Source organism: Panthera tigris, chromosome D1, assembly GCF_018350195.1.
Source record: "Panthera tigris isolate Pti1 chromosome D1, P.tigris_Pti1_mat1.1, whole genome shotgun sequence".
Classification (NCBI taxonomy): domain Eukaryota; kingdom Metazoa; phylum Chordata; class Mammalia; order Carnivora; family Felidae; genus Panthera; species Panthera tigris.
The window spans coordinates 105021867-105083960 of NC_056669.1; the positions used below are offsets into that span (position 1 = coordinate 105021867).

General features: G+C 58.5%; 2 protein-coding genes across 2 annotated transcripts; one reads left to right on the forward strand and one right to left on the reverse strand.

The window, feature by feature from the left end:
- Positions 1–6301: 6301 nt before the first annotated feature.
- On the forward strand, positions 6302–38195 carry FADS2 (fatty acid desaturase 2). Its single transcript, XM_042959591.1, has 12 exons — positions 6302–6704; positions 15096–15206; positions 16930–17127; positions 17253–17354; positions 22542–22667; positions 30516–30576; positions 30967–31043; positions 36551–36648; positions 36902–36998; positions 37258–37337; positions 37725–37850; positions 38101–38195. The coding sequence occupies exons 1-12, from the start codon at positions 6498–6500 to the stop codon at positions 38150–38152; spliced, it is 1335 nt and encodes a 444-aa protein (XP_042815525.1). The 5' UTR covers positions 6302–6497; the 3' UTR covers positions 38153–38195.
- Positions 38196–44450: 6255 nt separating this feature from the next.
- Positions 44451–58075, reverse strand: FADS3 (fatty acid desaturase 3). The gene is made up of 12 exons (XM_042958879.1): positions 57678–58075; positions 50003–50113; positions 49251–49448; positions 48786–48887; positions 48544–48666; positions 48174–48234; positions 47562–47638; positions 47018–47115; positions 46521–46617; positions 46346–46425; positions 46004–46129; positions 44451–44838 (listed from the first exon to the last, which is right to left on the reverse strand). Exons 1-12 carry the CDS (start codon positions 57882–57884, stop codon positions 44787–44789), a joined length of 1332 nt encoding a protein of 443 aa, XP_042814813.1. The 5' UTR covers positions 57885–58075; the 3' UTR covers positions 44451–44786.
- Positions 58076–62094: the final 4019 nt, after the last annotated feature.

The window sequence follows — 62094 nt, forward strand, 5'->3', positions numbered from 1 at the left end:
GAGCCTTAGTGTCTCCAGCGGTGCTCAGAGGGTGGTTATGAAAATTAAAAGAGATAAGGGATGTAAAGGAGTTAACACAGTGTTGAGTGCATAGTAAATGCTCGAGAAATGTTAATTATCAGCACTGGCAGCCAAAGACACAGTGGCACCCAAAACCTGGTCCTTCTGAGAGGATAACAAGAATCGTGAGAATAAATCCCTTGTGTTCGGTATATTACTTGAATAAACGGCCCAGTGGTTTTCAGGTTTTGTTGTAGTTGTCTGATTTGTAGCCTTATAATCCTGACAGCTATTGTAGGGGCCGGAGCTGGGACTGGAATCCGGGCCCTGGAGCTACAGAACAAAGCCCATGTCTTCAAGAGCTTTTTTGGTTTTAAGTTTATTTATTTTGAGGGCACCTTGGAGGGGCTCAGTCGGTTGAGTGTCCGACTTCAGCTCAGGTCATGATCTCGCAGTGCGTGGGTTCGAGCCCCGCGTTGGGCTGTGTGCTGACAGCTCAGAGCCCGGAGCCTGCTTCGGATTCTGTATCTCTCTCTCTCTCTCTCTCTCTCTCTCTTTCTTTCTCCTCCCCCACTGCTCACTCTCTGTCTCTCAAAAAATGAATAAACATTAAAAAAAATTTTTTTTAAAGAAAAAAAAGAAGTTTATTTATTTTGAGAGAGAGAGAGAGAGAGAGAGAACTAGCGGGGGAGGGGCAGAGAAAGATAAAGGGAGAGAGAGAATCCCAAGCAGGCTCCACACTGTCAGCGCAGAGTCCGATGCAGGGCTTGAACTCATGAACCGTGAGAGCATGACCTGAGCCGAAATCAAGAGTCGGATGCCTCACTGACTGAGCTCCCCAGGCTCCCCTTCAGGGAACATTATAAATGTTTACATGTGCTCCTTCCTCACCCTATCCCTGTTGACTAATTCACTAGTCAACAAGAACCCATGGGCAGAAGCCTCATTGAGAGCTGGGCCCTGCGGACGATGGCGGACCCTCCACCAGAACAGTGGCAGGTGGCAACGGAATAAAAGGGGCAGATGGGAGACACTGCCGGTGGTGAATCTCTGAACACAACGAACTTTTCTTTGCAAAGGTGGGAGGCAAGAGAAAAGAAATAAAAGACATTCTGAACTTCTGAGACCGAGTGTCAGGAAGAAAAGCTGTGCTATGACTAGAAATGAGGAAGTTAAAAGGAAGGGCTGACTGGGGAGGGAAAATGACAAATTCACTTTTGCATCAAAAGCAGTGAAGGTGATGGGGCGCCTGGGTGGCTCAGTCAGTTGGGCGTCCGACTTCGGCTCAGGTCATGATCTCACGGTCCGTGGGTTCGAGCCCCGCGTCGGGCTCTGTGCTGTCAGTTCAGAGCCTGGAGCCAGCTTCGGATTCTGTGTCTCCCTCTCTCTCTGGCCTTCCCCCACTCACACTCTGTCTCTCTCTGTCCATCAAAAAATGAATAAATGTTGGGGCGCCTGGGTGGCCTGGTCGGTTGGGCATCCGACTTCGGCTCAGGTCATGATCTCATGGTCCGTGAGTTCGAGCCCCGCGTCGGGCTCTGTGCTGACAGCTCAGAGCCTGGAGCCTGTTTCAGATTCTGTGTCTCCCTCTCTCTCTGCCCCTCCCCTGTTCATGCTCTGTCTCTCTCTGTCTCAAAAATAAATAAACATTAAAAAAAAAATTTTTTTTTTTAAAAATGAATAAACGTTAAAAAAAATAAAAAAAATAAAAAAAGCAGTGAAGATGAGACCTGGCTGGATCCAAGCGATACATCTGCTAAGACCGATTTCTTGACTCAGGAGGTTATGGTGAGTCTGTCGGGCTAGTGGGACTTTCGGCTTTGCCTGTGTAGGAAGTTAAGTGGGTGTCGATTTGAGACCCAGAATCATCCCTCGTGTGGTCACATCCCAAATTTGGCCCCTGAAGGAGAAAATATTGAGTGAGCCAAGGGCCAACAACATTTAGGGGGCAGGGGGAGGAAGAGACAGAAATTGAGACCAAAAAAGGGGTGGTCCTTGGGGCGCCTGGGTGGCTCAGTCGGTTAAGCATCTGACTTCGGCTCAAGTCATGATCTCACAGTTCGTGGGTTCGAGCCCCGTGTCGGACTCTGTGCTGACAGTACGAAGCCTGCTTCGGATTCTCTCCCTCTCCCTCTGCTCCTCCCCTGCTTGTGTGCTCTCTCTCAAAAATAAACATTAAAAAAAAGGCGGGGGGAGGGTGGTCCAACAGTAGAATTGGATAGTGTATTGTCATAGAACCAAGGGAGCAGGGCATGGCAAGAGGAAAGGAGGCCAGCCTGCCAGAAGCTTCTGAAAGGTCTGAGAAGGGTGATTGGACTGGCTGGTGACCTTTCAGAGAGCGTTCTAGAAGGTTTCATGGGAGCAGGATCCGGGGTTGGCATTCTAGGACCCAGTCTACTATCTGCTGGTCGAGGGGCCAGACCTGTCATCACCCTGAGTGCCCATGTCCTCGTCGGCAAAGATCTCTCAAAGATTAGTGGTGCCTTGGCCATCTTTGTCAACCAAGGAAAGGAGGAGCCAGAAGGGGCCAGAAGGAGCATGCAGCTTCGGCCACTGGTCCTCTGCCCACAGTCTGGGGGTGGGTGGTGGGGTGGGAAGGGGGACTCTGTGTCAGAACCCTATTCCCTCTCCTCACCCCCAGGGCTGTTCCCTGCAGGGCGTTGGGCGACCCCGTCCGTCCACCAGCAGACATCAGAGAACCCCTGTGAGCACAGACCGAAAGGCCCCCTCAGCTGTTCAGTGGGGTCTGGCTGTACAGGCTCCAGCCCCCAGGCCCTGTCTCCTAGCCCCCACCCCCATCCCACTCTGCCCAGCCTTTCACCCAGTTGGCTGGTGGGGAGGACCTGGGCTCCATGCCACCCAGGCTCTTCTCTTTTGTTTCTGATAAAGTGCAATGATCACGATGAGGTCCTGGCAAGATCCCCGGGGATGCTGCAGTGCTGGGGAGGAGGGATTCTGTGGGGCAGCGGGAAACCATGGGAACCGCGAGACCGGCTCTGAGATCACCCCTTTTCCTGAGTGACTCTGGGGTCAGCTGGGTACTGTGAGGTTTTCTCTAAAGGAGCAGACTCACCAGCTCCTTCAAGCAGCGACAGCAATAAATAACAGAGCAGAAGGGCAGATGGGGGTCAAGGCAGCACTGGCCATGGGCTCCAGCCTTCTAAAGTTCCCTCTCACTTCAGCCCCTCCTCCACTCCTTCCTGGAGTGCTCCCCTCCGCCCCACCCCCTGGCTGGCCTCCCCCCTTCGTGCCCATCCTCAGCTGTGCTCACTGCCTTTTAGACCTTGGTGGCTTCTCCTGCGGCCCTGTTCTCAGCCTTCGAGGCTCCTCCCCGAGATAATTCCCGGCTCTCCCTTTCAGATGATCACTCCTTCTTCAGAGCCCCATGACCTTTAAAAAATTTTTCATTACGGTTATCTACGTATTGTGTTAATCCCCCTTTGAAAAAAAAATCACAGCCTTGCTTGGTGTTTCAGTGCACCTTTAACGGACATGAAAGCCTGCGTACTCTCCCTGAGTGCCTGCGTCACCCTCTCTTATCCTGTGAGCCAGGCTTTTTGGTTGTGGATGTCTGTTGCCACTCTTTAAAGCCGGAGAGGCTTCATTCTCTTCCTGTCGGAGCTTATGACAGGCATGAAGGACGCTCAGGACGGATACCAGCAGGACACAGAGGAGGCTGACCACTGTGGCCATGGCCCGGAGGGGACCCTGTGTGGCCTCCACTACCCCGCCCCCCACCTGCTGGCTAGAGTGATCTTCCTACCCCGCGACCCCCACCCTGCATCGGCTTGCTCTCCAGCGAAGTTTCTACAATGGCTCCTTTCCACTGACCTCATTAGAGAGAGGCAGGGTGATGTCCGGAAGGCGCCCGGCTGTGTCACTTGCTAGCTGTAAGCATTTCATCTTTCTTTCTTTTTTTTTTTTTTTCAACGTTTTTTATTTTATTTTTGGGACAGAGAGAGACAGAGCATGAACGGGGGAGGGGCAGAGAGAGAGGGAGACACAGAATCGGAAACAGGCTCCAGGCTCCGAGCCATCAGCCCAGAGCCCGACGCGGGGCTCGAACTCACGGACCGCGAGATCGTGACCTGGCTGAAGTCGGACGCTTAACCGACTGCGCCACCCAGGCGCCCCATCATTTCATCTTTCTTAAACCTCAGTCTCTCCACACCGTATTAGCTGTAACAAGATGGGTCCTGTTTGTCATGGAACCCGTGCCCCATCTGTTTGTCTCGCAACGGGCCAGTAAGTCGGGAGACAAGGTGTCGGGGCAAGAAAAGCAACTTTATTGAAGAATACCAGCTGACGGCGAAAATGATGAACGAACGTCCCGAAAGGCCATCTTCCTACCCCAGTGCCATCAGGAGTTTTTCGAGGGGGAGGGAAGCAGAAAAGAAGAAACGAGCTACAGTTGCCACGGGCGCGTAAGCAGTCAGTCAGAAGTCTTTAACATAGGCCAGGTTGGGGGCACCTGGGTGGCTCCGTCAAACATCCCACTTCGGCTTGGATCGTGATCTCTCAGGTTTGTGGGTTTGAGCCCTGCATGTGCTGTTAGCACAGAGCCTGGAGTCTGCTTTGGATTCTGTGTCTCCCTCTTTCTCTGCCCCTCCCCTGCTCGTGCTCTCTCTCTCTCAAAATAAATAAACATTAAAAAAAAAACAAAAACATAGCCCAGGTTCTTCAATTTCCCTTAAGAAACTTTAATTTCTTTTTGAGAGAGAGAGAGAAAGACAGAGCATGAGCCCGGGAGAGGCAGAGGGAGAGGGAGACACAAAATCCGAAGCAGGCCCCAGGCTCTGAGCTATCAGCACAGAGTTCGATGCAGGGCTCGAAGCCATGAACCCTGAGATCATGACCTGAGCTGAAGTCCAATGCTTAACCTGCGTAACCGACTGAACCACCCAGGCGCCCCTCCCTCAGAAACTTCAAACAATTGATAACTATAAGCTTATTGTGTGCTTATGGAGTGACAGGGCAAGAATGTTCTGTACTTTGTGCAATGTGTTCTGTCTTAATTCAGTACTCCTATTGAAACCTCAGGTCAACAGATGTCCCAAAGGCTTACAGTGCCAGACAGGTCTAGTGTGGATTAACAAGCGAGGGAGAAGTGTCCAGGGCAAAGTGAATTCCAGATGGAGTCAGTTTTGCTACATGTTCACCTCGCAGGGTTGGGGTGAGACACCCTCATCAGGAGAGCGTGCCGGTGCTTGGGGACCTAGAAACCATCCCATTGAAATATGAGGGCCCCTCCTTTACTCCTGATTCCCAAGGCTGTCCTCAACCCCACCCCCGGTTTTCCTTACATCCCACTTATCCTCAGTCCACCTTCAGGATCCAGGGCTCCAGGCGAGACCTTTCGCTCTGGACACCGATCCAGCTGGAGTCTGGGGGCCTGCCTCCCCACCTAGCCTTTAGATGCCTCCCCCTTTATTTCCTGGAGTCTGTATGCGACACTACTGTCCAGTGTGAGTCGTGTGTGGTCCTGTACCGCACGCCGGTTCCGTCTCCCAAAGACCGTGCGCTTCCAGAGTCCAGGGCCGGGACCGTCCGGATCACCGTCGCGCCCCTCGCTCCCCCGCCACCACCATGGGCGCCTCGCACAAAGAGGCAGGGCGGAGGCCCCGCAATTCTTTTCTGAGATCTCCGCATTACCAGGGTCCCGAGCCCTGGGCGACGCCGAGGCCGGCTCCAGGGAGGCTGCAGGACGGCGCCAGCGTGGAAGGCGGGAGACACCGGAGTCCCGATTCCAGCGCGCGGGGGGAAGGGCGTCACCTGGGCCAGCCGCTGCGGGAGTGGGCCGGCATCAGGTGCAAAGCCCCGGAGCGGGGGGCGCGCGCGGGGCCCTGCAGCCACCCCCGCGCCGCCGCGCGGCTCTTCTGGCATCTCCTCCGGCGTCCCGGGGCTGGAGTGGGGGTGGGGGGCGGCGGGGGAGAGGAGCTGGTGGAGGGAGGGAGGACACGTAGCGGCCTCGCCGCAGGGCTCCACTCCGCGCGAGCGGGCGGGGGGAGCCGGGGACCGCCGTTCCAGCCCGCTGGCCTTCGAAAGATCCTCCTGGGCCAATGGCAGGCGGGGCGACGCGCCCGGATTGGTGCAAGCGCTCTGCTGATCACTGTGGAAACCCGGGCGGCGGAGAACGCGGGAGGATGCGGAGCCGCGGGCGGGGGGAGCCGGAGGGGCGGGCGGAGGAGGCATCGGGGTCCTGAGCTCCCCGGGAGTTTTTACTGGAGGCGAAAGTCCACCGCGGGCTGGCGGGCGGAGGGAGGGGCGGAGGGAGGGGCGGAGGGAAGGGACCGATTGAGGGCCCCGGGAAGCCGGAGAGACTCGGGAGGCAAGGCAGGGATACTCCCGAGCGCGGGCGAGGAGGCCTGGGGGCGGGGGCGCGGCGGGAGGAGGAGTAGGAGAAGACAAAAGCCGAAACCGAGCAGGGCCCGGGCCGCACACTCGGGCCGCCGGCGGAGGAGGCCGCAGTGCACGGGGCGTCCCGGGCGGCAGGCAGCATGGGGAAAGGGGGGAACCAGGGCGGGGGGGCCACCGAGCGCGAGGCGCCGATGCCCACCTTCAGCTGGGAGGAGATTCAGAAGCACAACCTGCGCACGGACAAGTGGCTCGTCATCGACCGCAAGGTCTACAACATCACCAAATGGTCCAGCCGGCACCCGGGGGGCCAGCGGGTCATCGGGCACTACGCGGGGGAAGATGCGACGGTAAGGCTCTGGGGGCTCCCCCGCCACCTTTCTCTGCTGCAGGCGGGAGTCGGGGGCCAGGAGTCCCAGGGCTGCAGACGAGACCTCCAGCGCTGAATGGAGCCTGGGGCGTCGGGGAGGAAAGGAAAAGTGTGCCTCCTGCGCTCGCCCTCCGCGCCCCCCCCAGCCCTCATCCTTTAGGACGGCCCGGGCCACCCGGCTATGGGGGTCGGATTTTGCGGCGCGGGAGGCGGCGCCGCCGTGGAGATCCGGGCGGTGGAGAAGCGCGCGGGGTCTACTGCGCGCGCTGGGACCCACGCGTCCGCTCCTCCCCCCGGGTTCACACGGAGCTAGGGACTCTCCGAAGGGGGCAATCGGGCTTTAGGGGGGGTGGCACCCCCAGCGTGGAAGATGGCGGCTCAGGGGCACCGCGGGACCGAGCGGGAGAGGGGCCAGTTGTGGACTCAGCGCGCGTCCCTCACTCTCCAGCCAGACAAGGGGGCGGGGAAGGAAAAAGCTCGTCCAGGCCGGGCTCGCTCCTGCTGGAATCCTTGTCTAAGAAGGTCCACAGTGGCTGCCACGAAGGGACCGCCCGGGACCTCCTGTTCCCAAGCCCTCAAGGACCACCGGGGGGTCGGTTTTTGGGCCCCCGGGGTGGGGAACTGGAAGGAGCGTTTGCAAAGCCCAGGTCGAGAGGGGCCTTGAGCTGCGTGGATTCAGCGGCACTAGGCGGGCTTGGCTACGGGTCCCAGCTGCACCAAGGTTACTCGCGGGCTCCTCAACTACTCAATGGTCCTCTGTGTCTAAATCCTGCCAGGAATGCCTTTCCTCATCTGCACACCGAAAGGTATTGGGGCGATGGGGCCTCGGCAGGAGCCACAGCTGCCCATCTTACCCACACCAAAGGTGTGGCTCTGCCCCTGGGGCACCTCCCAGCCCCCTCCCCTCACACCCCCGCCCCCAGTCTGAAATGCTTGCATTTCTTTAAGGTGCAGCTGGAGCCCAGTGGATTCAGATGGGAGAGAGGGAAGCGAAGAGAGAGTCAAGGAGGGAAGAAAGCCTCTCTTGGTGGCAATGAGCTGAAAGCTACTTGAGCAGGGTGAAGAGGGGAGAAGCCACGGGAGGGATTCGTAGATCATTGCAGCTGGACGTTTGCTGTCCGGGGCTTTTGCTGTCCTAGCAGTATGGGCCCCTGGCGGTGCAACTTTTGATCTCCCTGCCTCTTTCAAGGCTCCTTGGGACGGGCCTAGCCAAGGAGGCCAGACCAGGCAGCTATAATCTCCGGCTGTTAATGGCTTGCTGCTTTGATGAGCAGGGTCCAGGCCTATGCGAGATCCCCAGGAGGGCCCACAGGAGAAGATGCTTACAGCTTTGGGGCCCATCCGGTCTCACCTGCTGGAGAACAGTGCCCCGGGGGCTGTAATGCGAATCATAACTTAGTGGACATGAGGTTTTCAGACCATCTGCGTTACGGCTTGGGGACCTTCCCACAAACTGTTGGGGGAAGTTGGGTAAGGGTGACTCAAGTAAAAAACCTGACTCCGGGTTGGGGTCTTTCCGCAATCAAACATATTTTCTTATGTGGAAAAATAATGTATTGTGTGGCAAAGCACTTCGTAAGCTGTAAACGCTAGGAAAATGCCACGGACCAAGCGTTATCAGACAAGTTGGAGAAAAATGAAGATCGTGTAAAATGAGCAACAAGGCGGCGGGGGTGGGGGGGCAGTGGCAGCGCCTGGGTGGCTCAGTTGGTTGAGCATCTGACTCTTGAATTTGGCTCAGGTCATAATCCCAGGGTCGTGGGATCGAGCCCCGAGTTGGGCTCTACGCCGAGTGTGGAGCCTGCTTGAGATTCTCTCTCCTCTCTCTCTCTCTGCCCCTCTCCCCTGCTTGTGCTCTTTCTCTCTCCCTCTCTCCCTCTAAAATAAAATTTTTAAAAAGTAAGCAACGAGGAATTGGGAGGAAAGAAGTTTGAATCTATGCCAGCTTTTATCGGAGTAGCAATGCATATATACAACCCTTTCCCCCAAAGCTTACTACCTTCTACGACGAGGCTTTTATGGAGCGATATGCCCTAACTGGTGGTGTGGTTGAGTTAACAGTGGAGTGTAAGACTGGATTCTCCCTCTTTCTCTCTCTCTCTCTCTCTCTCTCTCTCTCTCTCTGCTGTCTGGGACCAGGATGGGAAAAGGCCACGGGAAGCAGGGGGTGTATAAGAGGACTCGGAGAGGCAGGAATAGGTTAGGAATCAAGAGTTCCTTGGTTTTAAGCTGTTCAGCAGGTAGCTTTGCCCCTCAGAGCATGGACCTCTTCCTCAGAGCTTGGGGAGAGCCAGAGTGTCTGGGCCATGCAAGCTTGGGGAGGGACTGGGCAGCAGACAGGGACTGCTCCCCCCCCCCCCCCCCCGGAGCACTGCAGTGCACTGTTTTGAGCCCATCGCAAGGCAGGAACATCCTCCCAAGAGGTCAGAAGTCAAGGAAGCCATTCTTGAGACCATTCGGGGCCTCAAGAAGGGATTTTCCTGCTCCTGGAGAAAGGCCTCAGAAGTCAGGAACACCTCTTTGTTCCTCAAAAGGACAACAGAGCCAAGGACCGTTGTCATTTGGCACTTCTGCAGAAGTTAGCACTTGGCGTTGCCTGAACTTGATTTTTGCAACTCACAGGGCACATGCCCGCGTGTTAGCTCAGCCCCACAGGTATCTCTCATTGCTCTCGGGTTTAAAGACCTCGCTCAAGTTTAAAATTTTGCTCAAGTGGCAGGGCTCAGCCCTAAGCCGAGGGTTTCTGAATCTTCCCACCTCCCCTTCTCCCATCCACCCTCCCTTCCTATTCTTTCTTCCTCTGGCCCTCCGAACTTTCCTGACTCGGGGCTTTTCATCTTCAACTACGATTCATCTGACACACGTATTCGCTGTCTCTGTGGCTTTGGGCTGGGCCCTGGGCATAAAGATGGATAATTCAGGGACGCCTGGGTGGCTCAGTTGGTGACGCGTTCGGCCCTTGGTTTGGGCTCAGGTCATGAGCGCGTGGTTCACGGGATCGAGCCCCGCGTCGGTCGGGCTCTGTGCTCATAGCAAGGGGCCTGCTTCAAGTTCTGTGTCTCCCTCTCTCTCTGCCCCTCCCCTGCTCGCATGTGCTCTCTCTCCTTCACTGTCTCTCTCAAAATCAATACACTTAAAAAAAAAAGATGAATAATTCAGAGAGTGACCGCATCTATTGGGTTCGCTTCACTCCTTCCTCAAGCCCCCTCCTTCTAGGCACCAGCTCCCGCATTTCTGCCCCCTGCTCCTGCCTTGTCTCCAACTTCTCCTGCCCTGTCTGCATAGGTCCCCTCTTAGAACCGAGGGAAGGCGGGAAGAGGTCAGGATTGGTTCCATCTGTGAACCTGCTCCTACGCTGTTCTGAAAAGGCACCACACTGAAAATGGAACAAATCTCTGACCTCCTGTAGATAGGGCAGGGGGGCCACGGTTTTGAGAGGCAGAGGACCTAGAATCGCATCCCAGCTTTGTGAATCCCGTGGCAAGGCACTTGCTATGCACTTTGCGTTCTAGGTCTGTGAAATGGGAGGTCATTGCCAGGCTCAAATGGGCTGTGCGTGAGTTCACCCCTTGAACTTGAGGACGCGCTCTGAGTGTGAGGGATCGGTACTGTACTTACTGTGCGTCCCTTGGCCTCCCGCGCACAGGTGGGCACGTGCATGTCCCCAGCACACATGGCAAGGGGGTTCAGGAAATAGGAAACGGAGTGTGAAGGAGAGAGACTTCAGTGACCCCATTTTTACCAAAGGAAGAGGCATTCACTGCATGTGAAATCCGTCTTCTGGTTGTGACTGGAGGGCAGCTGTATCTCCTAGAGCTGGATCGGGACCGAGCAGTCCCGTTCCCGCTGACTGCGGTCTCAGGGAGGGTACCGTCCCCAGCTCAGCATCCTCCCACGTCTTAGCATCCATGAGAATCTGTTGCCTTTTGCAGGCACCTGCTTCCTGTGCGACTGCACCCTTCCCACCCCCGGGGGGGGGGGGCGTTGCATGGGCCAGACATCAGCTGGCGCACTCCCCTCGAGGGCCCTCTGGCTGCCCACAGCCTCCACTGCCCCCTTTCCCTTGGCCCAGGGCCTCTGCTGTGCAGAGGAAGTCAGCGACCCCGTCTCTGGCCGGGAACTCAGGGTCCCTCCTCTGCTTCTCCCTCTTTAACCCCTCTTGTTCTCCAGAGTCCCTGCAACCTGGAAAACCTGGAATGCCCTGATTTTGCTGCTCCTGTACTTTCCCGGTCCCGGGTTAAGGCCCCAGATGTCCAAAGCCGGACCGGAGACTAGCTTTGCTCTGCTGAGAAGGGGACATAGCCAGAAACAGATCATGGCACCCAACCGTTCGTGTGGTCGGAAGACCCTGGGGCCGGGCCAGGGAAGGTGTCTTCATGCAGAGGTTGGCTGGCGTTGGCCCTGGGTTGGTGGCAGAAGCAGGAAATGTGGCGTGCGTGTCTTCCTTTTGGGAATCTTTGGTGCTTCTGCCTGCGGCCTGCCCTCCCCACCCCCCACTACACACACCTGCCCACCTGCCCTCCTGGGGACAGTTCCAGTCTGCTCCCAACCTGTCCCCACTCCCTTCTCTTTGCCCCTGTCCCAGCCCTTCCTGGAAAGCCTTTGGCCTCCCTTCCTGTCGGGCTAGGGTAGATTCTGGTTCCAAGTCAACGTTTGCATTGCCCTGTCTTGCCTTGCCTGGGGACCCACCTTACACCAGCCAGACCCTTCTGTAACCAAACAGCTCCCGAGAACTTTCTGTAAGTGCGTGAGGCCTGCCCGTGACACTCCACGCTCCAAAGCGGGGAGGCCCAAAAAAGTGCTCAACTCTCAGGGAGGAGAAAGCTCGTTTGGATTGACGCCTGTGTACTAACATTGGAAAACTCTAGAAGTAGGCACCCCTGGAATGTGACGGTGGGCTAGCAGTTTCACCTCCCTCAGCCTCTTGTCTCTAAAATAGGACCTGCCTGGGGTGCCTGGGTCAGTCAGTTAAGCATCCGACTTAACCGACTCAGGTCAGGATCTCGCGGTTCGTGAGTTCGAGCCCCGCATCGGGCTCTGTGCTGACAGCTCAGAGCCTGGATGGAGCCTGCTTCCGATTCTGTGTCTCCCTCTCTCTCTGCCCCTCCCCTGCTTGCTCTCTCTCTCTCTCAGAAATAAACATCTTAAACATTTTTTTTAAACCTAACAAAATTAAATAGGGCCTGCCTCAGAGTTTGGTAAAGATTACTGCCTTACGTGCACAAAGCCTGTGACTCCGTGGCTGTGTCAGTGTGGGATGGTTCCACAGTCAGCAGCACGGGTGCTGGAGAAGGTGAAGTGTTCTGGGGTCTTAGAAGCACGAGCAGAGTTGCACCAAACGGCGCAAGAAGAGTCTGAACGTGATTGCAGAGTGGAAAGGCTTCCGCGGGGTCAGAGAGAGCACAGCTGGGGGGTCCTGGGCCCTCGCATTCACTTTCGAGCCCCTCCTAGGCACTGGGGTTGCTCGTAGTGAACCAGACAGTTGGGGTCCTTCCCTTGTGGAGCGCGTATCCTTGTGGGAGACACCAGCGAGAAGGAAGTGAGTACATACAATGGCTTGCGAATTCGACAACTGTGAGGAAGACCGCATAACAGGGCGAGGCCCAGAGAAAGGGTGGGACTGGAGGGCGGTTGGGAAAAGCCAGCCGGGGGACACTATGGGAGCAGGGCTCCAGACAGAAGGAAGAGCCGTGCAGAGACCCCGGCATGGGCACGAGCTTGGTGGGTTCGTGGGTGGTCCCCCCAGGCCTGCTCAGAAAGCGGTCAGAACTACTTGCAGACTTGAACTTCACCTCCCAGCGAGGAGTAGAGAGCAGCCGGCCCTCAGGAAACTGCCTCACCAAGGACTTCCTGTCATTTCTCGAAAGCCGTGGTCTGATGTGAGGACGGCCAATGGAGAGGCTTCTGTAGGCTCTCACTGGAGGGCAGCGTTGCCTCCATGGCACCGCCGATGCCCGGGCCCTGCTTTCAAAGCTCCCGGCCGGCCTTTCCCCGGGGAGCCTCGAACTTGGCGCTGGGAAGGTCCTCACTTCTCAGAGGGCGCTGAGGCTGGCCCAGAGTGGCGGAGCTGGTCAGCGCCGGCCCCCAGGCCCCCTCCCCTCCTGCCCGGGGCCCAGACCAGCATCACATCTCTGCTCTGAAAATATACTTGATCTGAGCCCTTTCTGTTCAGCTAGTGGGGCATGGACTTTTTTTTTTTTTGCCTCCAAAACTGCACAAAGTGTTGCTTTGTAAGTCTGTTCTAGATACAAATGGAATAAAGACTGGGCAAAAAGACTTGATGCCAGGGATGCAGTGAGGGAGCGGGAGAGGCCTGGCGATTGCTGTCGTGAATACCTGTATTTCCTCAACCAAGATCGAAACGTTTTGCCACTTTTGCATTTCCCCTCTTTATGCGCGTGCGATTTTCTTTGCAACCTCAGCCCTAGATTCTTCACCACCTCCCCCTAAGAATAATCACAATGCTTTTGCTGCTATTAAGAAACCTAATAATAACTCCTTAATGTGATCAGATGTCCGGCCCATATTCAAATCTTCTCATTCAACTCCCAAAATGTCTTGGAAAACGGCTGAGGTTTTTTTTTTTCTCCCCCCCCCCCCAAATATGAGCCTTTCAGATCAAGCATTGCTGTTTTTATGTTTCTGCTTTTTAGAAGTAAATGTTCATTCATTTAAAAAAATTTCCTTAATCTTTATTTTTGAGAGAGAGACAGAGTGTGAGCAGGGGAGGAGTGGAGAGAGAGGGAGACACAGAATCCGAAGCAGGCTCCGGGCCCTGAGCTGTCGGCACAGAGCCCGACACGGGGCTCGAACTCACGGACCGTGAGATCATGACCTGAGCTGAATTCGGACGGCTGCTCAGCCGACTGAGCCACCCAGGGAGGGGAGGGCAGAGAGAGAGAGAGGGAAACCGGTTCCGAAGCAGCCTCTGGGCTAACAGCAGAGTCCGATGCAGGGCTTGAACTCATGAACCGTGAGATTATGACCTGAGCCAGAAGCGTGCACTCAACTGAGCCATCCAGGTGCCCCAAGCATTGCTGTTTTTATATCTTTGTGTCTTATCTTTGTCGGTTTTTAAAAATCGAAACACCCACCTCCCAACACGCACACGCACACTTTTTTCTCCACTACGGTGACATTTCTGATGATTTCTCGTGGCGTCATTCTAGTCCCCTGCCCTGCAATGTCTCAGTTTGGTTCACTGCAGGGTAAATGTTGTTGACCACTGGGACAGCATGTTGTAGCCCACGAGGGCCCCCTGATGCCAGCTCACCTCTAATGGAACTGCTGCATCTGTTATGAGGTGGCTTAGATAATAATGTATGTAACAGAGGGGCGCCTGGGTGGCTCAGTCGGTTAAGCGTCCAACTTCGGCTTAGGTCACGATCTCACGATTCGTGGGTTCAAGCCCCGCGTCGGGCTCTGTGCTGACAGCTCAGAGCCTGGAGCCTGCTTCGGATTCTGTGTCTCCCTCTCTCTCTGCCTCTTTTCCACTCGTGCTCTGACTCTCTCTCAAAAAATAAACATTAAAAAAAAAAAAAAAAAAGTAATGGACATAACAGAAAAAAACCTGGAGAAAATAAACTAAAATATTAACAATGGTGCTCACCGTCTGGGTGGTATTTATTTTTCTCTTTATTCTTCTGTACATTCCTTCAATTTGCCCAAATTAGGCATGCTATTACTTTATAATCAGAATTACGATAATATGATGATAGGATATTACAATATTATTTTTTTATTTTAAAGGCAATGTATCCGTGTTAGAGAAAGTTGGAAAAGGAATGAAATCAACTTAACACGTAATAGTGTAAGGCTTCTCCAAGGTTTTTTTCCCATAATTTCAGTAATTATTTTCATACTTTTTCAGATTACGGAAACTTTTTTTTTTTTTTCAGAAATGGTTTTTACCTTGTTCTGTAATTGTTTTTGGTTTGACGTGATCTCCTAAGCACGTTTTCTGTGTCGTAGCAGGCTCCAGCCCGGTGCTGTTGGCGGCTAGCCAGGCGCACCGCCTGGTGGGTGGTCCAGGCACCCCTTGGAGGGATTCTACGGAGACTCTTATCCTTCCTGGGCTCTGCCCAGCTCTGTGCCCGCACAGTGCCTCTCCCTGGAGGGGCGCATTTTTCTGACTCACTCGGCGGCATCCTGAATGTCCGCATGCACCCTTGGTGAGCTCAGGGTGGCGACCCAGGCATGCCGCCGGCGCAGCTGGGCACAGAGGGATCTGCCAAGATGAGGCTGGAGAGAACATTTAGGGCCGGGTCCCGGGAGGCCTCAATCAATGTGGGGACACAGAGAGCCGGTGCTGGTGAGCCCTGCCCTCCCTGGGTTGAGGCCCCCACTCACCACCTGCTTTCCTGCTCCCCAGGATGCCTTCCGAGCCTTCCACCGTGACCTTGATTTTGTGCACAAGTTCATGAAGCCTCTGCTGATCGGAGAGCTGGCCCCAGAAGAGCCCGGCCAGGACCATGGCAAAAATGTGAGTGTGCCCAGACCAAGAAAGGAGGGGAGGGTGTGTGGGGAGAGGGGGAGGTGCTCGCCCAAGACAGAAAGTGCCGGGGTGGGCCAAGGGAGCTTTATGTCAGTCCAGAAGAGCCACTGCCCAATATCTGGGGTCAGAGAGCACCCAGAGGCTCTGCAGTGAGCCCTCTCCTCTCGCTGCCAGCCTGGGCTGGCCCCCTACCTTCGAGTAATTCATCCCCCACCTCTTCACCTCCAGGGTCTCAGTCGAGCTAGGCTGGCACAGGGTCCTTCCTTCTTGTCCAGCCCCTGAACCCCCCTTCCACCCACCCCCCCCACACACCATTTTCTCTCTCCTTCCCTGGGAAATACAGGCCATTCCTTGTGCCCTCCTAAGGTCAACCTCCCTTCCGCCCTGGATCTCCACCACTCTGCCCCTACTCTCCCCTTTCCCTTGAGGTCTGAGCGGGGAGATTGTCTTCACCCCTCCCTGGAGGTGACCTGGGGCTCCTTCCTCCCCCCTCCCCCCCCCTCCCCGCACCGCAGGCAGGCAGCTTCTCTCCTCTCCACAGTGTCCTGTGGGCTCCCTCCTTCCTGGCTTTGCTTCTCTGGCCCCCACCTTGTTTCCCTACTCTCCCTGCTGCTTAAATGGTTGGCAGATTCTTCGACATTTATCACCCAGGCTCCCAAACCTGGCTTTCTCCACACATGCCCCGCCCCATCTACCCTTTCAAAGCACCCTCTCTCCTTCCCTGCCTGCCCTACCCCTGCCGCCCAGCCCCCTTCTGTCTCCCAGTCACATTCGTTTCCCCAGAGCCACCCCCAACTCCTCCCTGGTCTCCGGGGCCCCACATCCCCAGTGCCCATCAGGTGTCCTGCCTCCCTGAGCTGTCTGCTTTGTCTCCCCCACCGCAATCCCCTCAAGACTCGACAGAGTGCCCAGAACAAGTCAGGGCAGTGTCGGGGAGTGGGAAATGCAAGCTTGCATGTGCCTGTGTGTGTGTGTGTGTGTGTGTGTGTGGTAATATATACATATCCATAGCATCAACTTTACCATTTTAACCGTTTTTAGATGCACAGTTCAGTGGCTTTGAGTACATTCAAACTTTGTCATGCAAACTTTACCACCACCCACGTCCAGAACTTTTTCCCCACCCCGAACTGCTACTGTCCCCGTTAGACATGAACTCCCCGGTCTCCCTCCCGCCAGCCGCGGTCAACACCATTCTACATTCTGTCTGTGATATGCCCGCTCCAGGTAACTGAGTTGAGTGGAATCATACAATATTTGTCCGTTGGCGTCTGGCTTAATATCACAGAGCACGATGTCTTCAGGGTTCATCCGTGCGGCAGCAGGTGTCAGATTCTCCTTCCTTTTTGAGGCTGAGTGATATTCCACTGTGTGGATGCACCACATCCTCCACTGATGGAGGCCTGGGTTGCTTCTGCCTTTGGCCTTGTGAATAATGTCACTGTGAACACGGTGTGTACAAGGCAGGCTTTTGAGTCGAGTCCTTTCTCCGCTACTCGACTGGCTGTGGCCACACGGTGCGGTCCCCAGGGCTGCGGAGGCCCAGGCGGATGCCGTGGAGGCCGCTGATGCGGTGCACGGTGGCCGGGCTCCCTGGGATGGCAGGTTTGTGGATCGGCCCCCCTGGCCACCGCTTCTCTGGGCCAGAAGACGTCGGTCCCCTCCAGAGCAGCCAGGTGGCCGACACCTTCCCTGTGCTCTTGCTCAACAGTCCCAGATCACGGAGGACTTCCGGGCCCTGAGGAAGACCGCCGAGGATATGAACCTGTTTAAGAGCAACCACCTGTTCTTCCTCCTCCTCCTGGCCCACATCATTGCCATGGAGAGCATCGCCTGGTTCACCATCTTTTACTTTGGCAATGGCTGGATTCCAACCGTCATCACGGCCTTTGTCCTTGCTACCTCTCAGGTGACGTGTGACACCCTCACCGGTCACCGGAAGCCCCCGCCCCAACCGCCCCCCTCCCCCGCCTCCAGCTCACAGAGGCTGGTTACGGGTGAAAGCTGGCACTGTGAAAGCATCTCTCTCCCCAGGCCCAAGCTGGATGGCTGCAACACGATTATGGCCACCTGTCAGTCTACAAGAAGTCCACATGGAACCACTTCGTCCACAAGTTCATCATTGGCCACTTAAAGGTAAATACCAGCAGCCCTGGGCGTCCACCCGTCAGTCAGCGGTTGGCACGGCACCATCTCACTTTGTGGAAGCCAGGTCTCCTCTTGGATCAGTGGCCGCGGCCGCAGGGTAACGAGGCAGAGCCACCTGTGAGCAGTTTCTTCCCACCGGGCTGCTCTGGGCTCTGGGACTGAGCACATCCTGCATTTCTCTGACCTTCCGAGCCCTGTCTCCATATTAAATTAGACCCACAAAACCAGCAAAAAAAAAAAAAAAAAAAAAAAAAAAAAAACCCAGAGGGCAGGTGTATCCTGCTTTTGTATATTGACTCAATTGATTATATTGTTTACTCCTTATCTAAAGCCTTATCTAGTAAATTCCTTTTAATCTCAAAGGGAGATATTGTCATAGAAGTCTTTAGATAAGGGACATCAAATAGCATGATGATCAGCTGAGCCCAAGGGCCAGTGCTATTTATTTTTTATGAAAAAAAAATTTTTTTAATGTTTATTTACTTTGGAGAGAGACAGAGCATGAGCAGAGGAGGGGCAGAGAGAGAGGGAGACAGAGTCCGAAGCAGGCTCCAGGCTCTGAGCTGTCAGCCCCGACGTGGGGCTTGAACCCACAGTCATCGAGATCATGACCTGAGCCGAAGTAGGAGGCCCAGCTCACTGAGCCACCCAGGCGCCCCGGGCCAGTGCTGTTTAAAGCTCATGAGTAAATAGGTCCTCCTTTCTCACCTCCTTGCTGATGAGGGAGTGTCCCCACAAAGCTTTACAGTGAGGCAAGTTCGGAAGAGGACAGGCTGGCCTTGCCTGTGACCTTGTGCTCATCTGATAGCCGTATGTCCTTGGTTTTGGAAAGAAGTCCTTCCCAACTCATTCTGAAACAGATCATCCCCCAGTCAGCCCTTCCCCAGCAGCCCCCAGCTGCTCCCTAAGAAAGGCTGTGTCCTAAACAATTCCATCCCTCCTCACCCTGGCGTGGGAAGAGCTATATGTGTGGATTAAGCATGTCCCCCTGCAACTCAGGCTGCACGGAGCCCTTGGCTTGTCGGCTGCGGGTCTGGTTGGGGGTGAACTGGCGACGAACTAGTAACGAGTTCCGCAGCAGTTCGCCTGGCCCTGAGCCTGAAGGGGCCTGAGAACCTGGTTTCTTTCCAAACATTCAGGGGTGAAGGGAGAGGGTACGTATAGTGGAGCGCTTTGTTTTGTTTCATACTCTTTTCTGTTGGAGAAAACCCTCCTCTGTATTGGAAAGTAACAATTCACTCCCAACCGGTGTCAGCCCCACACGCTTAACAAAGGTGGGCCGGGCCGCCGGGTCCTGTTTCCAGACGCCGGGTGGGAGCCGGGAGGGAAGGCCTTTCCTGCCTGATGTCCCTCGGTCTTTGAAGGGCCCTGGAGCCTCGCTCTTATGTCAGATGGAAGACGAGGCCAGGACAGAGGACATGAGTTTATGAAATCAGAACCCTGGCACAACGGGCAGAGGTCGGGGACGTGGGTTCCGCTCGTGCCTCGCCAGCCCTCCGCTAACCGTGTCCTTCCGGCTGTGTCTAGGCTAGTGGCACAGTCATGCAGTTCACCCCGGGGTGCTCTGGAGCCAGGAGGGTAACGGCTTGCCTGAAATCGCTCGGGCACCCTGTAGTCACACAGCGGCAGGCAAGTCTTGTAGGCCCAACTGTTCGTCTGGTCCCTTTGCTGGGAAAAAAGGGGGCTGGCTGCAGGGAGGTCCCCAAGTGCCCTGCCAACTTGGATGTTTTAGCACAAGCCGGTGAGGACGGAGAACGGCGGGCCGGGAGCCTCGAGGAGCTGGGACCTGATCCTTACTGGCACCCTGCTGTGCTCCAGGATTCCAGTGTGAGCTCCCCACATCCCGAGGGCCCCCTCTCCTTCAGCCCTGTCACTTCCAGTGGACAAGAGTTCTGAGCCATCACGCCTCTGTTGAAAACCCTTTATTTGTTATTTAAAAAAAAAATTTTTTTTTAATGTTTATTTTTGAGTGACAGAGCGTGAGTCGGGGACGGGCAGAGAGAGAGGGAGAGACAGAATCCGAAGCAGGCTCCGGGCTCTGAGCTGTTGGCACAGAGCCCGACACGGGGCTCAAAGCCACAGGCCACGAGATCTTGGGCTGAGCTGAAGTCAGACACTCAACCGACTGAGCCACCCAGGCACCCCTGTTTAAAACCCTTTAATCGGTACTCTGCATCTGGAGATGGAAACCAGAAAACCGACAGCCTTTTCAGTACATCATCTTGGGCCACCAGGACTAGGGTTAAGGCGAGGGAGGCACTTGCCTCGTGCACACAATTTCGGGGGACACCAAAAGACTCAGTAATCGACATTTGAATGTGTTCTTTAAAAAAACGAAATTAATGCAAAAAACTTGCCCGTGAACAAAATAGCAGCATTTTAAAGAAAGGTCAGGGCTGTGCTGAGCCATATTGGAACCTGAGACAAAAGGGAGGAAAGATGTGGGGCGGCACCTGGGTGGCTCAAGTCGGCTAAGCGTCTGACTCTTGATTTTGGCTCAGGTCATGATCTCGCGGTCCATGAGTTCGAGCCCCGCGTCGGGCTCTGTGCTGATGGCTCGGAGCCCAGGGCCTGCTTCAAGTTCTGTGTCTCCCTCTCTCTCTGCCCCTCCCCTGCTCGCGCTCTGTCTCCCTGTCTCTCTCTCTCAAAAATAAATAAACATTTTAAAAAAATGAAAAATAAAGGGGCGCCTAGGTGGCTCAGTCGGTTGGGTGCCCGACTACAGCTCATGTCATGATCTCGCGGTCTGTGAGTTTGAGCCCCGCACCCTGCTCTATGCTGAGAGCTCAGCGCCTGGAGCCTGCTTCCGATTCTGTGTCTCCCTCTCTCTCTGCCCCTTCCCTGCTTGCTCTCTGGTCTCTCTCCTTCTCAAAAATAATAAACATTAAACAAATAATAATAAATTAAAAAAATAAAAAATGAAAAAAAAAGAAGAAAGTGAGGCAAACCAAAAGTAGATTCAGAAACTCTTGTTGATGCATTTGCTTGCTTCGTTACAGTCAGGGGTACACGTTTTTCCTTTTCCCTCAGGCTCAGATATAGCTCAACCCCGGGATTACTGGCCGCGATCCTGGGTCTCCGACTCAACCAAAGGGCTTTTGGCTTCTGGAGCAGTCCACACTACCCCTTCCCCGACCCTCAAGGCCTGCCCCCAGCCTCCTCCCTCTGTCTGGAAAGCACCTGTCACTCACTCTGCCAGGCCCCCTCCTGCCCAGCCTGCAGAGCGAGCCAGTCCCCTCCTCCTGCAGGTTTGCTTCTCTTCCTGGGCCCCATCTCAGTGTGCTAGGGTGCCTTCCTCTCCTTCCCTAGTCAGGGGCTTGCCTCTGGATCGCTCTGCCTAGTGAAGAATGGAAAAGAATCGCGGCAGGGGAACAGCAAGATCAAACAACATTTTGTCTCTGATCTGCCCAGAGAGTGAGATAGCTCTCGGGCAGTCGGTCACTGAGTCATCCCCGGTGGCGGTGGCGGGGGAGGGGGGGCGGTTTCACAGTTCAGCCTTCTTTCTTTCACTTACTTATTCATTCAACAAACATCGCTGGGTTGGTGTATCCTAAACATCATGGCTTGCTCCTCAATTTCTTTGTGCCAGAGACTTCTCCATATGACCTTCCCCAGGAGTTGGGTTCCTTCCTTCTGGCTGGAAAGGCGAATGTGTCATCTGATTATCTGATTTTCCAGTCCTCTGAACTCTCGCTCACTGTCTTCTTTTTTTTTTTTTTTTTTTTTTGGCTCTGATGGGTTTTGAGACTCACCTGCTCACAGGTCTCCACAAAGGCTACAGCTGCGGGTGGCTGTGCCAGCCCATGACTCTTAGTGTCCAGAGGTCGTGTGTGTGCCAAAAGTATCTTCCAAGTAAAATATTTGTTTTAGCAATGAGGCCTTTTTTGCAGATGGCCGGACCCTTGGCCAAAGAGTTGATTGATCATGGAGTAGTTCACCAGTAAAGAGACAATCATCAGGAAGGTCTTAATTTCCTTTTGTGGGCCACAGGGCAACTTTGGGGGATGGGCATGTCTCCAAAGTGTGGCAAGAGCTGGAGTTGGTGAGCCAGAACTTTCTGACCTTGCGGGACATCCTTACATAATGCTTCTTGTCTCCTGGAATCATGGTTTTATATTTACATATTAGAACTGGGACGCTATTACCTGTTCCTGTTAGGGGTCATTTCTTAAATCCGCCTTCTGGCCTCCCGGGTGTGACTTCACCCCTCGGTACAGCAGCCTATCCGGCTGTCGGGTTGCCTCTTGCCAACGGCTTATGGTATGTGCTCAGATTTATGCAACCGTCGTTTGGGGGAGCATCTTCATCACTCCCAAAAGAAACCTCAAAGCTCGTGGCCACCCCCTCCCAACCCCCTCATCCCTCCCCCCCATCCCCAACCCCAGCCCTAGGCGACCACGGCTCCTTCTATGTCTAGATTCTCTATTCCAGACATTTCATATAAATGGAATCACGTACGTGGTCCTTTGTGTCTGCCTTCACCCACTTACCGTGACGTTCTCAAGGTTCCCCCGCGTTGCAGCAGATATCCGTGCCTCACACCTTTTTGTGGCGTGGCCAAACGGTATCCCGCCATGCGGATCAACCACGTTTTATTTATCCAGCCGTCAGGCTGACGGACATTGGGTTGTTCCCACTTTTGGCTTCTTTTGAATAATGGGAACATCGGTGTCCAATTTTGTGTGGCCGTGTTTTCATTTCTCTTGGGTACCTGCCTCGGAGTGGGATCCCGGGCCAAAGAGTAGAGACCACTTCTTACCGTCTCCTGAAACAGAAGTGTTTCTCCTTGTAGAACGTGGCAAGTGGGGGACATACAGAGGATGCGGGGGGTGGAGGCTCACACCTGGTGCTGGTAGAGTCCAGAGGCCACCCCACGCCTGCCAAGGCGCCCGCCTAGCACTAGCTGTCCTTGCCCGCCATCGCTGAAGGCGATGGGAAGACGGGCCTGGAGGGGTGGCGTGGCTTGGCTCCACCCAGAAGTCCTGGCCTCTGGGGCCGCCCAGCGCTCTGGACTTAGTACCGGCAGGACTGCATTCTGATGTTTGGGGGGCGGGGGGTGCCCAAGGCCCCGTGTATGATGGTGAAGTCAGCCCTGAGCACTGGCGCTCCTAAGAACTGGTCCCCGCCCTCCCCCCCGCCAGACAACTGTGCCACTCACCCCGTCTTCCCCCACAGGGTGCCTCCGCCAACTGGTGGAACCATCGTCACTTCCAGCATCACGCCAAGCCCAACATCTTCCACAAGGATCCGGATGTGAACATGCTGCATGTGTTTGTCCTGGGCGAATGGCAGCCCGTTGAGGTACGATGAAGGGTCAATGTCGACGTGGGAAGTGTTTGGCCCGAGGGGGAACCAGGGAAGGAATCCTGCGGGTTGAATAGACATCCAAACGCATCTGCATCTAATGCGTACGTGGAAACCTTTCCTGAATTACTCAAGCTGGAATTTCTGTGGCGTGGCCTCACGTACAAATAACGGATCAGCTCCTTATCGGTGTTAGGGGCCTCTCTCCCTCCTGTGGGCTGGGGGAGAATGCCTCCTGGCTTGTTTCTTCCTGGGGGCAAGGGAAACCTGATTCCGGTTTCGCAGGGAGGCACAGTCCCAGGGCTCGGGCGCGGTCCCCCAAGATCAGCTCAGGGAAGTCTTATTTGGAGAGTCAGTCCTCGATGCTGGGAGGGACCTTGGCCAACCCGCTTCACCATAGGTGACAAAGTGAGGCTCAGCGGAAGGAGGGGGTGTGTTCAGGATCACATGGGTTAGTGGCTAGTCTGGGACGAGGCCCCAGATCTGACAGCCAGGTCCTTTCCCTTCCACACTACCACACTGCCTTATTTTTATATTTGTTCCTTTTTTTTATTATAAATCTAGAACTTACCCATTACAAGCACTTAAGTGGTACAGAAATACACCAAGTGACAAAGCTAATCTCCTGTTACCTCTATTGTCCCCCTTTGCCCCAAAGATCATACCCCTGAGGGTGACCACTAATGACAACATAGCATATAAATTCTTCCAGATTTCCTTTTTAGAAACCAAGATTAAAACTTAGACATTCTTGGGGCCCCTGGGTGGCTCGGTTGATTAAGTGTCTGACTCTTGATATCGGCTCAGATCTTGATCTCATAGTCATAGGATCGAGCCCCAAGTTGGGCTCCGGGCTGACAGTGTAGAGCCTGCTTGGGATTCTCTCTCCCTCTTTCCCTCTGCCCCTCCCCAACTCGTACTCGCTGGCATGTGTTCTCTCTCTCTCTCTCTCTCTCTCTCTCGTTCTTTCACTCTCAAAAATAAACTTTAGGGGTGCCTGGGTGGCTCGGCCTGTTAAACATCCAACTTCGGCTCAGGTCATGATCTCACAGTTCGTGGGTTTGAGCCCCGTGTCGGGCTCTGTGCTGACAGCTCGGAGCCTGGAGCCTGCTTTGGATTCTGTGTCTCCCTCTCTCTCTGCCCCTCCCCTGCTCACACTCTGTCTCTCTGTCTCTCTCTCTCTCTCTCTCTCAAAAATAAATAAATGTTTAAAATAATAAGAAAGAAAGAAAGAAGGAAAGAAAGAAAGTTAAAAAAAAAAAAAAAGACAAAGTAAACAACCTTAGACATTCTATCCTGCCCCTTGCCACCTTACCAAACATGGACCCCTTTCTGGGAGTCCCAGGTGCATCAGCCTTTGCTGGGGTCTGGCCAGTGCTCTGGTGTATTTCTATACCATAACATAACCCATGCTATTTTATAAGACAGGAAAATACATTACTAATTCTCAACTTCTCTTCTCTAGGGTTTAATTTACAAAAAAAAAAAAAAAAAATCTACATATGCTTTGCTGTTTGTAAATATGGTGGTGAGATGAGTTTAGGAGATTTTTTCGTTGCTCTTGTACAGCTCGTAAGCGTCACGCTGCCGTGCACAGAGTAGGGACTCCGTAAGCATTTGTCAAGAGAGGCGCATCAAGGAAGGAGAGGGGCCTGGGATTCCCAGCGGTGCTGTGGTGTTCCCGACGATATTGGCATCCAAGCATTGGAACAAGGAATGGAGAGAGCCTGTTCCTCCAGTTCTGGCTCTTACCCTGTCTTTCCCATTTCAGTTCCACCCAAGAGAACATCTGAGCAGAAACATGGGTTTTCCGTGGCCTTGTCAATGCAGAGGAAATTAGCCAAAATTCAGTGTTTAGAAGCGAGGAGCCTCTCTGGCCAGGCAGGGATTATATTCTCTGCTGAAGCACAAGCTTGCCCTGTTTCTTCTAGGAAACGGTTTGCTAGCTTTGATGTGAGGTGTCCGGATAGTGGGGCCGACGAACTTGGGGCCTCGATGAGTGAGGACAAAGGCTTCCCTTTCTCCCTGAGGCTTCATGTGGTAGAGTCGTCGGCTGTCCTGCCAGATGCTCTCTGTGTCCCTAACAACACAAATCCAGTCTCACCAGCTCTGCTGGCAGGAAGCCTTCTTTCCTCTCCGTGTGGTGGCCAGGGAAACCTCTTTCAACATCTCGTCTCCGTAGACACTTCTGGAACGCCAGCTTTGGGGCAGGTGCTGGGGAGGGAAGGTTCGGGGATCTGGTTATCGGATGGCCGGTAGCATTTGAGAGACCACAGCCGGGGCCACGGGGGCTCTGTGGAAATCCTCTGCTTTGACCCACGTGTCGAGGGAAAGGCCAGATGTCTGCTGGGTTCCTGACCCAGCCGTGCCCCAGTGTCCACAGGACCCTGCTGCCCTGGAAGGGACCCTGGTGACCGTGGGTCTGATGACATTGTCTCAGGCCGGGCCCACATACCACACACCCCACACACCCCAGGGCCAGCCACCTGGCCCCAGATGGCCAGGTCTCAAGGTCTCTCTCTTTTTTTTTTTTTTTTTTTTAACGTTTATTCCTTTATTTTGAGAGAGAGGAAGTGGGGGAGGGGTAGAGAGAGAGTCCCAAGCAGGCTCTGAGAACTCACGACCTCACAAACCGTGAGATCATGACCCGAGCCAAAAATCGAGTCAGAAGCTTAATCCACTGAGCCACCCAGGCGCCCCCAGGCCTTGGGATCTTGAGAAAGCCTCTGGCCTCCAGAGCAAGGAGGCCAGGGCTCTTATCTCCAGGCCCCGATAAACAGACCGGCTCCAAAGGGCTGCCCGGCTCGCAGAAAGGTGAGCAGGGTGGGCCTCTTAGTTATCTGCCTTCTGGTCTTCTTTATGACTTTCAGGAGGATTTTGTTGGTTTTTTGTACCAAGATGTATTCATTTCTTCCCCTCCTGCAGATTCCTTTCATTTCTTTTATGCTTTGAAAGTTCTTCAACAAAAAAAAAAAAAAAGATTTTAAGTAATCTCTACACCCCATGTGGGGTTTGAACTCACAACCTCAAAATCAAGAGTCGCACACTTTACCGACTGAGCCGGGCAGGCGCCCCAAGGAAGTCCTTCGTACATATTATTTTCAGCGTCTTACGGCTTCACTTTGAATTATTTTAACTTTGGCCGAAGAGGCTGTGCGTAAGGCTGGCGTCCTCCCTCCGCAGTTGTCTGGAGTCAGCCAGTTTTTTCTAGCACCACCCCTGTCAGCGCGCAAGGCCCTTCCCACGTGGCGACGACGGAGCGGGGTAGGGGGGGCTCCCCCCAAGCCCTGCGCCTGGGCTGGGCTGTCTGGCCTCAGGCAGGACACCGTCTGCACGACTTGGGCGGCCCTCCATCCACCCTAGGCCCCTAATAACTTACCGTAAGCTCGTTAGCGGACTGACGTTCCGTTCCTGGGAAGAATTGACGTCCTCGTACTCGATCTTTCCATCCAGCAGTGAGGCGTCTTTCTCCGACTGCTCAAGCCTCTTTTTATTTCTCGTAGACTTTTCTTTATACGTCTCATGGGTGGTTCTTGTTCAATTTCATGCTGGATATTTTCCATTTTTGTTATTGGGGTTTCGCCAGGGTTCAGGGAAGCTGTTGATATTTGATTGTCATCTTAGGTCCAGCTGGTTGTCCACTCAGTCCTCTTTGGGGTTTTTGGTGGGGTTTTTTTTTTTTTTTTTTTGGCTTTTTAAAAAATGTTTATTTCTTTATTTTGAGAGAGAGAACAGGGGAAGGGCAGAGAGAGAGGGAGAGAGAATCCCGAGCGGACTCCGTGCCGTCGTCCGCAGACCCCAACGCGGCGTGGGGGGGGGCGGTGTGTGGTTGGATCCCACAAACCGTGAGATCATGACCTGAGCCGAAATCAAATGTCGGACGCATAACTGACTGAGCCACCGTGGCGCCCCCCTCAGGCCTCTTTGTGATTTGAGTTATTTCAGCTGCTTGTTCTGAGTTTCCTGGGTAGACAATTCTATCCTTGGAAATAATGAAGATTTACTCTTTCTAATAGCTCCACACTCTTGTTTCTGGTTTGGGTTTTCTGACATTACTGGAACTTCCAGAACAGAGTTAAATAGCGGTGATGTCAGGGGCAGCCTTCGCTCAGCCATTTGTCTGTCGCATCCCGAGGGGAACGGTGAGGCCATTATCCCGGTGGCGCTGTAAGAGGGCTTTCAGAAGCCATGAGTGTCTGTGCCTCCCCACCCGACATCCTCCTTTTCCGCCCATCTGGGACGGGGATGCTCTCCCAGCCCCGCCGCCTGTCTGCACCTGCCCCTCCAGGGAGACCTTTGTGAACGGGCCGAGTGACCAGCCCTCCCTTGGAACAACCACGGCCCTCCTCTCGGGCCCACGGACCGGGGTCTTGCCATGCTGTGCATGCCCAGTGTGGCCACGTAGCTCATTTCTCTCTGTGAGTTTGCAGGTTCCCAGAGGCGGGGACTGGGCTTGGTGACAGCTCCCCTCCCCCAACCCTGAACGGACAAGGAAGGCCCTTGTTGTTCCTCAGACATTTTGTTCCAAAGCTGAAAAGTCCCCCGCACACGCCCCTGGCACCCACTCAGCCTGTAAGCCAAGCCTGGCCCGTGGTCTGCGGAGGGGCTGGGCACGGGACAGTCAGCCCAGCCTGGGCAAAGCGGTAGGGACCTCCGGGAAGCCAGGCCACCAGAGCTGGCAGGGCTCCCCCTGCCCCTGCTTTTGTCCCCTAGGAGCCTCAGCTCGGGAATGCGTCAAAGGGAGCCCTGTGTGTGCCACCGTTTTGTCCTCTAGACCACAGGAGGCCACCTGGCCTGAGTGAAAGCACCCTCTGTCTTCTCTGCATCTCACTTATGACAGCCCTGCCACCTGAGCTTTCTCCCTCCGTGTGACAAGGATTCTCCTGGAGGAGAGGAGGTGTGGGGGTCCTCCAGGCCCCGCACCCACTATGGGGGGATTGCGGAGAGCAGACTCTGACTGAGTCGTGCGCCTAGCATCGGCCGAACACGGCATGCGACATATCGCTTAATCTTTGCTTAACCACGAGGCAGGAGCCCTCATCGTGCCCATTTCACGGATGGAAGAGCTAAGGCCAAGAGACCTGAAATAACTCGCTCGAGGTTGTAGCTAGAAAAGGCAGCAGCAGCATCCAAGCCCAGGCTGTCCTGCCCCCAGGCCAGCGCTCCTGGGTCCTGCCAGAACCTGCCCAAGGTACCACCTGCTGGACATTAGGAAATGAGCTTGTGGGGCCACCCCAGCTCTCTGATGAGTTGAGATGCAGGGAGCAGGCACCTGCTCCCAGCTTCGTACGTTCTGACGCCCTCTGCCTGCCTCCCTTGAGCCTGGTGCCCTACACGGCTAGATGCTGGCAATGAGCTGAGCCCGCAAGTCAGGCACACATCGCCAGACCGGGCGTGCACTCTCTGGTTGTCAGAGGGCCAGCCTTACCCTGCCCGATGGCCCTGCCCCTGCTCCAGCTGAGGTCACCGAGATGGGAACGTGCAGTGATCTGCGGTGACGTTTTGTTGTGTCACTGCACGCCACACGTGTAGCTGTGACGACAGTTCATGGTTCCATTCGTGGTCCCAAAGTCCCATTATATCTGCTTCATGTGCTGGTCCCTCAACAGCCCTGGGATGTGCCCATCAGACCCCCCCTCGATGAGTGAGGAGCCCCAAGCTCATGACAGGGCAGGGGAGGGTGTGTGTGAAGCAATTTGCTCAAATACTGAATTGTTTCCGAATCCCGAGCCCCTGCCTCCCTAAGCCTGGGGACACAAGGTCTGACAGGGAGGCCCACCGCTGCCCAAGGGACAGCCGGGCAGGGGGCCAGGGACCCAGCAGCGCCTGTGGGACAGTCTGCAGCATGGGGGTGGGGCACCCACGGGAGCCAGTGGGAGCTGGGGGAGCGGCAGCCCATGTGATCTCTGTCACTCCCCAGAGGCCACCAGAAAGCGATGAAAACAGTGGCTTGCTACAGAAACGCAACGTCAGCTGAATTCCCTGGTGCCACCCCTAAGTCCTTCTATGGGGACCTTCTGGTCTACCCACCTGGCGGGCCTGCCTTAAGGGTCACTTCCCGAGTGGAGTCTAACTAGCCCGAGAGGGTCCTCCGGGCCTGGGGCCACCTCCTGGGATGACCTGTGGGGCCGAGATGTGATCGGAAGGGCCCCTGTCCAGGGCCGAGAAGCCTGCAGACTCAGGCTGGGCCTGTGGGCCCATTTCCTGGCTTCTAGGAGGAGGTTAGAACAGGATCCAGCGGCCCCTTCTGTAGGCTCTCCGGAACCCTGGACCACAGCATTCTTCCCCCACCCGTCAACTGGCCGCTGAGGAACCTTCGAAGGCTGCCTCTGAAGCTTCCTTGGCTGGGACCTCTCCGAGGCCAGCCGCAGCCCTGGCCTTAGTGACCGTCCTCGTGTAAATGGCCACACTTTCTGGGGATGAGCGAGACCCTTGCCAAGGCACAGGAGGCCACACGGAACAAAGGGGTCACTTCTAGTGGTGCTTCAGCCAGATGTGTCATGACCAGGGCCCCTGGTGCCAAGACGCCAGTCCTGGGGACAGTCTGGGCTTCCTTCCCACCAGGGCCCCTTCTTTCAAGAGTCATGGGCCCTGCCTGTGAGCTTGACGGTCACTTTCCTCTCTCTCACCTGGAGATGGGGGCATTGGATGGCCAATATCCAGGGTCTCGCCATCTGTAATGTGCTCTCCTCTCCTGACTGCAGTAAATAGGAATGATCGCCTTCCTCTGAAGGTGGATGGATCCAGGGAAGGGTGGATGAGGGCCAGTGTCCCAGGGGCCAGCACCTGGCATTTATGCCCATGTTCTCATTGGCTCCTCTTAACGAACAGTGATTTGGGTGCCGAACAGGGCTCAGAGAGACTAAGTGATCTGTGCAGGTCTAAGCCCAGCCTCCCTGTGTGGCCCTTCAGCATCGGCACCAGGAGCAGGGGGCCACTCTCTGAGCATCACCTTACGGTCTCAGTCCCCAAGGAGCGAGGTGCGCCGGTCTCCAGAGGACTGGACCCTAGAATTAAAGGGCTCCAGGGACCCTGTGGGGCAGTGGCTCCCCTACCGGCTCGTGCTCAGCACGACCGAAGCAGCTATGTGCCCAGGCCCCAGCGTGGCCCTCCTCGTTCGGAGTGTCTGGGCATCAGGGTGCCCTGGCTGGGACCAGGTGGCTAGGCGTGGCCTCCCTGGCCTGCCGGCACCCTGAACAGAAAAGCATCCTCCTGGGGAAAGTGATTAGCTTTTGAAAATTGCAGGAGGCTCCAGGGAAGGAGCTGCTCCCACCCCGGTGACTGTTAACAATTCCCCTGGCCCTTACCTGGGTTCTCCCGGCTGCGGCGGGCTCTGGGGAGCTCCCCGGGATGCCCCGAGAGCTTTTCTCGCCCTCAAAGGGGTGGAGGCTGTCCAAGGAGCTCCCTCTGTGGGTCCCCATGTGAGTCATTCATTTGCTCACTCACTCCACAAACATTCGTTTAGGGCTTGCCATGTGGACTCCGAGTCAGCTTTCTTGGGCCAGATCCCAGCTGGGCCCATTTTCCGTGTGGCCTTGGGCAATGATTTGACCCAGGTGCTCAGAAGCACCAGCCTCCTGGGCTGGCAGAGGCGTGGGTGAGCTCAGGCCTGCACGGGGTGAAGCTTGGGGTAGGCACCCTCAGCCCGGGCGAACCCGAGGAAACGGTGGCCACTGTTCGCCGGGGCAGCCAGGAGCCCCGAGGGCCAGAGGGGCTCAGCTTTGGGGGCCCAGGGTGCAGACTGACAGGAGAGGGGCGGTGGCCGCCGAGCGGTGGCGGGGGGGGGGGCACGGGCGGCCAGAGCCTGGGGGTGATGGGTGCTCATGCTCTCTCTGCTCCCCTCAGTACGGCAAGAAGAAGCTGAAATACCTACCTTACAATCACCAGCACGAGTACTTCTTCCTGAGTGAGTGCCAGGGCGCACCCCACAACCACACCCCACAAGGGCCATCTATCCGCTCTCGCCCGACACCCCTTCAGACCCAGAAATCGCCCCTAAGCCTGTTAGAGCAGAAGGGGCCCCGGCAGTAAACGGCATCCCCAGCAGACGGCACCTGGCCCGTGATACGGATGGGGCACAGACCCAGGGTCCTGCACTCGGGGAGGGGGGGTGGGGGGGGGTCCCAGATGGAGGGGAGGGCGGGGTGGGGGTGGGGGGCGTCTGCTCCACCTCTGCTCCTCGGGCACAGGTCGCCACCTCTGCCTGTGAGCTGAAGGGCTGGGCCCCCCATCCAGGGCTCAGCCCGACTCCCGCCCCGGACCGTCCAGGCTCTGAGCACCTCTGTTCTCCCCGCAGTCGGGCCACCACTGCTCATCCCTGTGTACTTCCAGTACCAGATCATCATGACCATGATCACACGCAGAGACTGGGTGGTGAGTCAAGGGGTACAGCTGGCCAAGGGTGTGGGGGGCACACAGGGGCAGGTGGGCCCAGGGGGCTGCCCTGTCCCCCCTTGGGAGGGGGGGCTGTCTTGTCACTCTCAGGAAAGGACCTCCTTTGAGGCTCCCAGGAACCGAGGAGACCACAGCGCCCCAGCCTCACACATTTCCCCCCTACACACACACACACACACACACACACACACACAGTGGGGGCAGTGGGAGGCCACCACCTTTGCAGAGCTCCCTCGGAAAGTTCCCAAAGGCGACGTGATGACAGCCAGACTCGGGCCACCTGTCCACCGCTCCGGCCACTGCCTCCCGTGCAGCCCCGAGACCCCGTGAGCCAGGGCACACCATGCTCCGCGTGGTGAACGGAGAGCCGCCGGGCGCTGGCTCAGATGACAGGTGCATCCGGTTGCTACGGCCGTGCAAGAAAGGAGCACAGAGTGGCAGCTGTGTCCCACCACAGAGGGGTCGCTCTCGCAGTTCTGGGGGCTAGCAGCCAGAGGTGAGGTGTTGGGGATGTAGATCCTTCCGAGGGCTGTTAGGGAGGACCTGGTCCCGGCCAGTCTCCTTGGCCTGTGGACAGCCGGGTCCCCTGTGGGTGTCTCTCATCGTCTTCCCTGTATGCACCTGTATCTGTGTCCAGATTCCCCTTGGCGAAGAACGCCGGTCACAGTGAATGAGGCCCCACCCTGTGGACCCCAGCTTAGCTGATGACATTTGCAGCGACCCTAGCTCCAGACAAGCTCACGGGAGGCCCTGGGAGCAGGGTTTCAACGTACGCATTTTAGGGGGACACAATCCAGCCTGTCACATCGGGCTTGGCAGAATCTCCAGATTCTGTGTCCAGAGAGAGCCGTCCAGCGCGGCCCACGCCCCGGCCGTTGGCTTTACGTAGAGTGCAGGCGTGATTCTATGTACCAGGTTGATAGAATGACCCAGATGGAGCCATCCCCACTGGCAGAGCCTTGCCTGTGGCAGAGTGTGGCTCCCTGGGACTGGGACGGGGCCCCTGCCCTGAAGGCCAAGTGGAGCTGCACGTAGGTATTGCTGGTCTTTTTTTTTTTTTTTTTTAACCCAGTTTCATAAATGAGAATATTGAGACTCTGAGAGTTTGGGACTTGCCCAGGATGACACCAAGCGGGGGGGGGGGGGGGGGGGGGGTCTGGCACTAGAACCCAGGCCCTGTGCTCTCCCTTTACATCAGCCCCCAGTCTCTCTCAAATACTACCTCCTGTTTCTATAGCATTTGAACGGCTTCCGAGTACTTTGCCTTAACCTCTCTCGTTGAAATTGTGGGACAGGGGCCATGCCTGTTGATTCTGCTAAGGTCCAGGGCTGGGACCCAGGAGGCGTTGGGGTGGTCCGGGAGGCAGTAGATTCTGGAAGTCTCTGCCAGCCCTGTGTTGGCAGAACCCGTACCACCCGCTTCTGGGACATGATATTTTTCCGGAAGCGAGCGTTTCATCAGTACTTACCGTGTTCCAGGAACAGTTCAGCACGGCCACCTACATTATGTTTTACCCTGGTTTATGAGTTAAATGGCACAGGCTGGAGGATGGGAGTTTCTGGGTCAGTTAAACCGTGGGAATTTGAACCCACACCTCCTGCCTGCGGAAACTGCTGTTTCCCCTGGGGACCCCGGGCTCTGGAAGGGATCACACAGCTGAAAAGGAACTTGAGCCCTGCCGTGTGGGGTTTCGCGGTGCTGCTGGAGGTATTTTTTTTTTAAGTCTATTTATTTATTTTGAGAGAGGGGCAGGGGAGGGGCAGAGAGAGAGAGAGAGAGAGAGAAAGAGAGAGAATCCCAAGCAGGCTCCGTGCTGTCAGCACAGAGCCCGATGCGGGGCCTGAACTCACCAACCATGAGATCATGACCTGAGCTGAAATCAAGAGTCGGACACTTAACCAACTGAGCCACCCAGGCACCCCAGCTACTGGGGGTATTTTAACCAGCTTTCATGGCAGATGACTCCTGCCTGAATATTTCTTTTTTTTTTTACCGTCCTTGTTCCCCAAGGGACAAAGTACTTGATAAGGACAGCAGGAAAGGAAATGAGGCTACGTACCTCAATGGGATCAGGTGGCAGAACCAGGGGAATATGATAGGACCCCTCAGGGCCCTGCCCTTGCCCCTGCTGGGGAGTCGGGTTCAAGCTGGGTGAGAGGGACCGGCCTCCAGCCTCGGGCTCCTTCTACAAAACAGGAGCTGACTGCGGTCAGGTCCGGTGCTGGGGATTCAGGGCAGTTAAGATCCAGGGCCACGCCTGGGGTCCATGACTGCACAGGGCATGGGACAGACATGTGTCCTGCAGGGGCTTGGGGCAGTGGCTTGGGACAGTGGTCCACCGCAGGAGCGGTTCTGCTGGGCCAGCTGGCAATATCTGGAGACATTTTTGGTGGTCACAACTCGGGGGAGACAGTACGACTGGCATCTGGTGGGCATCTAGCTGGGGACGCTGCTAAACGTCCTGTCGCGCACGGGACAGACAGGCCCCCGCGGTGGAGATTTAGCCCCAAAGGCGGTCGGTCGTGTAGAGGATGAGAACTCCTGGCCTGGAGGGGAGGGCTTGAGACACTGTCAGTCAGAGCTTCAAGGAGAGAGGTGTTTACTCTCCGGCAATGTTGCCCGTCACCATATCCTGGAGGTTCTGGATCCGACGCCACGAGCCACTCTCTCCTGAGATTCTCTCCGTCCGCGTCCGCGTCCTACCTCTGCTGGTTCTCCTCCCTGTGCTTCCCTGCCCCTGACACCAGTGGTCCTGTGGTCATGTGTCCCTCTGCACAAAAAGAAAGAAGCACGCACCTCATTCATATACATGTACTTTCTTTTTTTTTTTTTTTAATTTTTAAAAAGTGTTTATTCATTTTTGAGAGACAGACAGTGCGCTAGTCGGGGAGGGGCCGAGGGAGAGGGAGACGCAGACTCCGAAGCAGGCCCCAGGCTCCGAGCTGTCAGCACAGAGCCCCACGCGGGGCTCGGACCCACCAACCGCGAGATCATGACCTGAGCCGAAGTCGGACGCTTAATGGACTGAGCCACCCAGGCAGCCCCAATATACACATACTTTCTACTGTACCACGAACACACACAAGAGATGAAAATGAACGTGATGGAAAAGTTGGAGCAGAACTCGGAATGCTCGCTTCTCCCACCGCCTCCAAGACCCCTCGCTGGATCCCAAGGTCGTGCCCTCCTGGCCTCCCAGCTGCTCCCCTCTGCCTTTCCTGCTCAGCCGATGGCACCAGTGCAGGGACCAGCCGGGATTCCTCACGACCAACCAGTCCTCAGATGCACCTGCCTCCACCTCCTAAATCGTTCTGGAATCTGTATCTCCTCCTTGGGACTGGGGGCCCTGCTTCGAGTCTCCATCATTTCCTGTCTCAGCTACCGAAATAACCTAATCCCTCCATCTCCAGTTGGCAGGGATCTATTTTAAGATTCAAATGGGACTGTGTTCTTCCGATGTGTAAACCTCTCAGGAGTTTTCTGTTGCCCGAGAGGTAGAAGTCAGTGTCCCAAGGCAGACGGGACCTGGTGTTGTCTCCCGCCCCCACGGCGAGCACTTGGGCTGTAGCACATGGGACGTAAGATCTGCGTATAAACCCAGCCCCTGCCCCCCGCTCACCTCCCCACCCCCGCGCACCCCACCATCTCTCCTGTCTGGGCTTTTTTTCGTATCGTCGCCTTTCTGCAAATGTCTCCTACAGTTCTTTGCTTGGCTGCCCTCTGGTTTGTCCCAGCCCAGCTCAGGCACCTGCCTCCTAAGGAAGGCCTTTCCTAAATCCGAGGATCGTGTCAGGACCCCACCCAGTGCTCCCCATTGCTTCTGTCACCTTCCATCCAGACGCGGGGCTCGTGAAGGACCTCCTTTTGCTCCTAGCACCCAACTCAGCCTCTGATAGAGAGGAGGCATTCAAGGAGGAGCCTAGCCGGACTGGGTGGCTCAGTCGGTTGAGCGTTTGGCTTCAGCTCAGGTCATGATCTGGCGGTTCGTGAGTTCGAGTCCCGCGTTGGGCTCTGGGCTGACAGCTCAGAGCCCGGAGCCTGCCTCAGATTCTGTGTCTCCCTCTCTCTCTGCCCCTGCCCTGCTTGCACTCTGTCTCTCTCAAAAATAAACATTACAACGACAACAACAATAGTCAGATATAGGATGAGTTGGCCAAGCAGACAAGGGGAGAAGGAGCCTCCAGGTGGGTGCAGCCTGGACGCAGACCCTGAGCTAGGTCGAGAGACTGGCTGCATGAGGAGGCCAGGTCGGTGGGCAGGCATGCGAAGGGCCCATGCGCCCTACCCACAGGCTAGGGTTTATCCTTTATCTAGTGGGGGACGGGGCGAGTGGTGGCTTTGGGGGTGGCAGTGTCATGATCCAAGTTGCGTGTTAGGAAGATCTCCGTGGTGACAGTGTGCAGGGACTGGATTGGAGTCGTTCAGAGCTTATACTTGTAGGCTTCACTTACTGTTGTAATACGTGGTCAACCCATGTCCAACCTTGGTGGGAGGTTCTCTCCCTGTCCCGCAGATGAGGACACAGAGGCACAGCTGGATGAGTCACCCACAGCTATACAGAGCCAATGGTGGAGATGGGACTCACACAGGCAGCCCCACTTAGAGGCCGCGCTGAGTCTCTGGAGAGGAAAAGTGATGGGGGAGAGCAAACAGTGCAAAGGCCCTGGGGCGGGAATAAGCTGGGTCAGGGTGGCTGGAGAGAGAGTGGTCCCTGATCCTGCAGAGCTCTGCGGGAGAGACAGGTTCTGCTCGGGGCTGAGAAGGTGGCTCTGGTTGCCATGGTGCACGAGGAGAAGCAGGAGACCGATGGGAGGCATGCGGACTCGGGTCGGGTTGCAGCGAGGCAGTGGAGAGAGAGGGACCCGTTCCACAGAGGGCCTACCCGTGGGGCTGCCGTGGAGGGTAGAGCAGTGGGGACAGCCGAGGGAGGCACTTGCCCAGTGACAGAAGACAAGCAAGCTTGAGATGCTGTTGTCACCTTGGCGAGGGGCGGGCCGGGAGAGGGGACAGGAGGAGAATCAAGTGTGTGGAGAGGACCAGCAGAGTCAGAGGCTGCTGGGAGAGCCTTTCCGTGGAGGACGGACGGTGTCGCTGGTCTTTGTCCTGCAAGGAAGGAGATCCCGGGTCCCAATGGGAGGACACGGCTGAAGGGCAGCTGTGGGGGGCATTATATGCACCTTCAGAATCCCCGGGACCAGAAAGGGGCTGTTCCTTGGCTGGCGTCTCCTGGTCCCCGCCCTGTTTCTTTCCCTGAAGCAAAGCACCCAGCCCCCTCCTGCTGCACACACATTCAGCATTTCCCCGGAAACAAAGACGGCCACCAGCCCTGTGCGGGCAAGCATCGCATCCTCCGCGGGCCTGGTGCCCCACGTCCTGAGGCCACCTTTGCCTAGTGCGGCGCGCGAGGGGCTGTGGGCACACGTGTGGTCAGGATGCGGCGCCCGGGGGGACGGCTGTCCCACATCTAATCTTGTTCTCTGTGCAGGACTTGGCCTGGGCCGTCAGCTATTATGCTCGCTTCTTGCTCACCTACAGCCCTTTCTATGGCATCCTGGGGGCCGTCCTTTTCCTCAACTTCATCAGGTACCTGAGCTTGCCCTTGACAGGGCTTTGACACGGGGGGGGGGGGGGGTCCCGTGCGGAAGGGCTCAGAGCTCCCCACGTCCTGCCCTGGGCCTCACGATGTGGCGCCTCGGCAAGGGCCGTGGCTCGCCCCCCGCCCCCGCCCCCGCCCCGGGTCGTCTGTGGCTAGGGGAGAGGCTCTGTTCCTGCCACGGCTGGGCCCCACGGGCAGCAAGACTCCGTGGCTCCTGCGCTGAGCCGGACTGTCTTCCAGGTTCCTGGAGAGCCACTGGTTTGTGTGGGTCACGCAGATGAACCACATCGTCATGGAGATCGACTGCGAGCCTTACCGTGACTGGTTCAGCAGCCAGGTGAGGGCAGCGGAGCTGGTCACCGGGGCCCCACAGCGTGTGCGGGTCCATTTCCCGGCCTCCAGAACTTGGCTGCCCCGTGCGCCCGGTGGGGCCTCCCTGGGGCTGCCTGTGGCCTCCCACTGGGAGGGCTGAGGTCTCTAGGCAGGGCCGTGCGAGAGGGAGGGGTGGGCCTCGGGGCGGGGGGGGGGGGGGGGGGAGGAGGTGAAGCCCTCATTCTCCCTTCCGCTCCTGGCCTCTCGCCCCCTCCCCTCTGCAGCTGGCTGCCACCTGCAACGTGGAACAGTCCTTGTTCAATGACTGGTTCAGCGGGCACCTCAACTTCCAGATCGAGCACCAGTGAGCGCGGGCGGGCAGGCGGGCCGGCGGGGAAGGTGGGTGGCACAGGGAGGAGGCCACCAGCCCCATCCGGGCTCGGGCAGCACCTCGGGGCGACCTCTCTCCCTCACCCTGGCCAGGCTCCCTCCAGAGCACCGAGCTCTGCAGCCGAGGTCAGGGAGGGGGGCTCACTCTGCACCGGGGACGGCCACCCCTCACGTGTGGCCCAAGCTTAGTGATTCGAGAGCTTGTACCAACGGCCTCCCTCGATCCTGTAAGCCTACAGGGCAGGGGGATCGATCCCTTTGCTGACAGGGGAGCTGAGGCCCAGCTGGGCCCCACCGCCCGAGTGCCGGCTCCTCTGGGGGCACAGCGGGAGAGCCCTCACCCTGGCCCTGCTCCCCCCAGCCTCTTCCCCACCATGCCCCGGCACAACTTCCACAAGGTGGCCCCGCTGGTGAAGTCTCTGTGCGCCAAGCACGGCATTAAGTACCAGGAGAAGCCACTGCTGAGGGCCCTGCAGGACATCATCAGGTAAGGGGGGAGGCCACGGGTGCTGGGGCCCAGGGCCGAGACCAGCTGTTGACAGCTGGGGACTGACAACAGCAAGGGGGCTGCGCCCTGCCAGAGCGGGCGTCCCCACCAGGCCACCTCCCTTACTAGGGATGGCCTGGCTTCTCTCTGGGCTGGCTGAGGACCTTCCCTTTGTCCTCCCTAGGTGGGGGTGGGGGTGGGGGGAGGATCCCGCCCCTCCTGGGCCCTGACTGTCCCTTCTTCCTCCCAGGTCCCTGAAGAAGTCCGGGCAGCTGTGGCTGGACGCGTACCTCCACAAATGAAGCCTTTGGGGCGCCCGCGGGGAAGGGGGAGCAGGGGGGAGTGCTGGCCACGGGGTGGGGGGGTGGGCTTTTGTTCCGAGGGGTGTCCGCGAGGCCGGGGTACACGCTGGCCCACAGACCCCATTTTTGGTCTTTCTCTCGTTTTCCCTCTCCTCTTTCCCTTCCCTTCTCGCCCTCATGGGGCTGCCCTCTTGTCAGGCGGCCCCTCCCCCTCTCCGCCCCGCCCCCAACCCCAGGAGCAGAGAGAGGTGCTCCGTCCCAGCCCCCACCTCCTGCCCCTAAACTTCTGTCGGGCCAGAGGTCCACAGATGCGGCCCGTGACACACCCGCCTCCCCAGCCTTGCTGCCTGGCCTCTGGGCCTCACGCCTCCTTTTCTGCCTCAGATGCTCTTGGGGTCCGTGGGCCGGGGTCCTCGCCGGGCGCGATGCTCTCCCCGGCCCTGCAGGCCCCGCCGCCCGTGTCAGCCGGTGTCAGGGAGCCTGTGTCCTCCTCGTTCCCGTCTCCCGCCCAGCCCACGCTGGGACCACCGGTGCTCGGGGCCTCCCTGCCGGTGCCACCTCTCTCCGGATGTCCAGGGTCCTGGCCCGCCTCCCGACTGCCTTTGCCTGAGCAGCGCAGCCAGCTCAGACCCCCCCGGGGCCCCGGGAAGTGTCCTCGCCCCTCCGGTGTCCTCTGACCCAGGGCTTGTGCTGTTCCACCCGACGTCTTCCCGGCCGCACGGCCTATGACCTCGGGTCCGAGGGGGCGGTCCTGAAGGTGGGCTCAGCGGAGGCCCCCGTGGCCAGGTCAGGCAGGTCCTGTCAGGTCCCAGGAGCATCAGCCTTGCGCCCCGCCCACCCTCTTCGGGCTAAGAGACCTAAGATTCTGGAGCTATGGACCCCTTCTCCAAAGTGCTCCCTCACCTGCCAGGCAGCTCCAGCCGGTCTCTCCGCCTGGCCAAGTGGCCTCGGGCCTTTCCAGCTGCAGGAGGGCGCCCGAGGGAGGCCTCACGCAGCCCCTCCCCCGAGTTGGGGCTGCCAGTGTGGACATGCTCACACTGTCTTCCGCTGTCCCATCTTCTGGTGTTTTTAACCTTTTGCTATACGGTACATTCTGACAGGCGGGTGGCAGCAGGGCTGGGCCTCGTGACAACTTTTACCACCTGCCCCTCACCGCCTCCCCAGGCCCCGCAGTCGGCTGAGCCGGGCTCACTCAGCCCACGGTGGCCCTGACTGCGGGGGGCTGCTGGGGCCGCTGCTGTCGTCGAGGGGGCAGTGGGGGCACAGAGGGAGGCAGTCCCGGAGGAGGTGACCCTGAGCAGCTGGGCGGGGACGGGGGCGGGTGCGGGGGGGACTGGGAGGGAGGTCTAATGAGGGCCGAGTAAACACTGCAACTAGGCATTTGGGGCTGGAGGCCAGGTGGCCGAGGGGATGGGAAGTGAGAGGGAGGAGGCCTCCGGCCTGGGGCATTCGGAAATCTAACCCACTAACCAATATTTAGCGTCAGGGGAGGGGAGCGGAAGCAAGCTCAAAGTGGGGCCTTCGGGGGAAGGCTGTAGTCCCCCTGGCTGGGGGGGACCAGCCTCTAGTGTGACAAACCTCCGGCTTGCCATGGCAGCGTGGGCCCGAGGCCCCCCCACTGAGAACGCAAGGCCCAAGGAGCTGTCCCTCCCCCAGAGACAGAATGGACCCATAGGGAACTGATCTTAATTTTTACCACGTTGTTTCCCTGCTCCCCCTACATTTTTTGGAAATAAAAGTAATTTTATTCTCACTTTCTTGATCAGCGGATGACTTTATGAGTGTTAATGCTGGGCAGGGTGTCGGGATTGGAGGAAGGGGCTTTGCAATCAGGGTCCGGGGCACCAGGGAGGAGGCTCGTGCTGACACAGGCGGCCTTTTCCCTGTCCCCTCCCCAGCTGCAGTCACCCCACCTCCGCCCCCTGCTGCCTCTGTTCTGGAGAGAACTTCTCTCCCCTCCCCTTAAGTGCATTCACACAAACCCAACTCCAGACGCGGCCACCGGAGCCACAGGAGGCTTTCTGGAAGGTCTCTGGAGGGCAGCAAGGAGGAGCTGCCCGAGGCCACCTTCCTGCCATCCCCATCTCTGTCCCCAGTTTATCCTCAGACCAGCTGTCTGCCCACAACCTCACCGGTCAACTGGCTTCTGCCAGACTCCCTTCTCCCCATTTCCTGGTCGGTGCACAGAGCCCCGGGGGCAAAGAAACTCTCAGAAGGGGCTTTGGAAAGTCCTGGAGACCTACGCTTCTGTCTTGTGGCCCGTGCCGTGGCTCATTGGGTCCCCACAACCTGGGGAGACAGCCATGCCATCTCAGTCCAGGGCCACCAGCTCAGAGGCAATGGCAGAGACTGAGTCCCACGCCTGGGAAAAGTCCAAAGGGATGTGCCAGGGGCCCTTGCTCGGTTTGCCTCCCATGCTGCTCTGCTCCCCCGCTTCTGGGTGGGCTCAGTTGGCAGGTCAAGCCAGGTGTGCCAGGAAAGGGCCAGGAAGTTCAGCACAGCCAGCACCTCAGGGGGCTCCCCATTTAGCCTTGCATCTCCTAGCAGGGCTGGGGAGGGCTCCAGAGTAGACCCTCGTCCCCCTCTTGCTTTCCCCATGACTTCAGTATAGCCAGCAGTGACAGCCAGGTGTCCCGAGTGGGGGGTGTGTATGTCCCCAGTGGGTGCAGGGACACTGCAGTAGGACCCAGGATTGCAGAAGGAGGCCTGAGCCAGGAGGCAGAGACCCACCGAGTGGCCTTGGGGGAGTCCTTTGCCCCTGTTCTCTGGGCCACATTTGTCTATTGAAGGCACCGGGCTACAGTGATCTGACCTGCGAGCCCCTGCCCTGGCCCTTCTGGGAGACCCTTTAGAGGCTCTTGAGGCTGAAAGACCTTCAGGAACACACTTCCCATCCCTCTCACCTGGGCCTGTGTTCCACCTCCTGCCTAGGCTGGGTGTGGTCCCCTGTGTCCCGGGTGGCCCTACCACCCCACCGGCTGGAAGCCCAGGGCTCATCACCTGTGACAGCCTGGCTCCTGGGGAAGGGGAGAGTGGTGGTGGGGTGGGAGTGGGGGGCGGCTGGGGCTATGAGGGCACCCGCTAAACCTCGGCTCAGGTCAGTGGGCATGTGGATCTTCTCTGTGACTCCTTCCCACCATACCGTCCTTGACCTGAAGTATTACCCTTGGGGCAAGAAGCTGGGGACGCCCATACCTGCTCTCTGCCTAATTGCTTCTCCTGTCCCTGGACCTGGCAGAGAGAATCATGGGGGTCGGATCCCCACCCCCTGCCAAAGTCATGACACCCTCACATTCAAGGCCCTGAGTGATGATAAGACTGGAAGCTTCCATTCACAGGTGAGGCTGGGACGGGAAGGGAAGGGCCTGGCCTGAGGCCACTTGGTGGCAACAGCTGGGTCCCTGCTCCTCACCCAGCACTCTGCCTGGGCATCTTCTTCGCTTCCTTGAGGGAAAGGCTGTCTCCCAGAACAAGGCACCTCCCCACAACCCCCCCCCCCCCGCCGACGCACACAACATGTCAAATGCCAGTCCACTCCCGAGAGGCCAGGCAGCTGTCTAGGGGGGACAGAGAGAGCAGGCCGAGTCCTTGCGGAGAGGAGAGCACACTCCCAGCAAGGTGGCCACCCTGGTGAATAGTATCAGTTTGCTGGGTGGCCCGGGCACGTGCAGGGTGCCAGGCCCCGGAGAAGGGGTCAGCAGAGCAGCCCGGCCTGTGCGTGCTCCCAGAGCCCCAGAGGTGGTCAGTGCCCTGGCAAGTTCCTTAGGCCTCTGGTGGGACCCTCAGAAACCCTCTTGGCCCACTGGGAGGAGAGAGGAGGCCTTTGGTGACAAGGGGCAGGGCAGAGGCGGCAGCCCTGGGCCCGGATGGCCCTTGGGAGCCATCGGCCACTGCTCATGAGACACGGTGCTTTGGACCAATCAGGACTCCTCAGCTGTCCCAGCCGCACCATCCCCAGAGAGCTGTGCCCCTCTGGACAGGACATAACTTCTCAAAGAATCCTTGCTCTGACAGCTGACACGTGGAAATGATAGGCTGTGGACCCCAGGAGTGCGCACAACTACTTGCGAAGAAACTGAAGCCCCTGGGGCGCCTGGGTGGCTCAGTCAAGCATCCCAGTCAAGCGTCAAGTTCAGGTCACGATCTTGCAGTTCGTGAGTTCAAGCCCCACATCAGGCTCTGTGCTGACAGCTCAGAGCCTGGAGCCTGCTTCAAATTCTCTCTCTCTCTCTCTCTCTCTCTCTGCCCCTCCCCTGCCTCTCTCGAAAATAAACAAACATTAAAAAAAAAATTTTTTTTTTTTTTTTTTTTTTAAATAAGAAACTGAGGCCCAGAGAGGTCTGGAGATCCGGAGCTCTCTTGGCCGCATTTGACATTTCTAACCAGACTGGCCCAAGCATACACACAAGGGGCCACCTAGCATGCTAGCATTTGAAGGCCACGTCTCTATGGTCCTCTGCCATTATAAATGTGTTTCTTTGTATTTTGAAGGCATTTAGTTCTTTCTTCCAAATTCAAGGGCCAGTACCCAGGAGAATTAGTGACAGGTCCCGAGAGCTTGGAAAGGACCAAGCAGAAGAGGCGGCCGGGTGCTCTAGGACGTGTCCAGGGAAGGGGAGTGTGGGAAAGACCAGTGAAAAACAGCAACCTGTCCTGTCCCAAAGGAGTCCGTTCATAACTGGGACCAGCCATTCCCAACATCACAGGCAGGGCTGGTACTTGTGAATCTCCTTTTCTGCCATCTGCCCGGGCTGTGCAGATGTAGGCAGATGGTAAAGCAGGGATACGGGGTTTCTTGGAGGCTCCGCCAAGGCCCTTCCTTCCTTCCTTCCTTTTACAAACCTAGCCCACGCTCCCTAGATTTTTGTTCCATGACTGCATAAGACATCTGATAAGGGGGAGCTCAGCCCAGGAGAGGCGTGATGACCTATCCCCAGAGGTTCTAGCATGGGGGACAGAGTGGAACAAGGATAAGGATGACCCGCCAGTGAAGGATTTCAGGCAATAAGGAGAGATTGGTGGCTATTTGAGGCCAGGCGTCTTCCCTAAGCGTCCTCAGAGGAGGAGGTCCCTAGGCAACCACCCATTTGCAGGCGGAGAGAGCACTCCCCGCGGCCACCACCAGGGGCAGCATGGAGCGTGGCCTGCCCCACAATGGTGCAGATACTCTGGATGCCCCTAGGTGGCGTTGCAGGCTCAGCCTTCCCCACGGTGGGGCCTGCTGCCCTCAGGTCTGTCCCTCCGAGCCACTGCAGGAAATGCCGCGATTGTACAGGAGATGGAGGGAATGCCATCCCGGGGCCCGCATGGCACCGCTCAGACAGCCACGGGCTTGTCCCAGGTCAGGGCAGGTGGGGCCCCAGGGTGTAGGGCTTTGTGCATAAAACTTTTTACATTTCAGAGGCCTGTTGCCAAGCCCTATGCAAAGAGCCTTCCATACAGCATCCCTTTTACCTTCCGTCACCCTCGGGGATCATACTACCGCTCAGAGAGGTTGAATAACTTCCACAAGGTCACACAGCTCTGAGTCCAGGCAGAGGTGGTACTAGTCCCCTGGTTTACGGAGGAGAGGAGGGTGGGAGCTGCATGGGGTGTGGATCAGGGTGGGGCCGGGCAGTCCTGGGAAAAGACTGGACGAGACCCCCAGCACGTGTGCCCCTTCCACCTCCCCGAAGAGAACCCAGTCCAGGGCAATGGGGGCCTTGACAAAGCGAGGGGCAATCCTGTGGCTGGTGGGGAGGACTCCCCGTTCCCACTCCAGAAAAGGCCTCAGAGAAAACCTAGCTAGCTCAGCACTTTGTTTTCTTTAAGCTGCTTCCAGCAGGCAAGCACCAGGTCCCAGGGAGGCATGGGAGAAACCCAGGGTCCCCTCCTGTGGGCCACTGAACACAGTCAAGCTGCACCCCTGCCAGCATGATGCTGGGTGCAAATGCTAAGACTGGCAGGTGGCCCTCGGAAGCTCCGGGAGGCCAGCGCAGGGCGGGGCGGGGGGACATCCTGGCTTCCCCTTCCTGTGCTGGGTGGGAGGGGGGCGCCTGCAGACGTGGCCCGAGCCCTGGTCTGCCGGACCGGCTCCTGTCCCACCTTGCAGAGGAGCAAAGCGAGTGAACCCAACGTGACGGCCACAGGTTGCTGGTGAGTGGGTGAAAGGACAGGAAGGGAGGGACCGTCACAGAGACCCGAGCCTGGGCCAGCTGCCAGCTTCCCGACCCAGGGCCACCAGTCTCTCCCCCTGCCCCCCTGCCCCCCCAGCACCCTGATGGCCCAAGTGGCCTAAACTCCTCTCAGGAAGCCCCGCTCCAAGATTCTTGCAGATTCAATACTCCACCGTTTTTCTGTGTTTGTTTTTATATAAAAATAACCGTTTTCCCTAAATTTTTGCTCTAGGAAAACATGCCATGCTGTGTGGCTTTATGTACTACCCCCCTAGCCCTGGTCCTGTTTGGCCAAGAGCCATGGCCTTAGGGCTGCCAAGCAGACAGGTGAGGGGGGTGGTGAGGTGAGGACAGCAGATCCAGAAGGGTGGGCAGGGCCCCCTAGGCCAGGTGGAGGGTGGGGTGCGGGTGAGGGTGGGGCGGAGTGGTCAAGCCTGCCTGGGCCGGCTTGGTGGTCGCTGGGGCCCTGGGTGCCGCCTTCACTGGTGGAGGTAGGCTTCCAGCCAGATGTCGCCAGACTTCTTCAGGGACCTAGGAGGCAGAGGTGGGGTGGGTGTCTTCTCTCACCCCTCCCCCAAGACAGTCCTCCGCGCGTCCCATTCCCCTGGGCCAGGCAGCTGGGGTGGGGGAGCAGAAGGGGAGACTCGGGGAGGGGGCTACACTCTCATCAACTGGAGTAGAATCTAGACCTCGGGTCGGGGGAGACCAAGGCCGGGCAGCAGTCAGCGCGGGCCTGTCCCTCTCTCTTTGGTCTCCTTCTGCGAGGCCCTGCGACCCTGGAGCCCGTGTGTAAGGCACGGAGGCTGCCCACCGGGAGCCCGATGACAAGCAGAGGAGCCAGAAATATCAACCACTCGCCAGGAACCCCTGAGCCAGGTGTTCTAATGGGACCCTGCCCAGTGGCAGGGGCTCGGACGACGGGGCTTGGAAGGGTCATGAAGGGGAAGCAGCAAGAGTTCAAACACCAGCCTAGAAGGAAGGGCCTGCAAGCAAAGGGAACAGCATGTGCAGAGCGCAGAGGTGGAAGAGCTCTGGCTGGGGGCATCTGCCCTCTGCTCCCCACTGCCAAGGCCACCGCCATTGTCCCTCACCCAGACGGCTACAGGGACCCCTGCACTGCTTCTCGCTTCAAATCGAGCCCCATCCGTGCACTCCCGGTCAGGGCATCCAGGTCCCGCGTGTCCCTCCTCCACTCACACCAGCACACGCCTGCCTCACGGCCTTCGCACGGCTGTTCCCGTGCCCCAGATGCTCTTCCCCCCGATGTCACCACTGCCAACCCTCTGCCCTCCTCCCTGTCTCTGCTTACATGTGACCTTCTCGACCTACCCTGCCACCCTACTGAAACTCACAAGTCCCCTCTCCTGCTCCTACTCTTAGGTTTTATGGTTCCATTTCGCCAAAGCATACCTTCTCTTCCCACAGTTTCTGTAATTTACTTAGTTTAACTGGTTTCCAGATCTGCTGGGCAGGGATCTCGGCCGGTTTTGCTCACTGATGTTATCTATAGCCCTCAGGACAGGGTCTGGGCCCATGGCAGATGCCGCCCTAAACCCCGGCAGTGTGAAAGAGCCCTGGGAAGGGAGGGCAGGCACAGGCTGAGGACCGAAAGGTGGATCAGACGGGCCTTGAATGCCAGCTCTTGGGCTCAGAGAGCCAGGTACCCAGGAAGGGGCGCTGAGCGGGGGATCCTTACCCAACGATGTCCACCAGGGCGGTGAGAAAGGGCTTCACCTCGTAGTTGAGGCCGTGCTTGGCACACAGCGCCTTGACCAGCGGGGCCACCCTACGGTAGTTGTGCCTTGGCATCGTGGGGAAGAGGCTGGTGGGGAGAGCGTGTGCTGGCACCTGAGGTGACGGGTGACGGAGGGGGCCCCCACCCCACCCATCGCCACCCAGGCCCCTCCCCCCCGTTCACCACCTCTCCCCAGCCTCCAGGGAGTCCAGGGCTTATGTCCCGGCCTCCCTGGGGAAAGACTAGACACAGGGGCCCCTCATCAGCTCCTGGGCTCGGGACTCACTCCCACCCCACACTCACTGGTGCTCGATCTGGAAGTTGAGGTGCCCGCTGAACCAGTCGATGAAGAGCGAAGGCTCCACATTGCAGGTGGCTGCCAGCTGGCGGAGGTGGGCGGGGCACAGGTGAGAGAGGTGGGCGTGGGGCCCCCACCCCCCTCACTGGGTCCCTGCCCGGGCCCACCCCTGCTGCCCACCTGAGAGCTGGCCCAGTCCCGGTGCTTCTCGTGGCCGATCTCCTTGGGGATGTGGTTCATCTGCGTGATCCACACGAACCAGTGGCTCTCCAGGACCCTGTGAGGGGAGCTCAGGCACTGCCCATGTCCAGCTCACCCCCTGCACCAGACCCGGGCCTTGGCTTCCTCGTCTGCACCATGGGATCACGGAACCCCTTTCCCAGTGGTGTTTAAAGAGGCTGAGCAAAGCAGGGTCCATTGCCAGGCAGAGCTCGGAGCAGCCCTGCTCATGAGGGCGGACATCCATGGGGCTGCTTACAAGCCAGGCCACTTCCTGCAGACCCACTGTCCCTGGGGTCCTGTCACTCGTGTTTCCCAACAACCCAGGGAGGCTGCACTGCTGTCCCCATCCTGCAGATGGGGAAATGGAGGCTCTGACACTGGAGGGCTGTGGTCAGGGTCCCCTGCTGCCTGTGTGTGGCCTCCCCACCTCGCTGCCATCCCGAATCTGGCCATACCTGACAGCGACAAAGAGGAGCAGCGCCCCAGGAACGCCGTAGAAGGGGATGTAGCACAGGAGGAAGCGGGAGTAGAAGCTGGCAGCCCAGAGCAAGTCCTGCAGAGGAGGGTGGAGGAGGGCAGAGGCCCCCGAGGCAGCCGGGAAAGGGAGCCGGGGTCATCCACCCCTTCTGCCTGATGTGCCTCGGAGCCCCGGACGGGTCACTACCCCTCTCTGGGCCTCTGTCTTCTCAGCTACGTAAAGGGACAGGATCCTTGCCCTGCTGGCCTCATGGAGGAGTGTGCAATGGGGGAACCCCTCCCCGGGGACAAGCGCCTGGCAGAGCCAGCCCAGGGGACCCCCACCCCCAGGGAGGGCACCCCGACCGGGGGAGCACCGCGCGCCTCGCGCACACTCGCACAAGCACACACGCATCGCAGCGGCACGCGCGCGCACACGCGTGTGCACCCGTCTGCATCCGCGGACGGGGCCGCCCCCTTGTGCCCCACGTCCCGCCACCACAACTGCGTCCCCTGGGGGGCCTGCGCAGAGCCCCCACTCACCATCCACCGCATGCACACCAGCATGTACGCCAGATTCTCCACTTCAAAGTTCACCAGGGTGAGCAGCGGCGGGCCGACTGCGAGGGGCACAGGAGGGCTCAGGAGCAGGGCAGGGGTGCCAGGCAGTCCAGGCCGAGGGAGTCAGGGAGCGGGGCGGCGCTGACATCCCGGGAACGCCCGTGGGGCCTGGTGCTGGTCCCGTCCAGCCGGCTGACCCTGCGTCACCCACGTGGCCTCGGCCACCCATCTTCCCTTGGCCTCCGAGCCTCCCCGGGCTGGCCCTCGCCCCACCGCCTCCGTGTTCCTCCTGAGGAGGCCAGCCTCCCACGTCCCCTTAAATCTTCATCCTGGCCACCCCGACAACCCCCCCCCCCCACCCCGGGGCCCTAGGGCTCCAGGCCACTCTGGCGTGCGTGCAGGAAGGAATCCTGAAAACCCCGGGGCAGGGCCGGGGGGCCAGCAGGGCAGGGGCTGGGAGAGGTGTGCCGGCGCCATAATGAGGGGGTTTGAACAGGTCCGCCCCTGGCCCGGGAGGGGGTGGAAGCAGGCAGGGGCAGACAGGTCCTGGCCCCGGCTGTGCCCCCACCCCTGGGAGGACCGAGGGACACTCACTCAGGAAAAAGTACAGATGCTGATGGTTGTAGGGCAAGTATCTGCGCTTCTTCCTGCCGTACTGCAGAGGAGACAGCCAGGGCTGGGGTCAGGGGGCAAGGGCAACCCTGGGTCCTAGCAGTTGGGCCCTTCACCCCCGGCAGGCTGGGAGGTGGGGCAGGGGTGCCCTTCGGGTAGGGACTCAGCGTGGGGTGACAGTGGGGGGGCTCCGTCAGGGGCTCAGTCACAGTGACTCAGTGGCTACCGCAGATGGGAAAATGGAGGCTCTGACGACGGAGGGCTGTGGCCGGGGTCCCCTGCCGCCTGCCTGTGACCTCTCCGCCTCCCTGCCTGAGGCCCAGACGAGTGAGTCCACATCCTTCCCACACACCTCGACCGACGACTCCCCCAGGAGGAAGACGGGCGCTACGGTCACATCCGGGTCTTTGTGGAAGATGTTGGGCTTGGCGTGGTGCTGGAAATGGCGGAAGTTCCACCAGTGGGCAGAGAAGCCCTACAGGGGACAAGGGGGGGCTCTGAGGGCGGGGGCCAGGTGCCTGACCGCGTGGGTGGACCCGGCGGGGCACCCCCAGCTCAGCCCCACGGCTGCCCACCACCCACCCCCACCCTCACCTTCAGCTGTCCCATCACAAACTGCTGGGCCAGGTGGTTCCACTGGGACTTCCGGAAGACGGAGGTATGGCCCAGGTCATGCTGCAGACACCAACACTGAGCCTGGGGAGGGGAGCAGGGTCAGGAGCCGGTGGGAAGGGGCCCCAGGGTGCCCTCCCCGCTCACAGGACGCGGCTGCTGCTCATGCTACATCTTAAGACCCTGTGGGCCAACTTCCTCTTTTAACAGATGAGGGCAACTGAGTCTCGGGAGGTCTACGGGCTTGCCAGTCCGTCACGGAGACTTCTGGTTCCCCGCCCTGAGCTTCCACGGCTCATTTAAAATGCAGCTTGACCTACAGATAGAGCCATCACGGGGCCTCTGGCCGGTCATTCATACTCAGCAGGTATGTCCAGAGTGTCCCCACGGGCCGGGCCCCACGTCTACTGGGCAGTTCGGGTGGCGGCAAAAGAATGCTGGAGTCACCTGGGAGGTGGCCAGGACAAGGGCGGCGAGGGTGCTGGGCACCCAGCCCGGGCCGAGGAGGTAGATGGTGAGCCAGGCGAGCACCTCCATGGCCAGGATGTGGCCCAGCAAGAGAGCGAAGAAGGCGGGCTTGGCCTCAAACAACTTCATGTCCTCAGCTGCCTGGCGCAGGGCTCGGAAGTCCTCAACCAGCTGGGCCTGCCACGGCCGAATGGCTGGTCAGCTATGGAAGCCGCCCTCCCCTCCCCCCCTCCCCCCAGGAGCCCCCAACAGCGACCCACGCTGCAGCCACTCCCAGTGTCAGGCCCAAGGGGTACAGCCCAAGAGATGGAGGGGCGAGAGCACCGGCGTGGGGTCTGAGCTGGGGAGCCGGCTGGTGGCAGGGGCTCACCCCGCCAGAGGTGTGGGCACACAAGAAGAAGAGAAAGGCAGAGCTGGGAAAACCCTTAGAGCCCAGTGCTTCAAAACCCTCAGTGTCGATGGGGATGCCGGACCCAGAGCAGGAAGGGGCTTGCCTTCAGCAGGAAGGGAAATGGAACGTGGCAAATGCCGGCCCCGCCAGACCCGGGCCTTGGGCTCCTGCGGGCCTCCTACAGCTCTACCTTCGGCTGCTGCCCGGGAAGGGAAGGCAAACCCAGCCCAGGACCCGGGTCCCCCCCTGGAGTAATGTGGATGGCGTTGCTACCGGCGGTGCTCCCCGCCCCTCCAGGCCCCCGCACTGGGGGCTTAGCCTCCACCGGGGCCCCGCTCACATTCTGGGGTCCATCCTGGCTGGGCTCCTCCGGGGCCAGCTCTCCAATCAGCAGGGGCTGCAGGAACTTGCGCACGAAATTGAGGTCCTGGTGGAAGGCGTGGAAGGCATCCTGAAGGAGAGCAGACAGTCAGGTGGACGGAGGGGCAGATAGAGACGGGGTAGAAGGCAGAGCAGACAGACAGAGAAGCAGCTGGTCGTTCAGGGGTCATAAAAAGAGGGCCAAATGGGTCAGCCTTGCCCATTAGCCCTGCCTGGTCCTCCCTAGGCCCTGGGTGCCCTGCCTGGTCCTGCCCAGGCCCTGGGTGCCCTGTTGGGTCCTTCCTGGGCCCTGGGTGCCCTGCCGGGTCCTCCCCGGACCCTGGGTACACTGTTGGGTCCTCCCTGGGCCCTGGGTGCCCTGCCGGGTCCTCCCCGGGCCCTGGATGCCCTGCCAGGTCCTCCTCGGGTCCTGGGTGCCCCAGGCCCCAGCTGCTTCCCCCAGCACAGGGCACCCTTCTCCAAAAATCAGTCCAGGGCCACACAGACTGGGTTCTCAGGTTTGCAAGGAAGATACACAGTTCAACTCATTTGATTTTAAAAGCAGACGTGGAAACGATGGGTTTTACAAAAAAAAAAAAAAAAAAAATCAAATAAATATGGAACATTCCTGTGATTCTCTGGAACAGCTGGGGGTGGGGATGGGGTGCAATGCAACAGGGGTTGGAAAGTCGAGAAAGACAAAGCGCTGGGGTCAGGGACCAGTTAGGAAGTGGCCCAGGCAGCACTGGAGTGTGAGCCAACTCGGATTGCCCAGCCGGGCTCCCTCAGTCTCTCTAATCCGGTCCTGGTGTGCCTGGCTCGTTACTGTTCCCAGCTCTTCAATGGGTCTTTCTCCCTGGACTCTCTCTGAAGGGACTAGTCATCCAGCTGCCCGAACTGTAGAAACACCACGGGGTGGGTGTCCCCTGGGCCTTGGGAAGGTGACTGCGTGCGACCAAAGGAAGCACCTTGGACCAAGGCTGACAACAGGGGCCTCCCGTCGTTCTCTTGCTAGGGAGCCTACCAGAAGCTGAAGCCCTACACTCACTACCGGGACTTCCCCACAGTCCTGGGAGGAGGAAGCACTTTAGGCCCCTCCGGGCCCCCACCCCCCACCCCCCACGCAGAGGCACCACCTGCAAGATCCACCTGAGCGGTCCCCTTTCCTGTTGTCTGCTCTCTTGCTGGCCCAGGGCAGCCCAGAGAGCTGGGGGCTGGGAGGGTGCTGTTTCTGGAACAACCTAGACTCCCTCCCTGAGCTCCTAAGAGGGGAGGGGGGCTGTGTACTACCGATCTCCCCGCCTCTCCGGGATGACCTTGATGGAGGGGCAGGACATTTGGGAGTGAGAAAGTGTGGGGGAGGCTGGCCCCCACCCCAGGAAGCTGCTGACGGGGTGGGGGTACCCCAGGCTCCTGGGGAGCTGGGAGGGAAGGCCGCTCTGGGGCTGGCTGGGCTGACCCCACCCGCTGCGACCTTGAGCGAGTCGACCCTCCAGCTTGGGACTAGACAAAAGAGGGCAAGACTCCGGGGCCTTTCTGGCTCTGGACTTCAGAGCAGTAACTTTTTTTTTTTTTTTTTTTGCCCCTTAATTCACCGCTTTCACCCTTTTTAAGTGTGCAGTTTAACGGCACTGAGTGTGCTCACATTGCTGGCCATCCATCACCACCGTCCACTTCTAGAACTTTCTTACCTTCCCCAACTAAAACTCTTGTCTTCATGAAACACCAACCCCCCACCCCCACCCCAGCCCCTGTTAGCCACCACTCACTCTGCTGTCTCTACGAATTGGACCACTGGAGGGACCCCTGATAAGAGGAATCAAACAGATTTGTCCTTTTTTATGCCAGACTAACATGTCACTCAGCATAACGTCTTCAAGCCTCACCCCTATTGTAGCAGGTGTCAGAATTTCCTTCCTTTTTAAGGCTGATGAGCAGGCGCTGGGGAGTTTCCGCTGAAACTCCCTCGTGGCACATGGGGCCCACGCGTGCCTACTGTGGCCACGGCCCCAGGATTTCTTCCTTCCTCTTCCAGTCCTTCTCTCCCAGCCCTTCTTCCCTCTGTGTCTTCTGGGACCACCCTAGCGCCCAGCAGATCCCTGGGGGGGGTCCAGGGCCAACTTCCTGGATGCTTCTCCCTGGGTCCTGATTCACCCAGGCCAGGCCTGGAGAAGCGCTGATGGACAGGGCCACCCGAGGGCCCTCCAGCCAGGTCTATCCCCTGGTGTGGCAGGGGAGGTGTGAGCCCCGGAAGGGCTGGCGGGAAAACCCCAGAGCTCGCAGACCAGGCTCCGGCTGATGGGAGGGGATGGGCGGGGCTGTGGCGGGTCCTTGGGAAGCAGGTGGGCTCCCGGGGCTGGTGGGCACCACTGACCCTATCGAGTTCTCGGCACCAACAAGGTGGGTCGCCGGCCTCAGACCCAAACCCGACGCACCAGCAAATCAGCTCTTGCTGGAATACTTGCTGGGACCAACGGACCAGATCCTCTCTGGGCTACTGCTTAAGGACCCGGGGCCTGGGCAGAAGACTCAGAGAGGTTAAGCCACTTACAAAGAGCACACAGTTCCATTTGATGGCGAGTGGATCAGAACCCAGTCTGACTACAAAACTGGGCTTGTGGCCGCTCCTGGGCCAGGAGGAGGCAGTGGGTCTCCTGTGTGTGTGTGTGGGGCGGGGGGGAAGGTTGTAGTGGGGGGCCTCACCATGAAGCTGGTCATCAACCCACACAGCCAGGGACCTGGCTGTTTAGCGACTGGACTGTAGGGGACAGGAGGGTGGTCCTGGCATTTCTTGGGGCACTGCAGGAGGCCCCACCCCCACCTACCCCTGGTGCACCTGGAAACATCCTCCCTATGATCCTTCCCCACCTAACAAGTGGAAGGTGGCACTCGGGGTCTCTCGCGGGGTCTGGGAAGAGAGCTGGGTGAACCCGCTGGTGGCAGTGACAGGCTACGGTCACAGAGCGTCCTCAGAGCCTGGCAGGGCAGGGGCTGGACAGCAGGTGTGAGTGAGTGGACACGAGCCAACCATCCACAGCCAACAAGGCAGGGATATGAACCAGTTTCCTGGAACAGAGGCTCGGAGTGGCAGGGGCATCTGCCCAGGTCAGAGCTTGTCATGACAGAGTCGGGATGCGAACCCAAGCAGCTCTGTGATGTCCACGCCCTGCCAGCCCCGCCTCGGTCCCTGGAAAGCTCATAGTGGCTCCTGCCCTGCCCCCATAGCCCGACACGAGCCCCGAACAGCAGCCAGTTGAGGGGCGGGAGTGGGGGGCTCAGCGCCAGCCTGCTGAGAAGGGAACGTGAACAGCTACTTATGAGCCACAGACAAGATCGCACTCTCCTCCACTCAGTATTTTCGCATTAGGAAATCAGAAACCGCCCGTGCCCATCTCGTGAGGCTGCGGGGAGGACTGAGTCAGTGCAGGTAAAAGTACACTTAGAAGGGCCCGGCGTCCAGCTCTGGCCGAGGCCCCGCCGGCCTGATGCGCCCTTGTCCCGAGTCCACTCAGACTTAGTGGCCTTGGAGGGTGGGCCTGTAGGCGTGAGGGAGGAGAGCGGGGTCCACCCTGCCGGTCGGGCCCTGGCCAGCCTGAGGAGGAACAGACTGGGGAACGGACTGGGGAACAGTCTGGGGAACAGACACACGGGATGGGGAACATTTCTGGTCACTCCCCCAAAGAATCGGGAATGTTCCAGCTCAGGAAGGGAATGGAGCGGGGCTGTGGGCAGGGGTGGGGGGATGGGGGTGGGGCGCTCAGGAGGTCTGGGTCTGTCCTTGCTGCCTCCTTAAGCCTTTGTGGAGGAGGCAGCGGTGGGTTGTGAGGATGGGGAGTAGGGGGGTAAGCGTCAAGGGACACCCCAGGAATCCCGCCGCCCCTCCCTCTCGCAGGTGGAAGATGCAGGAGACCCTCGTGCCCAGCACTCATGCTCTTTACCATCCCCTCCCCACATCATTCCTCATCAGAGCCAGCGGAGAAGCACTATCAGTGCATCGTTTTGCAGATGAGGACACTGAGGCACAGCTCCGAAAGCGACGCGTCCAACTCGCACCCACGTGGGCGGGGGCAACTCAAGGACAGACCCTCCCGGGAAGCCTGGTGTGGCTGGTGACGGGCCAGCACACACAGTAGGGCTCCTCCCCCCAGCACCCTTGACTTCCCGAGTCAGCGACCCCAAAGGGGCCATACCCACGGACACTTTCTCCACTACCACTCTCCAGTTCCCTCCTCAAGCCCTGGTTCTCCCTAGCTGTTTTCTGCCATACAGAGTAGCGCTTGGGTGCCCTGGGGAGGAAAAGCAGGACTGCCAGGGTGCCCGGCCCACCTCTGTACCGCGTTCCTGCCCAGCACTCCCCCAGGGGGGGAGCTGGGCACTGTGACTACCCTGGGAAGGGGCCTGAGTGGGTGGGGACATTACAGAAACCACCTACGGAGCCCGGAGAGGTCACACTTCATGGGGAGTGGCCATCAGGCAGCAGGGTTTCCAAGGCAGCCAGCGAGGTGGGAGGAAGCCTGAGCGTGGGCTCTGGGGCCAGGTCATCTGGGTTCATGGCCAGCCCCTCTCTGAGGCCCCACCCTCACTCTGAGGCCTGGGATATGCCTCACTTCCCCCCAGCTGCTACCCAGACACAAGTCCCACCCTCCGAGCCCAAGGACCTGATGCCCTGCCTTTTGAGGGCCCCAAGAAGGTCCCTTCGCATCACCCATATTCAGCCTGTCGCAAAATGGGCGAACACTCATACCCGCTTTCTTCCAATCGGTTGTTGTCTGAATGCCACGCGATAGCCGCTCTTGCCTTCTGCCCTGGCCATGCCTGCGTTTCGGAGCCCAGGTGAATGGCCACCTCTTCTGAGTGACCTTACCTGGGAGAATCATCCCACCATCTCTTCCCTTAGCCTCCTGCCTTTCTCCAGGAAGGCTCTGTCTTCCCTAGGGATCCTTTTAAATGTTTATCAGATTCCCCTGGCTTCCCTGCTCTGCCCTCCAAAGATCCCCTTAGAATAAACCAAAGTCCCGCTTCCAAGGACACAGAAGCCCAGCCAACTCCTGTCACCTCTGGACCTCGCTGCCTGCCCCCTCCCAGCCACACCATACCCTCACTGTTCCTTGAGTACCGTCCCACTTCTGAGCTTTTGCTCTAACTTCCTCCTTGAGATGTTTTGTTCGCAGCTGTATCTTCAGAGGTTAGAGCAGAGTTTGGTGGCTAGGACCTGCTCGCTGAATATCTGCTACTGGGTTTACTGATCCAATAATTGCAGAATGAACGAATGGAAAAGCCGGTGAAGTCACAGGGTAGCGTGGGGTTAAGAAGATGGGCTGTGGATTCAAATCTCAGACCCACCACTTAATTTCAAGTCACTCTGCTTTTCTGAGCCTCAGTTGTCCCATCTGTAAAGTGGGAAAAACCAGTAATGTACCTGCCTCCTAGGGGTATCCTGGGGATTAAAAGAGAGTATCCATAAGTCAAGTGCTAAACCCGGACCCTGGCACAGAGCAAGTACTCAGTACCCAGCCCTGGTATACTTCTGGTCAGCAACAGCCAGGCCTCGCCCCTCCCTGGCTGCCTCCACTAGTCTCAAGCCGCCTATGACTCTTAGAGAAACCTGGCTCGGGGCCCAGAGCACTCTCCCCAGGGTACCCAGTTTTGTATCCCAGGATGGCCACAGGCTGACTTCATGGCACAGGAACTCTGGGAATTTCCTGGCAGGAAGGCTTCTGTTGCCTGGACATGAGAACAGCTGATGGGCGGCTGGGGCTAGTGAGAGATGGCCTCAGGAACACAGCCCCGGCATGACAGCTGCCCCACCCCTACCTGCGCTCCACGGCCTGGAATGGGCGCCTGGGGGCTGGGCCTGACCACACACAGCAGTGGGCCGGTCTATAATCTGTCCATCTGTTTGCAGGACACGCGCACACTTATCAGCCAGCAACGTATACCGACCAGGAAGGACTACTCCGTGGGCAGGCCTGGGGCCACAAAGTTGAAAAGGCAGGGTCCTGCCCACAGCTGGCTCACTGTCTGGCCCAGCTCTCCCCTCTTCACAGATGAGGAAACTGAGGCTCAGAGGAGTGACACCTGCTTCAAGGTCACACAGAGTCTCCACTGGCAGAGCCAGGACCGAGCCCCAGGGAGCACACAGACTGCTTCTCTGGAAATGGGCAACAGACCTTACCGGTGATGAATCAGTGAGAAACCTGCCAGATGGAGGTCTCAGGGTCAAGAGATAAGCGTCTGATGGGGTTCCCCTGTGAGAGGCCCCCAGCACCGGCCTGGGCACCAGGCAGGAAAGAGCATTGAGAAATGCCCTCCGTCAGCCTTTCCTCTCGCCTGCCTCCACTCTGCCCTTCAGCTCCGAGGTTGAAATAGGCCCGAGCACGCAGCCATAGGATCCCTCAGGGGCGGCGAGGGCACAGCCAGCTGAGGGGGAGGGGCAGCGGCACCCCAACCGCCCCATACCCCCGCAGAAATGCATGCGCGTCCAACCGTGCACACGAATGCGTGCAGCGCTCACGCGCATACAGACCTGTGCGTGGCCACCCACTTGTTGGCCCATAGTCGTCTTCAACTCCATGGCCACCACCCGGCCCGTGGACAAGTCTGTCAGTGTCTAGCCTTTCAGGAGGCTTCTGCCTCTAAACCCTTGGCTTCTTAGGGGGGAAGTGGGGAAGAGGGACCTTTCCCTTAGAGTCTTTGGAGACTGTCCAACCTGGAAGTCCTGGTAAACAGGACCTCCCGGGACAGGACACGCTCTTCTGCTGCCGAAAGTTCTGTCACTTAGGGATTCGTCTCCTGGAATCTTGAAGATTCCTGGTACCCAGTGTGGCCCATCTCGAATGTTCCACGGTCAAGGCAGAGCATCGTGGTCTCTCCAGACGAGGGACTGCTGGACCACGGGAAGGGGCTGGTGAGGAGGCTCCCTGCACAGGCTGCTCTACCACTGGGCTCCGGCCAGATGCTCGCACTGGACCGGGTCACAACCCTCCTTGGCCGTCTAGACATGGGCTGGGAAAGGGAAGTCGGGGTTCCCAAGGGTCAGTCTATTCCTGGGGTGACTGTGCTTCCCGAGGAGGCCCACCCAGCCTGGCTGGCAAAGTTCTCCCACGTGCAGCTGCCAGCCCAGGAGAGGTGAGTCACTGCCCCTCAAAGCAGTTTACAGCAGCTCTTGGGAAAGCCACAGACCTCTGGGCACTGCCCAAGCTTTACTGCCCAGCCCCCAGCCTCTGGTGGCACAGCCTTGCCAGTCCCCTCGGGACCCCACCCTACCCCTGGCACTCGGCAGAAGCAACCTGGCCTGGGGGACCCAGAACCGAGAGAAGCTCAGAGCAGCAGGGAGGGCTCACGCTTCGGGCCGGCTAGTCGGCCATGGCACACCCACCTCTGAGAGCCCCTCACTCCCCCTACAGACCCGCTCCAGCCCAGCCCCCACCCCGTCCATGGCCGGGTGTGCAGGTCCTCCGCGCAGGGACGTGGCCTCCTCAGCCCACATCAGGCCCTGGCTTGTCCATCCCAATTCTGGGTCCCGGACCAGGAGATCAAGGGTCAGCGAAGAGTAGAAAGGATGCCAGAGCGTGCAAGCAGAGCGGATCGCAGTGCCCACGACCAGGCCCCAGCGAGCTCCAGGCTCCAACCCGGCCAGCGGTGGGCTTCCTTACCGTGGCGTCCTCAGCGCCGTGGTGGCCAATGAGGCGGCTGCCCCCCGGGTGCCGTTGTGCCCAGCGGCTGATGTCGTAGACGCGACGCTCGATGACCAGCCACTTGTCGCCCGGGAGGTTGTGCGGGCGGATCTGCTCCCAGCGGAAGGTGGGCAGCGGCGCCCCCGGCTGCGCGGGCCCCCGGCCGGGCTCCCCGACGTCGCCCATGGCCCCGTGCAAAAGCCCTCGGCCCCCCCGCCCCCTGCCGGTACCTTTCCGAGGTCCGACAGAGACCCCGAGGGGAGCGAGTCGCGTCCCCGGGGGCGTCCTCCGCTGCCACCCGCTCCTCCGCGGCCCCGCCCTGCCGCTGCGGCCGCCGTACGAGCGTGCGCCTGCCCGGCTCCCGGCGCAGGGAACTTTTCCCTCCCTTATAACCGCGCTGACAGCGCTCGCCTCGCCTCCTCCCCTCGCTCGGCCCCGCCGGCCCGCCCCGCGCCCGCTCCAATCCCCGCGCAGCGCCTCGGCCTCCATTGGCTGCGCGGCTCTCCGGGCCGGCGAGGGCGGTGTCTGGGGGGGCCCGCCCCGCCCGCGGGGGCCGCGGCCACCACGCCCGGCGCTGCCGGGGGTGTCGTCCGCTCCCGGCCCCGCGGGTGGGGCGGGGGACACGGGAGAGGGACGGGGACTTTACACCCTCGCCCGGCGCCGCGCGTGCCCTCGGGGCCCAGATCTGTGCCGGCGGGGCTTGGAACGACAGTCTGCGCACACGGGGTTTCGAGCCACGCGTCCTGGAACGTTAAATCCTGAGCGCACAGAGGTGGGGACGCTACCTCGAGGCGACTGTAAACAGCTTTCCACCAATCGGGGCGCCCCAGCGGCGGGGCGACGAGGCCGCCGTCGGGGCTGAGGATCGTGGCCGGGCCAACCCGCCCCACGCGGGGCCGTCTGCGGGGGCCGTTGGAACTGCAGGGTTGGGATCCCGAAGGGTGGCCGGTGGCGTAGAAGGGGAGAAGGGGGCACCGGAGTCGGGGGCGGGGCGCTGGCATTCACGGGTGCTCTGCTGGATGGCTTGCCTGTTACAGTCCCCTTCCCCCACTTTTGGCTTAAATAAATTCAAGTCCTTTTGAGGGTGTAGGGGGCTCCCCAAATTACTTTGTGGGGTTTTTTTTTTTTTTTTTTTGAGATAAAGACACCTTTTCCTAAAAGTGAAGCGTTCACACTCAACGTGAAATGAAATCAGGCTGAGGTTATGTGGCAGGGTAGCAGATATCAAACTTGACCGCATCAGAATCATGGGAGAGCTTGTCATGACAGGCTGCTTGGGCTCACCCGCAGAGTGGGATTCGGCAGGGCACGTTTGAGGGCAGAGAACTGCATTTGGAACGGGTTCCAAGGGTGGTGATATTGATGTGCTGGCTCAGAGAATGCACTTTGAGAACACTGAGGGTATTTCTCTGATAACTTTATTTTTTAATGTTTATTTATGTTTTGAGAGAGAGACACACACACACACACACACACACAGAGTGTGAGTGGGGGAGGGGCAGAGAGAGAGGGAGGCACAGAATTCGAAGCAGGCTCCAGGCTCTGAGCCGTCAGCACAGAGCCTGACTCGGGGCTTGAACCCACGAACCGTGAGATCATGCCCCCAGCTGAAGTCGCACGGCTGAACCGACTGAGCCGCCTGGGTGCCCCTGATACACTAACTTTTTATCTTGGTTTCACAGTATGTAGGATATCATGATAGCTGGAATTTGTGGGGCAGGAGGCCAGGCTGCCAAGAAAGGCTGAAGGGGCTTCTGGGTTCTCCTTGGTACCACCAGACCTCTATTCGGTTGCCAGGACAACCGGTCAGGCCTTAGGGTCACTATGGCCCTGGATGGCCTGAGCACCGACTCCTCCTTGAACCGCCTCCCTGAGCATGTGTGCGTGTTGGGGGCCGGGTGGATAGAGGTGTGTGGCTGGCGGCTGAGGTGGGAGGTGACAGCAGAACCCTACCAGGTTTGCACAGAAGCACCAGGATAGCCGAGGCAGGCTCTTAGGGGACCTGAAGCTCCCGCACCCAAATCCAGCTCCCCCCCCCCAGGGGCATGGCCCCCCCACCCCATCTTTAGCAGCCCTCCATGTTCCCCTAATGCTGACCCCTTCCCCCACCCCCCTGGTCTCAGCCATGCGCAAGGCAGCTGGGGGACTGGAGTGGGTTAGAACCTCCCCTTGCCCCAGCTGCCCCCAGAGAGGTGAGGAAGATGAAGGCCTGCACAGGGTCCCCAGGAGGTAAAGCAAAGACAGGGCTCGGGGCGGTGCCACCCTTCCAGCCACTTTCTCCCAGCAAGGAGAGAGAGGTCGTGGAGCTCCCCTGCCCCCCGTGGCTGTGGTCCCCTAAGGCCTGAACTGGGGGTCTCTCCCTCATAACCCAGCCAACAGCTTCCCACGTGTGATTTCTCTGCAGGCCTCGAGGCTTCCATCGGTGTCTTGACCACTCCAGGCTTCCACCCAGGGGACTTTGCAACGCTCCTAAAATCGGGGGGTCTGGGAGACCTTGAGACTCCATTATCCCAATCCCCACACCCTCCATGTCAGGGCATCTCGAAGCCTCTCAGACCACTTGGAAAGGGAGAGGCTCCACTTGGCGTTCCTGAGCCGCCGTTGGGCCACCGCCAGGCCCTGGGTTTAGGCAGGGGGAGGGGAGAACTAGCTGAAAGACAAGGGAGGGTCTGGCCAGCTGCAGCATTTTGGAGGGAGGGTTTTTGTGCTTGTGCTTGAGGTTTGAGGGGAGCCCCTCGAACCACTGGCTGGCCCCTGTCCCGGCCCCTGCGGGGCCTCTCCTGGCCACGAGCTGGCACACGGGCCTCTCGTGGGACACACTCGCGTCTCCGCCCGCTGTGGAACCACCGGCCACTGTCCTAGAGCCGAGTGAGACTCGGGCAGGCCAGCGGGCAAATTTACCCCCAAAAGCTCTGGGCCTACCGACAAGAGCAGTCACCAGGCCCAGGCACGTGCTCGGCGGCAGACACAGGTCAGAGCTTCGCAACTTGGCTTCACACCGTGGGCTTGGGGACCGGGCCCGGGACACAACTCTCCGGCGAAGGGTGCAGTCTGAGGGGGCCAGGGCCACAGAATCACGTACGAGCTGTGGCCCCACCGGCCACGAAAGTCTGTCCCTGACGGCGTCGCTCTAGCACAGGCTCCTCCGAAGGTCCCTGAGTAAGAAGGCGGCGCGTAGAAGTGGCCGACGAGCGTGTGAAAAGATGCTCAGCACCGCCGATCATCGGAGCGCTAGACATCACGACCGCAGTGAGCTGTCACCTCACAGCCATGAGGGTGGCCATTATCCAAAAACACCGACGTAGCAAGCGGTGGCAAGGGTGTGGAGGAATCGGGAACCCCCCACCCCCCCGCGCTGCCGGCAAGATGGTAAGACGGCAAAGCTACTGTGGAAGACGGTATAGAAGACACAAGTCAACAAACTGAAGACCACATATCGCCCAGCAGTCCCGCCTCTCTGTACAAATCGCCAAAGGAATCGAAAGCAAGGTCTCAAAGAGATAAGCGCGCTCTCCTATTCATCGCAGCACTATTCACGGTAGCTAACGGGTGGAAACAACCCAGATGCCCCTCAAGGGATGGGTGGGTAAAGAGAATAGTAAATCGTATGTGTTTTTTGCCACCATAAAAGACACGAGAAAGGGGTGGGGGAGCTGCGAAGCTCATTTAGTCCCATCCTCCCAACTCACAGATGAGAAGACTGAGGCCCAGAGAGGAGCCCATCGCCCAGGTACGCGATCCTGGCAGCATTACATGAGGGCAGGCTTGGCAGATTGCAGACTGTGACACAGCAGAGCAGTGCGTAAGGCCAGCGTGTGGCTGGGCTCGGGCTCAATGGCTATGGTTGGAGCTAGCTTTTAAGAGGTGGCCACATGTACCAGGAGCACTTGGAGAGGCCTGAGTGAGTTATCTAGAAAATTCACTTAAGAGGCACAACTCCCGTACGGCCGATGTCGGTTAATCGTCTCCCGACTCCAAGAGCCAAAGCCCTGAGCCCCCTCCAGAGAGCCCCTGCGCACCCCCAGAAGCCTGAAGAGCTGGGGTGGGGGCGGCTGTAAGCAGGGGAAAACGTGGGAAGCCAACTTAGATGGAAATGCACTTCTGTCACTGCCTGACACTCGGTTTCTCCGTCTCTGGAGAACAGGCCTAATCCAGCGCCAGGCACAAGGCAGGTGTCTAGGAAAATGATGCTGGCTCTGGGGCACCCGGGTGGCGCAGTGGGTTGAGCGTCCGACTTCGGCTCGGGTCATGATCTCGCGGTTCGTGAGTTTCAGCCCCATAAACGCTGTCTGCCTGTCAGCGTGGGGCGCGCTTCGGATGCTCCGTCCTCCTCTCTCGGTCCCTCCCCCACTGGCGCTCTCCCAAAAATAAATATTAAAAGAAAAGAAAAAAAAAA

Excerpts from the sequence above, each read along its gene's own strand:
- FADS2 (XM_042959591.1), top strand. The coding sequence starts at position 6,498 with ATGGGGAAAGGGGGGAACCAGGGCGGGGGGGCCACCGAGCGCGAGGCG. Across the intron at positions 15,207-16,929 it reads GCCAGGACCATGGCAAAAAT|TCCCAGATCACGGAGGACTT; the intron begins GTGAGTGTGCCC and ends CTTGCTCAACAG. Across the intron at positions 17,128-17,252 it reads TTGTCCTTGCTACCTCTCAG|GCCCAAGCTGGATGGCTGCA; the intron begins GTGACGTGTGAC and ends CTCTCTCCCCAG.
- FADS3 (XM_042958879.1), bottom strand. The coding sequence starts at position 57,884 with ATGGGCGACGTCGGGGAGCCCGGCCGGGGGCCCGCGCAGCCGGGGGCG. Across the intron at positions 47,116-47,561 it reads TGGTGTGCATGCGGTGGATG|GACTTGCTCTGGGCTGCCAG; the intron begins GTGAGTGGGGGC and ends CCTCCTCTGCAG. Across the intron at positions 46,130-46,345 it reads AACTTCCAGATCGAGCACCA|CCTCTTCCCCACGATGCCAA; the intron begins GTGAGTGTGGGG and ends TCTCCCCACCAG.